The sequence below is a fragment of the Pinus tabuliformis genome, chromosome 5_2, assembly GCF_031772625.1.
Source record: "Pinus tabuliformis cultivar Carrire ecotype Pingquan chromosome 5_2, CPIR1, whole genome shotgun sequence".
Classification (NCBI taxonomy): Eukaryota; Viridiplantae; Streptophyta; class Pinopsida; order Pinales; family Pinaceae; genus Pinus; species Pinus tabuliformis.
The window spans coordinates 553,686,198-553,758,286 of NC_142306.1; the positions used below are offsets into that span (position 1 = coordinate 553,686,198).

Genomic DNA, 72,089 nt, shown 5'->3' on the forward strand with positions numbered 1-72,089 from the left:
TGAGTTGTTTTGAATGGGCAAGCCAAAAAGTTGAGTAAGCTGCAAAAGAAACTCTGGCCTAATTTTCCAATCATTTTTGGTGACATCAATATCTTATACAAAGGACACGGATTCAAAGAAGCCGAAGAGGTTCATGAAATTTGGTTATCTCATTTTACTCATTATGGATATGATCCTAGAGGTCTCATTGGCATTAATTATATAACAATCAATTATATATATATATATATATATATATATATTCATTCATCAGAAACCCCCTTTTCGATGATATCTTTATAAGCATTGATGATTTTCAACAAGCCGTTGAAAGAGGAAAACTATTAAATAGTCAAACAAGACAATAATTTCAAGAATTTAGGGAGAAACTAATGAAAAAATTCCTAAAGGAAAAGGTTGTCCACCTCAACATTTCATTCGAATAGTTAAAGTCTTCTGAATTTTTGCAATTTAATTTCAATGAACTCACTTCAGAACCTTCTATTGTTTCTCAAAAGGAATAAGGGGTAGAAATTGAAAAAACAGAAGGTTTTGTTGTCACGGGTAAAGAAGTTGAAGTCACAACAATAAAAAATCTGAAAGAGAAGCAAGAAAGTACATAAATAGCAAAGACACCCAAAAAAAAAAAATAGTTGAACGGGAGATTATTGTGATTAATTCTCCTGAAAACACAGAGGAAAATAAACTAGAAACTACAAAAGTCAAAGAAATGGAAGTAAATAAGGAGAAAGAAAAACAAGTATCTACTGAAACCAACACCGAGAAAAATGAATAAAAAATGGAATCATATAACAAGATGGATACTATATCTGTCGTATCTCCTCAAGCATCAGTAACGCCCATTTCTACTAAGATTCCTTGGGGATAATTTTTGTTATTAGAAAATGCTCTGACGCAAATCACTTTAAATCAGTTTTTGAGTTAGCGCCAATTGCAGATATTATCCCTTCTTTGACATAATATTATAATACTCAAACAAAATCAGTTGTCAGAAGAACAAAGAAAATTAAATGTGATACTCTAGAGACTGTATTTGAATTCAGTTGGCAGGCTTAGGGAGACGTTAAAGAAAAATCTCAAGAATCTTCTCAAGCTTTAGGATCTTTTGTTAATTAATTTCAATATCATTTGAATGAGCTTGTAGCTTCATATGATAACAACTTGCAAAAAATTAAAGTTTTGGAGGAAAATTTGAAGAAAAATGAGTTGTTCGACAAAGAAAACTAGCAGAGGAATTATGCCACTTTAGTTCAAGGATTTGTTGTAGAAAGAGAAAACCTATAGAATAATTTTAAAAAACAATTGAAAGAAGCATATGCAAAACATGAACAGGAGATTCAGGAATTGAGACAATTACATGAAGATCAAACCCACATCTAGAAGCAAGAAGTAGAAAACAATTATGAGATTATGGTCACATATTTGATAGAGCAAATTGAATATCTTAAATATCAACTCAATGAGAATTAACACGCAACATAGAGTCTCAAAGTTTTCAAGGATCAAGATTTGCAAATTTGTCTAATTTTAAGAAAGAATCAATCAAACTTCTATAAAAAGATGGATAAAATCTCAATATTTTATTAAGAACTTACATATTTAAATGAAAGAATTGACTCATTGGTACAAGAAGACAAATCAACTAAAACAATTTTTTGTCTATTCTTGACTGGGAAAATGAATTTCAATCTAATGAAATTCCAAAAGTTTCTAAGAGAGATAAAATATTGATGCTTGCATCCTTAAGTTGTAGGGATAAAGATGAAAAAGAAATCAAAGCATGCATACAAACAACATATGAGAAATGTTTAACAATTTGGGAAAAAGGAACAGACTTTATAGAAGAATTTGACTTATTAGGTGGCAAGTCATTAAAGGAAGCAGTTCCAAGAGAATTAAAATAGTCTACAGAAGATCTTGTTACCAAGGACTAGGTAGAAATAAAAAACATTAAAGTTTGGAAACAACAAAGTTTCCAAAAATTTCTGCAACTGCCTTTTGAACAAATCAAGCTTATTGCCAAGTTTGAGGTCAAATATTAGAAGAAGAAGAAAAGGGTACAAGGACAAATTACCAACTACCATATCAACATCAATCAGTTTCATTCCATTTCTTTCTCTGCACTGTACGAGATATATTCACAATGGGCAGCCTATATCCAAGTACCTGCACCTCGCATGCTACTTAATATCAATTACAAAGATTATGAAGATGAGGAAAGGCTGCCTACTTATTTTCCATATATCAATTAAACAAACATATTTTTAGAATTGAGTATTTACTTTCAGAAAATCTGTTGATTTTCGTGTTTCAAGACCTTTTTTATTATATTTTAGTATTTATAGACCTTTTTGCGTTGGTGCATGATGAGCCTCATCATTGGGTAATTATATGGGCCTTAATTGGACTTAATTCACCTCATAGCTTAGTCAAACCAACTATTCTCAAACCTTATTGCTTACTTTTGATCATTTTTTGTTTATGAGATGAGTTAGAGTTGGATATTTTGCTTTGTGGTCTAGTGTGCATTTAATGCAGGAATAAAGGATAAAAGCAAGGAAAATGCAGGAATGAAGAATAAAAGCAAGGAACTGTGGCAAAGACCTTGGTAAAAACCAAAATGGGACAAGGGAGAGGAATTATAGGAGGTAAATCCTCCTCATTTACTACCCCTCCCTTCGAATATTCCTCCATCAGCTCGGAGTGCAAACAGCCATCACTTTGAGGACTAGAAGACAACCGAGCAAGTGAAAGTGACAGAAACTAGTTTATCTTGAGTTGGGAGCCAAGCAGCCCTAATTTGAATGAAGTCAATGGAGGCTTAGGACCTCAGTAGGTTTTGGATTCTTATTTTAAAACTCTACTTTATTTCTGAGTTGCAAGACTTGTGACAGTTTGTTATGTAATCCATGGTTTTTATAATAAAGATGAGTTATGCTTTGAACCAGCACTGAGTTAACTCAGAGGGCTGAAGCTCTTGGGTTAGGGCCCAACCTAAGCAGCCAAAGCTCCTCTTTATTGTACATGTATGCTAGCATAGATTTCTGGTTCTATTCATTTGCTTAAGTAGCTTCCTAGTTTTCTGTTCATTTTCTTAAGTAGTTGCATTCTTTTTACAGTAGTATAGCGTAGATTCATGGTTTCTCTATTCATTTGCTTAAGTAGCTACATTTTCATTACAGCGGTTAGAATAGATTTAAGGTTTAATTGTTCATTTGCTTAAGTAGCTGCATTCCCATTACAGTAGTGTAGAGTAGATCGATTGTGCTTCAGTTTAATTCCATTTGTGCCTTCTTTCAATTAACAGGTTAGCTAGGGGAAAAAGATCACCATAAGGTTGTCTGCAGGTGTCTCGGCCTCATCTCCTCCCTCTGGGACCATGACTTGAGGAAGAGACCCTTCAACAACCCCAAAAACACAGGTTTCTAGTTCTCATAGGAGCTTTGGAGTTTGTTGTTTTATGCAGTTACTTGTTTCGTTTCACTGTCATCGTTTTCCATCACTCCTGGTCCACCCTCACCCTCACTGGTTTTTATGTCGTTTTCATTGAAACCTCCTTCAGCACGTTCTTCATGCATAATTTCCTTACCATCTGATCCACAACAAATCTAACCAATCACCCTCTGATTCATTAGTTTATCCACCTCGCGTGAATTCTTCCACCTACTTTATGCGCTTTAAATCCCCACTGTCAATCTTCCTCACCTTATCTGATGGCTATCGTGTCACCCTCTTGCCCACTATCTTGGCCAATCTCCACCGTTGATCAACCCTGCCTGATCCAATGGCTATCGCACAATCTCGTGTGGATTCTTGCACGGTTGTTACCCACCTGAGAGCACGTGAGAAAAGTGGTTTTCCCGTGCTATGTGTCACCCAGTTAGGCTAATCGCGTAAAATTTCATAATACAGCTTTGAGGGCACACAATAAACTGCTTACCACCTACAAAAACCCACTCCATCATTCCGCACATTTTCTTTACCCTTCTGTAATCTCCACCGTCGATCTACCTCACTTGATCCGACAGCTATCACGTCACCCGATCGCCAACTAGCTTGGCTGATCTCCACCATTGATCTATCTAGCCTGATCCGACGGCTATCGTGCAATCTCGCGTGGATTCTTGCACGACTGTTATCCACCCGAGAGCATGCGAGAAAAGTGGTTTTCTCGTGCTACATGTCACTCACTTAGGCTAATCGCGTGAAATTTAGAAATACAACTTATAGCTTTGAGGGCGCGCGAGAAACTACTTACCGCCTTCGAAACCCGCTCCATCATTTCTGCACATTTTTATCTCCGCCACTCATATTTCGATTGATCTTGTCCGTCCATTTATTAACTTAAGTCTCCATGATAAGATCTTTGCCACTCATCTTGTTCGTTAATCCTGTTCACCCATCTATCTACATAATCTCCTACAATAAGATCTCCACCGCTTATCTTTCATTACATCCTCCTTTCACTGATTTCATTCTCTGACTACTCTTCCACTTGAAAACAGATTTAGTTTAGTTCCTTTGCTTACACCTTAGTATGGTTTGATGCTCTTTACTTCTGCAACTTAGATAGCAGCTTTAGATTAGTGATTAATTTAGAAATTTTTCTTAGCATAGCTGTTTAAATGGTTAATTAGGTTATGTTGTGAGTTAGCATTACATGTTGCTTTTTTCATTACTGCGGTAGAGTAGCTCTCTCTTAGAATAGATTTTCGCTTCTTCCATCAAAGAATCAAGCTTATTCTGACCCTATAGAAGTCTGGCTTGGAACCCCTGGGGCCTCTTTCCAGATGAACAGTGACAACAGGCAAGACCTTCACTTTTACTTGTGCATATAGCACTGTCACCTCCAAGTTTGTATGAACCCTGAGCTGATAAGTAAAGCGGGTAGCCCTGGGAGTTTTAGCATTCTTGTTGCAATACCTAGGCTTATCACTTTTTGGCGCCATTGCCAGGGAGGTCTCTAAGTAGAATGTGATTACTACTTTCTTCTATTTTCTAGTCTTCAATTTTCTTCCATTAGTTTATTTCTGCAAAAGTAATCTAGTAGCTTCCTTTCTTTCATTTGTCATTATCTGCTTTCCTTTCCATTCTACAAGAATAATTTCAATTCAGCAAGTAGTTTTTTTTCTGTCAATAGTTTTCATTCAATCAGCAATTTCATTTCTGCAAAGTACTTTCTAGCTTTAAAGAAAATCTTACAAAAACCAACCCAAAAACATTTCCTTTCATGCCTCGTAGGAATAGGGACAATTCAGGGAAATTCTTGTCAAATACCCCCACTGCATCCAACAATCAACCTTCTCTCTTCTTCGGTGACTGTGAACTAGAAGAACCTTTAGGTGAGCAACCTTACATATTTGAAGAACCTACAGGGGAAGAAGAAGAGGAAGAATCCATTCCTACTGAACCAATGGTTGAAAACCGAAATGACTGAGGAAATAGAAAGAGAATTGAGAATGCCTTGCCCATCAGGGAGACCAATGGGGACATTAAAATGAAGAATATGAGCCCCTCTGCTCTACCTCATTTACATGGCCTGACCATAGAGGACCATGACACTTTCCTATTTGAGTTTGTTGTTATATGTCAAACCTATGACTATACAGATGATGAGCAAAAGTTAAAACTATTTCCATCTACCCTCAAGGATGCAGCATTGCGCTTGTTCATGGGTTTACCTGGAGATAGCATCACAACTTGGGCTCAGATGCAATATGATTTTAACAACAAATATAGGGACTACTATAGGTCAAAGGATACTAAAGAAGAGATTTTCAGGATGACCATAGGCAGGATCAATCCCTAGAAGACTATGAATAAAGATTCCAGCTCAGTTACAAAAGGGCCAGGTGCACACTTGACTCTGAGTCACTAAAGCTGGTCCTACTTAGAGGAGTAAGGGAGGATCTTTTGGATACCTTACACATGTTAGCAGGAGGAGATATCTACAAATTACCCTATGAGGATATCAAGACTGTCTTTAGAAACCATTCTAGGGAAGCCAGGAAAAAAGGTAGGGATAGTCAACCTATGGCCTGTACATCATCCTCCAACTCATCCGTCAAGGGTGAAATTGGCAATATGCTAGAAGATTTCAAAAGTGATATGTTGCAAACCCTTGCCTTGCAATTGGACACCATGAGCATCAAAATGAAGCAAGAGGATTTAGAGAGAGCCTTGGCCATCTTTTGTCCTAGATGCACCAAGAGGCATCCTAGGAACGAATGTCCATTGAATTGTATTAAGATTTTCTCAGTCTGTGAAGAAAATCACTGCATAGACAAGTGCCCTTCTTTACCTGGACTCAAAGTTGTATATCAAGGAGTTGAAGGAGTCACTGAGGATCTTTCCTACATCAACCAAAGGAGACCTCCTGGGCCTAGACCATACCAGCAGGGTATGCAAGGGTCATCCCATGCATATTACAACCCAAACTAAACAACAATTATACCTTCTTGGGGACCCCCTGCTCATCCTTCCTGGTCCTATGCATATCAGTATCATTCCCAACCAGCCAGCCAGTCATTTCAACCTTATGTTCAGCCACAACCTCAGTGGAGTACCCCACTCTAGGGGTGGAGGCCCCAATTCAATAATGTTCCAGCCCAATTGCCTCCACCACCCACCCAACCACAACTCCTGCACTCTTCTCCACCTAAGAAACCCTAGATGCCTACTCAGCCAAATCCGAACCTGAACAATAGGCAGGCTCAACAAGTATACAGTGGGGAGACATCATACCCAGCTTATGTTGTAGAAATCCAGGAGATCAACCTAAGATCTGGGAGAATTCTCCCTGATAACCAACCTCCCTCTCCACATAGGAAGGTTGAGAAAGAAAGAGAAGAAAGAAACCTTAAAGTAAATCCACCCTTTCCTAAGAGATTAACCGAACCACTCCAGCCTACCCGAGAAGAAACTGAACTTCTGGGAGAATTGAAAAATCTATATGTAAATATTCCCCTTCTCCAGGCAATCAAAGATGTTCCCATTTACAATAAGTTGATTAAGGATAAGTGCTTAAAACATCCAGGAAGAAGAAAAAGGGATGCCCCTACCATTAATGTCATTGGGTAGCTATATGACTTAATGCTAGGGCAGGTAATATTTCCAAAATATTTGAACCCTGGAAGCCCTATAGTAGATGTGCACATCAATGGCACCATTGTCCCACACACTCTGGTTGATCTTGGCGTTGCCATTAATGTGATGACCAAGGACACCATGCTCAAGCTCAACCTCCAAGGGTCATTAAGGAAGACCACAACAGTTATGCAACTTGCATACCATTCCACAGTCACCCCTAAGAGAATTGTGGAGGATGTGATGGTCTCCATTGGCTCCTGGGAGTACCCTGCATATTTTCTAGTTCTCCAACCTAAGGCTAAGATTACTGGTTACCCTCTCATCCTTGGGAGGCCATGGTTGGCTACAAATGATGCTTACATTAGCTGCAGAATTGGGAATATTACCATCAAGAATGGCCATATGTCCAAGCAGTTAGTCCTATACCCTCCTGCTCAACCTACCCTAGAGCATGATTTACCTTCATGGTTAGAGGAGGACGAAGAAGATGAGGTTTATTCTGCCCAACTTTATTCTTTGGAAGCAACCATAGGAGGAGGACAGCAAGATGAGGATTACTTAATTGAACACCTACTTCAAAGTACAACTCCTAGTTCATTACCATTAGAAGAAGAAGTAAGGGAAACCCAAAACAATCATCCAATTGAATTATGCTTGGCCGATTCCAACCCACTCCATGTCAAAACCATAGAATTCGGCCTAAAGAAAACTTTGAAAACTGATCCGTCTCTTTCTGCTTTAGAAGAGGAAAAGCTACGCAACATGTTGAGAGAAAACCTAGAAGCCTTCACTTGGAGTTACAAGGAAATTAAGGGAGTACACCCCTCAGTGTGTACTCACCACATATACATCAAAGAAGGTTGCAAGCTAGTCAAACAACCACAAAGGAGGATGAATCCAACTCTTAAAGACATAGTCGAAGAAGAACTGCAAAAATTGTTAGATGCAAGATTCATTTACCCTATCTCAGACAGTGAGTGGGTCTCTCCTTTAGTGTTAGTTCCCAAGAAAAATGGTAAGTGGAGTATTTGTGTCAATTATAGGGAGTTGAACAAAGCCACAAAGAAGGATCATTGTCCCCTACCCTTCATTGACCAAGTGTTAGATGGCCTAGCACGGAAGAAGGTTTTTTCATTCCTAGATGGATTCAATGGGTACAACCAAATCCAAATCTGCCCAGAAGACCAGGATAATACCACATTCACCTATCATTGGGGTACTTTTGCCTATAGGGTCCTTCCTTTTGGCCTATGCAATGCTCCTGCCACTTTCTAGAGAGCAGTCTTGAGAATTTTTGCTGAATTACTACATGACATTGTGGAAATCTATATGAATGACTTTACACCTTATGGCTATGATTTTCAAGAAACTCTGACTAACCTAGGAAAAGTATTGCACGAATGCATTGAAATGAACCTGTCTCTCAATCCAGAAAAATGTGAATTCTTAATGACTGAAGGGATCGTGCTAGGTCATTCAATATCTCAGCAAGGACTGCAGGTGGACCCAAACAAAATAGCAAACATCCAAAGGGTCCCACCTCCACAAAAGCAGAGATATGTCAAGAGTTTCTTAGGGTTAGCTCGATACTACCGAAGGTTCATAAAGGACTTCAGCAAGTTTGCCTCTCCTTTGTTTAGGTTGTTGACCAAAGATTCTAAGTTTATATGGTCAAAGAGTTGTCAAGAGGCCATAGACATTCTAAAGGATAAGTTAACCACTGCACCACACAAATCCATAGGAGCAACCTTAGGTCAGGAAGAGGAGAAATTTCCATATGCCATCTATTTTACTAGTAAGAACCTGTCAAAGGTTGAGCTAATTATACTATGACCGAAAAGGAACTCCTGGCTATTGTGCATTCACTAAACAAATTTAGGAATTACATTACAGGCTATCAAACATTTGTACATATTAACCATGCTGCAATCAAATATTTAATGAACAAACCAGATGTGGATGCTAGAATTATAAGATGGTTGCTTTATTACAGCAGTTTGATCTAACTATTGTTGATAATCCTGGTAAGGAAAATGTTTTTGCAGACTTTCTATCAAGGATGAATCTACCTGCAGGTGAAGAAGGAATGGCAGATGACCAGTTACTAGATGAGAATTTGTTTTCTATTTCAATTCTCTCCCCATGGTTTTTTGATATAGAAAACTATTTGGTATCAGCACACTTCCCACCAAACTTCCCCCCTAAAGAAAGAGCGAGATAGTCAGGAAAAGCACCCCCTTCACTTGGATTGGGGGCAAACTGTTCAAACTTGGCCCAGATCAAATCTTGAGAAGGTGTGTAAGGGAAGAGGAAGTCTTTGAAATCCTTTTGACCTGTCATGATGGGCCTTGTGGAGGTCACATTGCAGCAAAGAGGACAACATTCAAAGTGTTGCAAGCAGGGTATTATTGGGCTACTCTTCATCAGGATGTGAAAAAGTACATTAGTCAGTGTGATCGGTGCCAGAGGATGGTAAAGCCTACTCCAAGAGATGAAATTCCCCTACAACCTCAAGTGACTTTCGAACCAATTGACAAGTTGGGAATGGACTTCATTGGGCCTATCAACCCTCCTTCAAAGCAAAAGAAGCACATTATTGTGTGCACTGATTATTTGACTAAGTGGGTTGAAACCAAGGCGATTAAGGCAACAATAGAAGAGAAGGTGGCTGAGTTCCTAAGGGAGAATGTATTCTACAAATTTGGGTACCCTAGAGAGCTAGTCACAGACCAAGGCAGCCAGTTTACCTCCAACATGATTGAAGAACTGCTTAGCCATCACAAAATCAAGCATAGGACCTCCACTCCTTATCATCCACAAGCTAATGGGCAAGTGGAGGTGACCAACAGGGCACTGGGGAACATCTTAATCAAGGTAATGAGCAACAATAGGAAGGATTGGGCAGAGAGACTAGTTGAGGCCCCTTGGGCCTATAATACAGCATGGAAGACCACCACTAGATTTACACCCTATGAGATGGTCTATGGGAAAAAGGTTATGTTTTCCATTGAGTTTGAATATAACACATTGAGGATGGCACCCCAACTATATTTGGATCTCAGCCATGCACAGAAATAAAGATTGTTCCATTTGAATGGCTTGGATGAAATCAGAATGCAGGCCCTCCTACATATAGAGATAGTTCAGCTTCAGAGCAAGAACTGGCATGACAAACATATTAAGGAGAAGCAATTTCAAGAGGGAGACAGGGAATTTTTATATGATTCTAGGTATAAAGACTTCAAGGGCAAGTGAAGGACACGATGGCTCGGACCTTATATGGTGGAAAGATGCCATGATAATGGTTCAATGGAAATCAGAACTATAGATGAAGAATCCATTCCATTGCTTGTTAATGAACACCGATTGAAAATGTACAAGAGGCCTTTATCAAAACAAGAGTTCATTGACAATATCAATAAGACAGTGATGATGGTGGAGCAAGTTCCAGCTCCTCCCTCATCAGGGCACTGAAAAAGAGACAAAAGAATAAGGATTCAGGTGAAAACCTCCATGAAGCACCTAAGTCCCATCGTTGGGTTGAAAACCTCGTGAGGCAGCCCAAGGATGAGAAAAAATGAAAAAGAGTAAGAAGATCCCTAGGTGAAAACCTTCTTTGAGGTGCCCGGGGCAGATATCTAGGGTGAAAACCGCTCTGAGGCAGCCTAGGTTTTTTCAAAAAAAAATATAATAATAAAAGAAAAAAGACATAATTTTTATTTGTAGGTGGGTGAGAAAGACAATCAAGGAGTAAAGAGAATATCCAAAGGGAACCATGCCTCACATATATTCATATCCTCCACTCCTTACCATGCATCCCTCCATCAATTCCATTGTTTTTTTTTACTTAATTGCTTCAATTTAAGGTGAATATTGTGTTTTCTACAGGATCCCCTGTATTCCTACAAGATCCCCTGAATGGTAGATTGGTTAGATCCCCAAAATTCATTCTATACATGATCTAACCCCTCACCTCATCCATTACCATTATCCTTGCATCCACACACACTCCTACTCCCTCTATCCATTCATTGCAGCATCCTCACAGCCCCAGCCAGCAACAGGACATCAGCTACATGACATCCTATAAGAAATCTTGTGGCAGCCTATCGCACATAATATCAATCATCTTCACTAGGATGATCCACGAGCTCCACAGCAGCATCAAATCTTCAATCACAGACACCTACAAAATCTAATAAGCCATCAGCAGACTGTAGAGGAGGAAGAAGAATGACCATCAGCAGCACCTTTGATCTTCGACAACTGCACTGTGGCATCGAAACCACAGGTAAGTATCCCGCTCACTCACTCATATGCATCATTTGATCAAACATTGTAAAGGGTACAAGGTAGTTGGTTTATAAGTGAAAAGGTGGCAAAAAGGAAATTCTTTAATAAGTCAAAAGAGAATGCAAGAGTCCGAAAACAATGACGTAAGGTGGGGCCTCGACCCATATTAAATTTCGAGTGGTAGCACAATATTTAAGTAAGCGTGGGTTCGAGAGGCAGATAAAGTGCTTTGTGAGGGTTCAAGCTTGATGACCATCACTCCACTCCATCTCATCTCCTCCACATCATATGCCACCCTCATTCATTATCGTCCACCTCATTCACCATACCCTGTCATCTCATCTATCGTTCCATAGATACATTGTTGTTATGGCAACCATTTGAGAATGCTTGAAGAATTAAGACTTGGGGTAGAAACACCAATTCACCAAAGACTCAGCATACCCTATTTCTTGATGCAATCACTCATAGACTCCAGCAGAAAAGTAAAGGAAGGAAATTCCCAACAGTTGGCTCACCATAGGTTGATCAAGATCCTCATCAAGGATGCCCTCCAAACCCCAGGATCCCTATCATATGGTCAGTCTTCATAAACTTACCAGCAGAGGATGACATCAAAACCCTCACCTATGATGTTAGTCCTTTTGTCATTGAGGAGGAGGAAAAACAAGAAAAGAAGATAAAGAGTTGATGGAGATGAGAAAGAACAGCAAAAGGAAGAAGATAAGAGAGACAAAGAGGAAGAAAGCATTGAAATGGAAGGGGAAGAACACAATGAGGAGTCACCTAGGGTGTCTCCAGAGACCCCTGAGAGGACACCTACAGGAAAAGGAAAACCAACTAGCATATATGGCCAACCTCTCCTTGGAGGCCATCTAGTGTAGGATGCCAGCTAAATCCTATGCTCTTTACCTCAAAGAACAATGGCTGCAATTTCAAATTAAAACGCTAGCACAAAGGGGCACCATGCCATTTCAGGACTACAAGCATTTTATTGATCTTTGTGATTAAAGTGCATTAGAGGATAGGGCTAAAATGGCTGAGTTTTACTTACACAACATGCCCCTCATAGACATGAATATTTGGGATCCTAATGCAAATCTAGGAGATCTACAATTAATGGTTTTGGCATCATCGATGAACCATGAGAAGTCAAGGGCTGTAGAGATGAAAAGAATATTGGCGAGAGAGCAAAATGAACTTTTTTTCTTCAGAACTGAACAATCAAATCCCATGGCCCTAATTAGCACCCATAATGTAATTGCAGATGATCCTCAACTGGCACCTAGATATCTTGTTGCCCAAGAGCAAGCAATTCCACATTTTGAGGATATGTTTAGGTTGCTAAGAAATGATAATATACATGCTTGCTAAAGGAGATGGAACACACTGCCACACAGCTTGAAGATCAGAGAATATCACTCCTCTCAAAGGTTGAGAGAGGCACTCAACAGGACACCTATGTATAAGCAATCAATGCAAAGGTTGAAGGTCAATTGGAGGCCTAAAACTCAGTCCACCACTACTCCTAGGGATGCTAGAAGGGAGAAAAGAAGAAGAGGAAAAGAGGCAGTGGGAAGAAGTAGAAAGGAAAGCAGGATTCTATGAACAACAAGAAGAGACCACAGCAGAAGTATGGGATGTTAGAGAAGCTACCAGAGCCATGAAGGACATGGACATTGACCAAGTTTCTCACAGGATGAGCAACACTTTCAATAGGGGGGTAATGATGAGCCTCATCATTGGGTAATTATATGGGCCTTAATTGGCCTTAATTCACCTTCTAGCTTAGTCAAACCCGAATAAAGGATAAAATTAAGGAACTGTGGCAAAGACCTTGGTAAAAACCCGAATGGGACAAGGGAGAGGAATTATAGGAGGTAAATCCTCCTCATTTACTACCCCTCCATTCGTATATTCCTCCATCAGCTCGGAGTGCAAACACCCATCACTTTGAGGACTAGAAGATAGTCGAGCAAGTGAAAGTGATAGAAACAAGTTGATCTTGAGTTGGGAGCCAAGAGGCCCTAATATTAATGACGTCGTTGGAGACTTCAGATGTATAAGTAGAGAGGCTTAGGACCTCAGTAGGATTCAGATTCTTATTTTAAAACTCTACTTTATTTCTAAGCTACAAGACTTGTGACAGTTTGTTATGTAATCCATGGTTTTTATAATAAAGATGAGTTCTATTTTGAGCCAGCACTGAGTTAACTCAGAGGGTTGAAGCTCTTGGGTTAGGGCCCAACCCAAGCAGTAAAATATCCTCTTTACTGTACATGTATGCTAGCATAGATTTCTGGTTATGTTCATTTTCTTAAGTAGTTGCATTCTCATTATAGTAGTATACCGTAGATTCATGGTTTCTCTGTTCATTTTCTTAAGTAGCTTCATTTTCATTACAGCAGTTAGAATAGATTTATGGTTTAATTATTCATTTGCTTAAGTAGTTGCATTCCCATTACAGTAGTGTAGAGTAGATCGATTGTGCTTCAGTTTACTTCCATTTGCGCCTTCTTTCAATTATCAGGTTAGATAGGAGAAAAAGATCACCATAAGGTTGTCTGCAGGTGTCTCGGCCTCATCTCCTCCCTTTGGGACCATGACTTGAGGAAGAGACCCTTCAACAACCCCAAAAACAAAGGTTTCTAGTTCTCGCAGGAGCTTTGGAGTTTGTTGTTTGATGCAGTTACTTGTTTTGTTTCACTGTCATCATTTTCCATCACTCCAGGTCCACCCTTACCCTCACTGGTTTTTCTGTCAGTTTCATTGAAACCTCCTTTATCACGTTCTTCATGCATAATTTCCTTACCATCCGATCCACAACAAACCTGACCAATCACTGTCTGATTCTTAGTTTATCCACCTCGCGTGAAGTCTTCCACCTACTTTATGCGCTTTAAATCCCCACTATCGATCTGCCTTGCCTGATTCGACAGCTATCGCGTCACCCACTCGCCAACTAGCTTCGACAATCTCCACTGTTAATCAGCCCCGCCTGATCCAATGGCTATCGCGCAATCTCGTGCGGATTCTTGCACGATCGTTATCCACCCAATAGCACTCGAGAAAAGTGGTTTTCCCATGCTATGTGTCACCCATTTAGGCTAATCGCGTAAAATTTTAGAATATAGCTTACAGCTTTGAGGGCACGTGATAAACTGCTTACCACCTACAAAAACCCGCTCCATCATTCCACACGTTTTCTTTACCCTTCTGTAATCTCCATTTTCGATCTGCCTCACTTGATCTGACGACTATCGCGTCACACGATCGCCAACTAACTTGTTCGATCCCCACCGTTGATTTGTCTAGCCTAATCTGACGGTTATCGTGCAATCTCGCGCGGATTCTTGCACGACCATTATCCACCCAAGAGCACGTGAGAAAAGTGGTTTTCTCATGCTACGTGTTACTCACTTAGGCTAATAGCGTGAAATTTAGAAATACAGCTTACAGCTTTAAGGGCGCATGAGAAACTACTTATCGCCTTCGAAAGTTGCTCCATCATTTCTGCACATTTTTATCTCCACCACTCATCTTCCGATTGATCTTGTCCATCCATATTGTTAGTGTCAGTCTTTGAAACCTTCCTCCAGTGACCAAACATGCTCTTACAAAGTGATTTTAAGGTGTCAAGGTCAAATTTTGTCATTTCAGTGAGTCTTCAAGCAAAATTTGGTCACCAGGTATTAGGTCTAGGGTTTATTTTCACTCCTTTAAAATTTGTCCAAATGTAGGTCCATGTCACCATTCAGTTGAGTGTACCATCATTAATAGGGTTGTCATCATCATGTCAGGTTCCAATGGGTCATTTTACACCTTGTTCATGCTTCAGTTGTGCCTAGGTAAGGTTCATTTCCCTCTCCTAGGGTTTTGAAGGTAATTTCTCTTGGGAGGTCAAATCATTAGCAAAACTTGTATCCTGATGTTCATACACCTTCCCATATCATTAATGTACCTTATTAAACACTTCCCATCACTGATATCCCTCAAATTCCTCATTTTCGCACAAACCCTAGTTTCTTGCTACAATTTGACAATTTTCTAGGCTAGGCCCATGTTTTGTCCTTTTGGACCCCTTCCCCTCACTAAATCTTTGAAATTCCACTTTCCACTACTTCCTAAAATCCCTCCCTACTTCCCTAAATTTTCTCAAGAATTTAGAAGCCCCTTATCCACTTCATTTCACTTCATTTCGACAAATCCCCTATTCCACACATCGGGATAGGTTTCACTCCAATGATGTTTCTGAGCAAGAACATATGAATTTGGTAAAACTAAGAGAGTTTTTTGTCCACAATATGCCAAGGAATAAAAACCTCCTTCACTTTTTACATAGGTGGCATGGTTTTAGAGAAATGTCAAAAATATAGTTGCCTTAGGAGAATTGATGCACCTCTGAAGTGACCTTGGAAAAATCAATATTTCTCCTGGCTTGGTTGGCCAAATGACTTGCTTGATGAGTCAAATGATAACTATACAGAAATATCTTTCCAATGAGATATCCTGAGCTCAATTTTGAGTTGAGGAAGACCTTCAAAAGTTGACTGCAACAGCACTCTGCCTTTAGGCAGCCTCATTTTGCACATTTTGACCAGTCTTGGGAGATTTGACTTTTGATAGGGAAAATAAACTCCAAATTGAAAAATTCAAGTTGTGTTGGAAATTAGACTCAATAATATTTCCAATGAGCTATCCCACACCGAATTTTGACACCGGGAAGGCCTCCAAAAGTGTCCTTCAAAAAGCATTACGCACATGTCAGCTAGCGCAGCGCACCTGGTGCAGGTTTTACACTACAATTTGAATGGGCGCGGCGCACTTGGGTAGTGGCGTGGCGCACCTACCTTCTTAGCCAAAATTTTACTCAAATCATTTTTCCAAGCTCCAAATTTGTGCAATCTTCATTTAAGAAGTAAGTGAAGCATTCCATAGTGCCATTGCAAAAGTTTTGATCATCATTCATGGTGTGTAAATAGGTGAAAAGGAAAACCCTATTTTGTTGCACAGTCACATTCAAAAAGTTGTCTAGGGTTTCAAAGTTGTCATTGTTGTTGTTTTCTCCCCTTGCATCAATTACATCCCCCTTCACTACATTTCACTCATCTCATTTCCCCCTTCCCTCTTTCATTCACATTCATTTATTCCCCTATCCCCAAAACTACAAACCCTAATACCTAATCCCACTACTCCCAAACCCTAATTGGCATCTCTAAACCCTAATACCTAATTCCTACTATCCCCAAACCGTACAAGCCCTACTCACATCACCAAACCCTACACACTCTCCCTAAAACCCTACACACTTATCCTACTCACTCCCTAAACCCTACTCACATCCCTAAACCCTGTTCATAAATACATTTCACACTCCCTTCCCCATACACTTTGCCCATTCCATCCCTCCATCCTATTCCATACTATTATCCACAAACCATTCATATATAATCACATTTTTCAAAACGAAGGGAAAACAATGGAAAGAGATAGTGAATATGACAATGATAAGCAACAAATCAAAGGCAAAGAGACGATGCAAGAGGATGATATAGATGACAAACAAGAAAGAAAACAAACAGTTGGAGGATAAGAAAACCCTAATGGAGCTAGAAATGTTGAAACTGAAGAAGCAAAATGACGAAGAGGACCATGTCACTTTGACTTCCATTGAACAAGAGATAGAGAATGACAAGGAGTCTTGGTTGGAGAAGATGAACATGCACTTGGAGAGGCTGTTGGACAAGGCTAACAAGGAGAAGGACATGTTGAGGCACATGGCCTATCACTATTTGGAGAGAAACAAAGTTTGCAAAGCGAGAATTAGGATTTTGAAGGTCAAGTTGAGGAAAGCTTTGAGGAAGAGGAAAGAGCAAGACAAGCTCAAGATTTTGGCTGAAGCTTCCTTAGCCCAACATAGCACTTGATGCAGGACACTCAACCCAAATTTCAAGAAATTTGGGTTAATTTTTTGTCAATTTTGAATTTCTGTAGCAAAACACAGGTTTTTCTGCCTAGTGCGCCGCGCCACTTGGCGCGCGCTTTTGCTAGGGACCTTATTTGGAAGAAAAATCAGCATTTTTTATTCCTCGGGAAAAAATATGAATGCCCACAAATGGCCAAGAAATTTTGGCAAGTTTTGAGCTTCCAAAAGGGTCAAAAACACCTCAAAAATGCCCTTTCTGGCCCTTTTTGGCCACAGAAGAAGTAGTATTGGGAGAACTCGTTTTTAGAGGGGCAAATGGAATTCAAATTTAGAAATTCCACTTGTTCTAGAAAGTAGACAGATATACCTTTCCAAAAAGCCCACTTGGAGAAAATTTGGTGCATGGGAAGGCCTCCAAAATCAGCTGCAAAAAGGTGCTATGCACAGGGACAGTGGCGCGGCGCACAGGATGGAAAATTGACTTTTTTGCCAAAAAAATCTGTTTTTTCGCCTAGTTTTTTCTCAGTTTGACTTTTCTCTCTCTCATAGTCAAACTCATGATGTAATTTGATGTAACTTGATGGAATTTGATGTAAAAATGTTAAAATTTCACTCATGGAGGTAGATACATCATGAAAAGGTAGTTTTCAACTGAATGAATCAGTTTCCTAGGTTTTAGAGGCAAGCTGTTCCACTGCCTACTTTTCAATTCTTAGTTTAGATCTTGCTGAAACAGCTCCTAAACTCATGAATTTGACCCCTAAATTCTAGCACGACTTGTTTGTTGCTTATATCTAGTACTTTTTCAGTCATTTTTCAAGTTTGGACTCTTGTGAAAGCTTTGAGCAACATTGTACATTCATCTCTGCAGTTTGGCAAAGGAATAGACCAGGGTTTGCAACATTTTGTGGGATTCTTGTGGCAAGTTGATTTGGTATTGTTTCTTCTTCTGTAATTCAAGTTTACATGTGTTTATGTATGCCATTATCTCTCTCTTTTCAGCTGAACTAAATGAATCAAGGATAAAGGTAGAAATCATTGAAGTTGCAGTGCTCTACCTAGGGTTTGTTTAGTTATTTATGTTTTCTACTGTTTGAAGAGGACTCCTGAGACTCTCATGCCCTCTCCAACTCCTCACCAGTCTTAAGACTCTCCATCTCATTCAATTTAAAGTACTAAAGCATTTGCCTACCTCGCCCCACAGAAACCTCTACAAAACTGAGTCCATTCCCCGGACCCAAATCTGCCTTTCACATTTGAGCCAGCAAACCATCATAAAATTCAATCAAACTCCTCTGAGCATATACCTAGCCTAAAATTAGTCTTTACATCAGTCATCTCAAGTTTCATTTGCTATATTTTCCTGAGATTGACAAGGAGAGAGCCCTCTCCCGACCTGGTAGGGCTAGCTACCAGGTTAAGCGTGGTTTGATGTTACCCTAGATCCTGCCTTTCTCAGCCTGAGGTAGATTTAGGCCCTAACACATCTATTAACTTAAGTCTCCGTGATAAGATCTTCGTCACTCATCCTGTTTATTAATCCTATTCGCCCATCTATCTACGTAATCTCCTGCGATAAGATCTCCACCGTTCATCTTTCATTATGTCCTCCTTTCACTGATTTCGTCCTCCGACTTCTCTTCCGCTTGAAAATAGATTTAGTTTAGTTCCTTTGCTTACACCTTAGTATGGTTTGATGCTCTTTACTTCTGCAACTTAGATAGCAGCATTAGATTAGTGATTAATTTAGCAATTTTTCTTAGCATAGTTGTTTAAATGGTTAATTAGGTTATGGTGTGAGTTAGCATTACATGTTGCTTTTTTCATTACTATGGTAGAGTAGCTCTCTCTTAGAATAGATTTTCTCTCCTTCCATCAAAGAATCAAGCTTCTTCTGACCCTATAGAAGTTTGGCTTGGAACCCCTAGGATCTCTCGCCAGATGAACAGTGACAACAGGCAGGACCTTCACTTTTACTTGTGCATATAGCACTATCACCTCCAATTTTGTACGAACCCCGAGTTGATAAGTAAAGATGGTAGCCCTAAGAGTTGCAGCATTCTTGTTGCAATACCTAGGCTCATCAGTGCAAAGGGTCCAGAATCAGTGAAGATAATAGACTTGGATGTTTTTAACCAATTTTTAAGTACCAACTTTTTTTAAAACCGTTTTCAGTGTTTGTGTGTGATGAGCTATGGGATTTATGTCAGTACATGATTTTAATTACTTAATAAATGCCTCTAATATAACTCTATGACTGATGTTCTTTGATTCTAGATGAATATTTGATAATTCTATTTAAGATTCATTATGACAATTTTGTAATTTACATCCTTTTTTGATCAGGAACTAAAAAATTGTGAATTTACTTATTTCTAGTTGATTATTACAATATAGTATTCAAACATAGACACATTTGCTCTCATCTACAAGATATATATTTGTATTTATTTACTTTAAATTGTGCATGTGAAGATATTCCATAAAATACCAAAAAATTAGTTTGAATAGGATGAAAACCCGAAAATATTTTTGAAGTTTCTATTTAAATCTTCAACCAAAACTTATCTCTTCAATTTTCTAAATTCAATTCCAATTAGGATTTTAAATCTCGTGATCTTATGTGTGGTGTTATACTCATTTAAATCATTTAATCACTGCTATTTAGATTGGTTAAAGCATTGTAGCAGACTGTGTTCATATCCTGTAAATTATTAAAGTATATTACATATTTTTTTCTTAAATTAATTATAGTTTTTCTTAGTTTAATTTTAGTTTTAGATGGCCAATTGGACCTTTTTCATAGAGGGTATATGACCATACCAAACGAAAAAAGAAATATAATTGGAACTTTGATTTTCTAAATACTCACTTGTTCCAAGAGGATTTTTTCCAACTGTCAACAATTCCTTATGTAAATTGGATGCAAGGATAGCAACTCTTGCATTCATAATTGTCCCTTGATCCTTGTTGACATTGGTAATGCTTATAATATAGAAAACTCATCTATTTCTTATTATAATGTTTATCATTGTATATGCCACAATGGATTTACTATTTATTTTGGTAGTGTTCTACAGGTTTCCCCAAGAAGGTACATTCCATTAGTTTTTGTTGCATTATTGTTTCTTGTAATGTATGTGTGTAATTATGTGCATGAAAACAGTTATGCGTGTGAGATAAACCAAAACGTGACAGTTAATTTCATGTTGAACCTAGCTTCGACACTGGGTGTGCCCAGAGTTCTAGCAGAAGAGTTACTATACACATAACTAACACAAGGAGTTGGGGAATTATTTGCACATTTCGTCAAAAACTCTCTGCCATTTACTCTATTCTTGTATTCATCTGTGTCAAGTATTTAGCTCTAAATACAACTACATAACTCTTTTTATTTTTTTATTTAGTCGCATTGATACCAAATAAAAAAAATGTAGAAATGTATTGCTAAGAATAGATGTAGACACAAACAAACATGAAATGTGGACTTTGACAATGAGTTACTGAAATTCTAGAAAGAATTTATAGTGTCACATAACATATACACTCATGATATCAATAATTCACCCGAGACTCAAGAAAATATTGCAATTGTACAAATAGTATAGTATTTTGATAACCTGTTGGACAGAGCCATGTCTAGTGTTCTTTATTTGCTTTTTATATTAAGTCACTTCAGTATCAACTTTATTAATCTTCTTAAACTACACATCTTGTTGTTTCAAATAGGTTACATATGTAACAAAAATGGCAACAAGAAATTACCTGAGCTTATTCTACAACTATTTTCCAAACCAATTTAAAAAAAATTATCTTACAGTCTTGACAGTAATCTTGAACTTTTCGCCAAATCAATTAAAAAAAATAGCTTACACTCTGAGCAGCAACCTGAAGTGTTGGACGAGGGGGCTCCTGGTCTATATTTTCCTTAAAGGAAAACATAATCTATAACTTCTTAGATACATAAAATTCATTTCGATCCTTACCTCTCTCGCTCACAGAGAATGGAAATCACCAATTATATATTACCACATGGTGGTACACCACTAGCTCGCCAATACAGCGAATAGGCGATAAGTCCAGGCATACCCATTTGTTACTTCTCGACATCATGTTGCTCCTAAATCTCAACTTCTCAACCTAGTGGCAGTCGTCTCATCCTGAAGCTTGTAACTTGCGCTCCCTCTGACCACTCGACCCCCAACCTTCAACTCAGTCGGTTCGGCATATCACTGGCACGTCCTTCCACTTCCCATATGGCCTGACCTTCAGACCTTTGACTAAGTCGCTTTTGGCACCACTTTTCTTATGTTATTATCCAAGTATTGCTCCATCCTCTGATCTCTCGGTTATCCGCCTGGCTGTAGTGTCCCGCACATAATCCACGTGTGATGTCCAATCATACAATACAAGAATATCGTTGCTCCAATCAGAATATTTCCTGCCTACAGTACTGACTACAACAGGATAACCCTTATCCAATTATTTCTTTAAATTCGGTGTTTTACCCCTTTGCTCCATAGTAAACACCCTTCCTTATTATTCAAAAATGGTTGTGTTATGGATCTTTGGCTCTGTACCATGCAAAGCGTTCACTAGAGATTTTTGCACTCTCCCCAAAGACCGAGTCTACTACTGCATGATCTACCTCGAGCTAATCCTCTCGATTGGGGTGTACTCTCATAGATAAATTCAGCTTATAGATCTAAATCAAGACCTTGCCAGATTTTCGAATTCATACTAAGACGTTCCACGGTGTTACCCCTTTTGAGCTTGGGTGATAGCTACATTGAGGGATGACAAACGTGTGACGATTCTCTGCCTTCGGGTAGGGAATTTGTCGCATGGTGGCATAAGAGCTCCTGCATCTCTTATCTTACATAAGCTTGTGCCACCTTACAGCGGGCTTCCACCTCACTTGCCACACACCAACTTTTCCAAAATGCTCACAGATTCTCTCAGTGGCTCTCGAGACCGCTCATGGGTCGCCAAAGCATTTGGCTATTAGCAGGGGCTTTTGACCCTCATTGTCAAATTCCTTATGGTGGTAATGGAGGATTGTGAACAACAAATGCTAAAGCCTGTGGAAGTAACACAACAAGGCATGATCGACCCAGGGACATTCCCTTGATCTTTCGCACATTGTTCACCTATCAGCACAACACTTTGTAAACAGATATCTTGATGTAGACATTGACTGACTCTGGCGAACAGAGAGTCTTTGTTATAAATTTATACATTAATACAAAGGGTCTTAGAACCCAATTATTCTAATTGATCATGGTTTGCAATTGGAATAGATCATTGAGGTCCTTAACTTTAGTTATTGAGTTATGCATGATACCAATAAGCATTTAGGCAACATTGTTATGGGAATCTTCTCCACTCTGAACTTCAGACACTCTGTGATTACTATTGTTTACTATATTAACTTATTTAGTTTTTCATGTAAGCATAAGACACATGTACCCATGTATAATCATAGCCACAATCAATATACAAATCAAGAAAATATCCCTTCACAATTGCATGAGAGATATATACACAACAACACATATTGCAGTTATTGTTTATCCATATCTATTACAAGTACAATGCAGCATAACCCAGTAACTGCAAATAGTAATCATACAATATTTAACTTTTTGTCTACAGTGAAACTAAATCTGGCCCTCTATCCACGTCCTCTTTTCTAAATGCCTCTCTTTCTTTTGGGGCAAGCTTCATGTCCCTCCATTACTGTTGCATCCTTGTTGTTGCAATCCCTCCATAAATTTTGTCCTCTTTTGCTCCTTGTATTATCTCAAGCAAGCATGGACCTAAATACTTTCCTCGGATCATTTAATTTCAAGGACCATCCCCTTTAGTTCATGCACCAATCAACCTTTAATCCCTATCCTCAAGTTCATATCTCTTCTCTGCACAATAAACCATATCATCCCTAGTAGGAATTCTCCATCCCTACCTCTAGAATCCATGTCCCTAGACTTAGTCCCCTTTTTTTGTTATTTCAAATATTGCAACATATGTACATTCTTTTTACAATGTAGCTCATACCAGAACCTTAGGTGGGACTGTCACATAGATAATAAAATTTTATTCAAATCCTAAAAACTAATAATCACCACAACCCATTTTCTATTGTTTATTCTTGTTCCCTGATCTGATGTAAAGTGTAGCAAATGTCAAAGTGCTCCAACTATTTTCTTGTTTATTATAAGAAATAAAATTCCTATTAAAATAATAACGGTAAATATTAGTAAATAACCAAGCAAAGTAGTGCAATGTTTTTTCCCATTAACAAAAAAAAGACACAAATGTCATTTTGAAAAGGTAAAAGTCATTCTTGCAAAAAAAACTTGTTTTTCCATTTCATGTAAATAAATACAAATAAAAATAGGTTAAGCGCGAAAAAAAAAATGATATCATTGATGTTTTTCTTGAATTAAGAATAATATATAAAATTACACTCAGAAATTAAAATTCAATTTTTTGAAATTAGAAATTAAAATCGATTAGTTTGGAATTAGTTTCAAAATATTTTGGCTTATTTTATCTTTGTTTTTAGGAATTAGTTAGGCCTAAACTTTCCATTTATTGTAATTGATTTCTTATTAAATTTAGTTCTATGTTTTTTTTGTATGCGTTTAATTGTTTTTCAATATGTGTTCTCAATTTGACGTCAAAGATGTAGATGAAATAAAGTTCTTTAACTTGTGTATGTGAGCTTGAGCTATATCAAATGTGTTAAAGACTTTTGTTATAATGGCTTCATCTTCATAAAAAAAATTTAACTAAAAAAACTAAAAACTATAGGCACACAATTCATGTATACAAATAAGCAGTGACATGCCACCACATGGCTCTTGTTTTTAATAGAATTCATTTAAATTAAAATTCTAATAGTAGATTCAAGATGATGCAGGAGCATCTGGTCGACAGGGTGAAGACCGAGAGGGGGTGAACACAGTTTCGGAAGAAGATTGGGGAAGATGAACGGTTCATTAAACTGGACAGCAAGCCTGTCAGAGTTATTATGTTTTTTTTGTTTAATTTCTTTCAGGGTCAACTACAGCATTAAACTCTGTTGTCTTAATTTATGTTTGTTTTATTTTAATTATTGTAATAGTTTTTAGTTAGAAGTGTTAAAGATAGATTAGTGTCAATAAGTATGTAAACAGCAAACCCTTATGGTATAAAGGGGACAAGTGAACAAACAAATAGTAAAGGAAACGTATGCCTGTAGCAACTGCACAAACTGTAATAGCATAACTACCAAGCAGTTAACTAACTGCCCAAACTATTGTACAAAAAGACAAACGAAATAACCCAGAGGGTTTCAGCAGCAGAACATGTAAAGGAGAATAATAGAAATACATACATTTTCTTCCTTCATCAAATACAGTGCACAATTAAACACACAGTTCCAAGATTTTTGTCTCTGTAACAGAATGTACATGTATACTACTGTGTTTTCAATTCATTTCAGGTAAATAAAATAACAGAGTTTTTACAATTCCAAAGAGTCTATCGACCAGCCAAGGCCGAGAGTGAGCATAAGGCGGGAAGGCGCAAACCAACACAACAGAGCGTACCAGACCACGGTCGAGACCGGGTAAGCAACAAAACCAATTACAATTAAGTTTATAAGCCACTGAATATTACATTGTACGCCTATATAATTCAACTTCCATAAAACTGTGCAACGAGGGTTCATTGAACCGAGCTATCAAGGGCTCACAGAAACCCTCCAAGTTGCGGCTACGGGTTGGAGTTAACCCAACACACTCAGGTTCGACAGACATATAGTATACAGACAACAGGCGCAAGCAAATGCAACCAAGACCAAGAACCACTGTGAGAAAGTGAAACAAGGACAGAGCTACCCGGAAAGGAGTGACTGTAACCCTTGTGAATCCACGGGAACCGGCCACACCTGCCAACACAAAACAAGGTGAAGGGTTAGGGTTTGAAACCAGATAATAACCCTGTACAAGAAAGCTATGACACGAAGCTGTGAATAAACCAAAGAAAACCCGTGTATGGTAGAGACGGAGAGGCCATACCTGCAGTGAGCCGAGACCCAGGCCAGCAGAATCAAAGTATTAACCCTGAACACGAAGGGGCTGCGGAACGTTAGTTCCGGTACAAACGGTGGATAAAGAAATATAACACGGAACGAAACCATACCTGTTCTATAAAGCCGAGCGCCAGAGGAAAGCCAAGTTGGACAGCCATCGAACTGTGCATTTGATAGCTGAGCAAACCAGCAACCATTCATCACCAACATTCACCACGAAATTACCAAAAGGACCATAACGAACAGTATTCACCAGAACAAACCCAAGAATGCTCACACAGTCGTAAAAACAAGTTGGCTGTGCAGTGGAGGAACCAGAACTTACCAATAAAACCTGAAGTGAATACATCGACTCCCACAGCAACGGATAGACAGAGTTGAATAGCATTGTTTCATCATAAAAACCAGTGGGAGCTCAACAGGGTTCTCCCCACAGGCAGAGAAACCAGAGGTGGAGCCGAGACCAGAACGAGACCACAGAGAAAGTCACAAAGTGAAAATGACCGAACAGGCGCGAAACGGCGGAGGAAAAGCGAATTAAGGGGATTAGGGTTTGTCAACTCCAAGGAGGGCAGGTGTCATAAGGAGAGACCAAGTAAGGTACCGTGAATTGAATGTCAATCAACCACCAGAATCATTTACAATCGCTTTTTAATCAAACCAAAGTATTAGTGTAAGTCCACGTAGATTGAGCTAGCGTGGGACCACGTGGGCTGGACCCATCAATTGGTATCAGAGCAGTTTTTTTTTGTTGAAGTAGAAGAGGATGGAAGCGCCAAGACGAGGACGTGGAAGAGGTGCACGTAGAGGAGCAGATGAAGGATTGAGGGAACAAATTAGAGTTCTTACAGCTCGCTTGGAAGCAGTGGAAGCGGGTAGACGAAGAGACCCAGAACTTGGAGATACCAGTGAGGAGGAAGTGGTGGCTGCTGCAGACGGGTCTGATGAGGAAGCTCCGGAATTGAAGCTGCTGCGACAGGTTTTATTGGCCAGCAGCAAACCAAAAACAGAAATCTCTAATTATGATGGCAGTCTGTCCGCGGAAGTCTTATTGGACTGGATAAGCGAACTGGACAAATATTTTGAAAACGAAGAAGTCAGTGAGGATAAAAGGGTTAAGTTCGCTGCCACTAAGCTAAAGGGACACGCGCTACTGTGGTGGGACAGTGTCCAAGCGGACAGAAAAAGAATGAACCAGTCGTCGATACGACAATGGTCCAGGATGATAGCGAAATTGAAAGGCAGATTTCTGCCAAAAGACTACCAGGTGGAATTATATCGGCGAGTGCAGAGTTTAAAGCAGAGGGGAATGACAGTTAAGGAGTACACGGAAGAATTTTACCGAGTAAATTTACGTGCTGGTTATACTGATGATAACCCAGAAAAGACAGCAAGGTACGTAAATGGATTGAGGATGGAGATATTGTATGAAATCAGTATTCTTTCTCCCTTGAATATTGAAGAAGCCTTTCAGAGCACTGTAAAGGCTGAGGAAAAGATTAACAGAAAACAGAACAGCAGAAGAGGCAGAGGAAATAGCAGAGGACAGGGACAATCCTACGGTAGAGGAAAGAGTGCTGCGAACAGCGAAGAAGGCAGCAGTTCAAAAACTTCAGGGACAGCAGAAAAAGGAGATAGCACCAGAGGAGGTCGGTCATACCAGAGAGGACGAGGGAATGGCCGAGGGACTAATGTCCAGTGCTACAGGTGCCACAAATGGGGGCACAGAGCCTTTGAATGTCCAGAAGTTGAACAGGCCGGACAGAGAGGGACACTTATGGCGCAGCCGGAAGAAGCTGAAGCCCAACCCCGGGAGGTGGAAGACATGGCGGAGACAGGAGAAGCCTTAATTTTGAACAAAGTATTATTAAAACCAACCAAGGAAGTGTCTGAACCAACACAGCGGAAAGCACTGTTCCGGACAGTCTGCAAATCGCAGGGAAAGTGCTGCAAGGTGATAATAGACAGCGGGAGTACGGATAACTTGGTTGCCACTGAGATGGTGGAAAAACTGGGGTTGAAGCGACGGAAGCACCCCACACCCTACAAGGTGTCGTGGCTGCAGAAAGGCCACCAGTTGTTGGTTGATGAACAATGCGAAGTAGATTTTCACATTGGCAAGTACCACGATACAGTGGTCTGCGATATTATGCCAATGGACGTGTGCCACATACTGCTCGGAAGACCATGGCAGTATGACAGGAAGGTGACACACGATGGGAAAACAAATTGTTATAAGTTTACGAAGGATGGGGTCAAACACACACTTGTACCCATCAAGGAGGAAGATTCAGCAGAATCAAGCGGAACAAAGGCGCTATTAATGGGAGGAAAACAGTTCATAAAGCAGGTTGAGGAAAATGAAATTAATTTTGCAGTTGTGAGGAGGATGAAGCCAGTATTACTGAACTTAGAGAAATCAGAATTGCCCAAAGAAGTACAAGAGCTGTTAGAAGAATTTCAAGATATTGCGGCTGATGAGCTACCTGATAAGTTGCCTCCCAAGAGGAGCATCAGCCACCATATTGATTTCATACCAGGAGCAAGCTTACCAAACAAGGCAGCGTACAGAATGAGTCCAAAGGACAATGAAGAAGTACGCAAACAAGTGCAGGAGTTGTTAGATAAGGGACTGATCAGAGAGAGTTTAAGCCCCTGTGCGGTACCTACAGTCCTTGCACCCAAGAAAGGTGGAGAATGGCGAATGTGCACAGATTCGCGAGCTATAAACAAAATTACGATTCGGTACAGGTTTCCCTTGCCTAGAATGGATGATATGATGGACTGTCTTAGTGGGGCAGCATATTTTACGAAAATAGATCTGAAAAGTGGGTACCATCAGATCAGAATTAGAGAGGGAGACGAATGGAAGACAGCCTTCAAGACCAACGAAGGACTGTACGAATGGCTGGTCATGCCATTTGGGTTGAGTAACGCTCCGAGTACTTTTATGAGACTGATGAATGAAATGTTAAAGGAATTTATTGGAAAATTCATGATAGTCTATCTGGACGATATTTTAATTTTCAGCAGGACGAAAAAAGAGCACCTCCAGCATATTCGAAGGGTATTCGAGAAGCTGCAGCAGAACAAACTGCTGATAAATTTGAAGAAATGCACTTTCTTGCAGACGGAGTTAATTTATCTGGGATTTGTAGTGGCAGAGAATGAGTTAAAGATGGACCCAGAGAAGATTGAAGCGATCATAAGTTAGTTGTCACCTAAGAATTTATTCGAGGTACGTAGCTTTCACGGTTTAGCCAATTTTTATCGAAAGTTCATTAAGAATTTTAGTGAAATCTGCGCACCAATGCTAGAGACCATCAAAAACGCCAGCCAACCTTTTTGTTGGACTAAGGCGGCAGAAGACAGTTTCCAACTTCTGAAGCGGAAAATAACGGAGAGGCCAATCTTGAGACTGCCCGATTTCAGCAAACCTTTTCAGGTTCGGTGTGACGCAAGCGGGACAGCTATTGGTGCTGTACTCAGTCAAGAGGACAGACCAGTGGCGTTCTTTAGTGAGAAAGTAAATGAAAGTCGGCAGAAATATTCGTCATATGACAAAGAATTCTATGCAGTGGTTCAAGCCTTGAAGCATTGGAGGCACTACTTACTAGGCAATGAATTCGTCTTATTCTCTGATAATTCTGCGTTACAGTATATAACACAGCAGCACAAACTGAACCATAAACATGCCAAGTGGGTGGAGTACCTGCAAATTTTCACTTTTGTGTTGAAGCACATAAGTGGGCAAGCCAACAAAGTGGCGGACGCTTTAAGCAGAAGAGCCCTGCTCTTACAAGAAAGTGGCATACAGGTGATGGGATTTGAGTATTTGAAGGATTTGTACCAGATGGACGCGGATTTCAAAGAAGCTTTTGAAGCATGCCAGAATCCCGTATTGAGGAATACAAGCCCATTGCTAGATTTCAATTTAGAGGAAGGATTATTGTTTCGAGGAGGACAGCTATGTGTTCCAGACTGTTCAATGAGGGAAAATTTAGTAAGAGAGAAGCATAGTGGTGGATTGGCGGGACATTTTGGCATCGATAAAACGTTGGAGCAGCTTGGGCATTTCTATTATTGGCCAAAGATGAGCCGGGACGTGCAGAGGTATGTAACCAGATGTAAAATCTGCCAACTGACGAAAGGGCACAGCCAGAACACCGGACTGTACACACCCTTACCTGTCCCAAGCAGACCGTGGGATTCGGTCAGCATTGACTTTGTCCTAGGATTGCCTAGAACGCAGCGGGGATATGATTCAGTGATGGTGGTGGTGGATAGGTTCTCAAAGATGGGTCATTTTATTCCTTGTCGGAAGACTAGCGACGCCACAAACGTGGCACACCTCTTCTTTACAGAAGTGGTTCGATTACATGGCTTACCTAAAACCATAGTTTCAGACAGGGATGTGAAATTTACAGGGCATTTTTGGCGCACCCTGTGGAAAAAGCTGGGCACACAGTTAAATTTCAGTTCTGCGTATCACCCGCAGACTGACGGACAGACAGAGGTGGTGAACAGGAGTTTGGGCAATTTGTTACGCAGCTTAACAGGAGAAAACTCGCGATTATGGGATCGAGCTCTCGCCCAGGCAGAATTCGCTTATAACGATTCGCCCAATCGGAGCACCGGTCTTAGCCCATTTCAAATCTTGTATGGTATGCATCCGCGAGGAGTACATGAATTGCGAGATTTGGGACAGCTGGAAAGGAGAAGTGCAGACGGAGAAGATTTTGCCGAAGCAATGAGCGAACTGCATGAAAAAGTTAAATTAAGACTACAGGACAGCACGCAGAAGTATAAGCAGCATGCAGACACAAAGCGGCGTGAGGTGAATTTTGAAATTGGAGACGAAGTCCTTGCACATTTACGCCGGGAATGGTTTCCTAAGGGTACGTATAACAAACTGAAATTCAAGAAAATTGGCCCATGCAAAATTCTGCGCAAATTTTCAGCGAACGCATATGAAATTCAGCTGCCACCTGATATAGGTATATCATCCATATTCAACGTGGCAGACCTGTTCCCATATCAAGCCCAGGTGGAAGATGGTAGAATGGTACAGCCACAACGGGACACCCAGTTCGAGAGCAGTCTTTGGAAGAAACAGTTGCCTTCGGTCCGGACCCATGAAATCGAAGGAATCCTCAGCACACAGGTAGCCAAGAAGACGCGCAGGAAGGAGTATCTGCGTTATCTCGTCAAGTGGAAGGACCGTCCAATGGAGGACAGCTCCTGGCTCGACGAGACACAGATTCGGAAAGCTGGCTACTCGGTGGAGGAACTCATGGAACGGAGCCATGAGATCTCTCTTTTACCCCGGCAGCCTGATGCAGGAGCATCTGGTCGACAGGGTGAAGACCGAGAGGGGGTGAACACAGTTTCGGAAGAAGATTGGGGAAGATGAACGGTTCATTAAACTGGACAGCAAGCCTGTCAGAGTTATTATGTTTTTTTTGTTTAATTTCTTTCAGGGTCAACTACAGCATTAAACTCTGTTGTCTTAATTTATGTTTGTTTTATTTTAATTATTGTAACAGGTTTTAGTTAGAAGTGTTAAAGATAGATTAGTGTCAATAAGTATGTAAACAGCAAACCCTTATGGTATAAAGGGGACAAGTGAACAAACAAATAGTAAAGGAAACGTATGCCTATAGCAACTGCACAAACTGTAATAGCATAACTACCAAGCAGTTAACTAACTGCCCAAACTATTGTACAAAAAGACAAACGAAATAACCCAGAGGGGTTCAGCAGCAGAACATGTAAAGGAGAATAATAGAAATACATACATTTTCTTCCTTCATCAAATACAGTGCACAATTAAACACACAGTTCCAAGATTTTTGTCTCTGTAACAGAATGTACATGTATACTACTGTGTTTTCAATTCATTTCAGGTAAATAAAATAACAGAGTTTTTACAATTCCAAAGAGTCTATCGACCAGCCAAGGCCGAGAGTGAGCACAAGGCGGGAAGGCGCAAACCAACACAACAGAGCGTACCAGACCACGGTCGAGACCGGGTAAGCAACAAAACCAATTACAATTAAGTTTATAAGCCACTGAATATTACATTGTACGCCTATATAATTCAACTTCCATAAAACTGTGCAACGAGGGTTCATTGAACCGAGCTATCAAGGGCTCACAGAAACCCTCCAAGTTGCGGCTACGGGTTGGAGTTAACCCAACACACTCAGGTTCGACAGACATATAGTATACAGACAACAGGCGAAAGCAAATGCAACCAAGACCAAGAACCACTGTGAGAAAGTGAAACAAGGACAGAGCTACCCGGAAAGGAGTGACTGTAACCCTTGCGAATCCACGGGAACCGGCCACACCTGCCAACACAAAACAAGGTGAAGGGTTAGGGTTTGAAACCAGATAATAACCCTGTACAAGAAAGCTATGACACGAAGCTGTGAATAAACCAAAGAAAACCCGTGTATGGTAGAGACGGAGAGGCCATACCTGCAGTGAGCCGAGACCCAGGCCAGCAGAATCGAAGTATTAACCCTGAACACGAAGGGGCTGCGGAACGTTAGTTCCGGTACAAACGGTGGATAAAGAAATATAACACGGAACGAAACCATACCTGTTCTATAAAGCCGAGCGCCGGAGGAAAGCCAAGTTGGACAGCCATCGAACTGTGCATTTGATAGCTGAGCAGACCAGCAACCATTCATCACCAGCATTCACCACAAAATTACCAAAAGGACCATAACGAACAGTATTCACCAGAACAAACCCAGGAATGCTCACACAGTCGTAAAAACAAGTTGACTGTGCAGTGGAGGAACCGGAACTTACCAATAAAACCTGAAGTGAATACATCGACTCCCACAGCAACGGATAGACAGAGTTGAATAGCATTGTTTCATCATAAAAACCAGCGGGAGCTCAACAAGGTTCTCCCCACAGGCAGAGAAACCAGAGGCGGAGCCGAGACCAGAACGAGACCACAGAGCAAGTCACAAAGTGAAAATGACCGAACAGGCGCGAAACGGCGGAGGAAAAGCGAATTAAGGGGATTAGGGTTTGTCAACTCCAAGGAGGGCAGGTGTCATAAGGAGAGACCAAGTAAGGTACCGTGAATTGAATGTCAATCAACCACCAGAATCATTTACAATCGCTTTTTAATCAAACCAAAGTATTAGTGTAAGTCCACGTAGATTGAGCTAGCGTGGGATCACGTGGGCTGGACCCATCACAAGAGTATGCATGTATATAATTACATGCAAACAAGAAGTGCGTCAAGTTTATATTAAAAATTAATAATAATAATAATAATAAAACCTTAAAAGAAATACTACTTATTTAATAATTTATGTGATAATAATTTTGTAGACTACCACAGTTAATCATATTATTAGAGATTTCCGTAATAACATTGTGTAATATGTGTGATTTGTCCAACGTTTCAGATGGTGACTCCATCCATCATTAGGTGCCACAAAGAGCCATCATAAGGCTCTCTGGGGTCCCTGATGATGGATGAAGTCATTATTGGAAACGTTGGACAGATCACACATATGACACAGTATTATTCCAGAAATCTCTAACAATATATATATTCTGAATTTATTTGTTTTTAAATAAATTAATTATCTCTCTCACACACACATACATATTGTAAAATAAATGAACACTTATTTTTATTTTTTAACTTGACCAAATTCCTCCCTATCATCACAAACAAAATTATTTAAGTATTTTTCTCAAACTTTTACCTAGAGGTCACATAGAGTCGAAACCCGCTCTAATACCACATGTAACAACCTGAAATTCAACATACAACTAATTACATCAATTTATGCGATTAATAATCAACATCCAAACTATTCAATTAATTAGCATAGAATATTGAAACCATTAGCAGAGAAGACTTAACAGTGACAACGATATACCTTACTAGTGATTTCAAAGTTGCAACGCTACCAGAATCTTGTTGATTGCAACAAAGTTTTGGGGACGACTCTCCGCCCAAACGTGGGCTCAGCTGCACAAAACCTTTCTACATTTGGCCACCCTCAAGCCCTCAATCACCTACTACTGCCAGGGTATCCTTTATCTCACAACACTCTCCTTCGAAAATAATGAATGTTTCCCATCTCCCTTTTCAGCCATTAAATAGAACCAATTGTTCCAAAAATGGAAGCGGATTGGAAAGGGATCTGCATGCACACTGTAATAGCCCTGGTTAAAATTTAATGTAAAAATATATAAGACCATTAGGGTATGTATTCCAAGCATAATGTTGGGCAAAGATATCCTAGTGGGTGTTCATTCGATTATTATGGCTAATGACATTGGCAAAGACAATGACAAAGGCTTTGGAAAGGAAAAATGGCATTTTGGCAAATTTATTTATGAAAATAATGGAAATTAGGAGAAAAGGAAGGTGAAAGGTCACAAGTTGCATGTGAGGAGGATATTGAAGAGAAATAATAGAAAATGAAGAAAATATAAGCCTCATTGATAAAAGGGCTTCTGAGGATCAGTTGGTAAGCTTGGTCAGTTCAATTTTGGTGGAGCTCTTTTCTATTCTCTCTCTCTGTCATTCTTGGATATTTATAGTTTTCTTGGAGCACTTTTGGAGGGTGTGGCATACTTGGAGTTTTGGAGAAAGAAGGCAAAGGAAAAGCGGGAAAGCGCAAGAGCACATCGGGATCTGCAGCTACAATAGGTTTTGCTTGCATGTACCGAGTTACATGTATGTTTTCCTCACTAGCTTTGGCATGCATTGCATATGCATGTGGTTTATTGGTCATGATTTTTCACTAGTATAGAGGATTGCTTGGATTGACAGTGGAGTTGCCTATCCTTCCATTTACTAGATAGCCATGGTGGTGTGGGTTCATTTTTTTGTTTTCTAGTTGGTTCTCATGTTTCCTTTAGCTTGGGTTGAGTTACTAGTTCCTGGAAGCACTGGTTGGACAAACGCTCTAGAAGCCCTGTAACAGCTTAGGTTGAGTTACTAGTCCTAGAAGCCTTGGTTGGACAAATGCTTTGGAAGCCCTTGGTGGGTTGAGTTACTAGTCTTGGAAGCCCTGGGTGGACAAACGCTTTGGAAGCCCTGATAAGTTTTGGGTTGAGTTACTAGACCTGGAAGCCTTGGTTGGAACAAATGCTCTAGAGCCCTAGAAGGCTTGGGTAGAGACCAATCTGATGATGGTTTTGTGATGTCCGACCATAAGGTGGAATCATTGTTTGATGGGTTAAGGTGGTTTTGCCTCTGAAAGCCCTAGATGGTTTTGGATTGATGTGTTCTATGAGATCCCACATTCATGCTTGTAATATGGCACGAGGGTGAATGGTTGAATAGAGATTTGGCTCAGTCATTCTATAGTCAGGTGGATCATGGTAGTCTAATACCATGTTGGCTTTTGCATCATTAATATGAGGTTATTTCTCCTTGTTATCTCACGAGTATTATGCTAGTTTATATGTGGATTATATGGTTGTTGTTTCCTTGGTAATTCTATTGTTATTATGCTAGTTATAAGCATGTATTATGACAGTGATGATGTATCGATCTCCTGAGGTTTTATTTGGTAAATGAATGAATAATGTATCTATGACCTAATAGATGATAATTCATCTAATGATATAAGGGAACAATGTTTCTTAGTGATTCTCAGGTAAGTATGAGACCCCTATGCTTAGATCTGTCATTTTCACTTGTAGATTACATTAATGCCAAGTCTTTGACAGAATGTCACTCCCAGTTGGGGATGGTCAGGCTTACTCTTGAAGTTAGTTTTTGGTTTAATAGTCTTGTCATCATGTGTTTAATGGATTATGAAAGTTACAACAAGTTTTGGGTAGTGGCCGAAATTCTAGGCTCGAAAAGTGCCTTAAATTCCCCTGACTCTGGCATAGGTTTGCTAGAAATAGTCCTTCGATGTAGGCTTGTGGGAGTATCCAGAGCTCTCTAGAAGCTAGCATGCCCATAGCATGGGAGTGTCTAGAGATTTAATAGCTTAAAAACTCAATGGGACTCAGGGGTTGGTTAACAGAAAGGTTGGGATGGTTCCTAGGAGTCCTATTGCTCATGTTGAAGGTTTGTATAGTGTGTTTCCATCGATTCCACTTCCTTAACATGACTTAAGAGGTCGAATCATATCACAATAACTTCTCGTCACATGTTTACCCCAAATGGTCGGTTACTTGGGTAGATGTGGGAGGAGGGTGTTATAGAGTGGTATCAGAGCATGGTTCACCCCTCGGACTAGATGGGGAGTGTGTTGGTCGTGCATTCATGTTAGTTGCATATGTGTTCCTTATTATTGTAGTCCATGTGCTTGTTGCATTTGTGTGGTGTTTATCATGGTTGTAGTGATGTCGCCATGTGAAGGCTGATGGTGTTGTTGTGGGATGTGTCATCGTGAGTGTATGGGTGTATATGCATTGTTATCTGTATCAGTGTCTATATGCATGCATTGTCATGGTTATGGTTATGCATGTAAGATAGGTTAGACATGAATTGTGAGGTAATTGTATGTAATTAGGTCATCATGATGATATTAGTATGTTATGATGCTAATGTGTTGGCGGAGATAGAGCAGGAGATGCAGATCATTAAAGTGAAGTTAGAGAATTGGACCTCAAGGCAAGAGCATGTCGTCATACCAGTTTATATGTTGTTCATACAAGTATGTAGCTTAAGGATTGGTATATGCATTATGGTTATGTGTATGCCTTTCATTCTATTGAGGTTATGGTTACATACATGATAGATGCTAGTTGATTGGTGTAGTCATATGCACATGTGTTGGATATTCATGAATGATAATAACCTCTAGTTGTATGCATTGTTATTTTTGTTTTATGTTAAGATACATTAAGGTATGAACTTGCTTATGTATTCTACTTTGGGCTTGATTATTTGATTATGACGTATATTTGGTGGTTGAGTGTTTGGTGTCTATTATGTCACCTAGTTGATTTATTTAACATGGTGTTTGCAAGTTGGTTCAATGTTTGATGAATTGCATGATATGAGTATGTGTTCAAATGATGTTTTTTTAAGATGATTGTACTAACACATATGTGTTGTGATAGTTGATATGTACTTGAGTGTAAGTAGGTGAAAGTTGTAGCATTTTGTCTAATGACTATGAGTGGACTATGGATTATGACATGATTTGCTAGTCTTGGTAAAGGTTAATTTCAAATTGATAGATATGATTGTCTTGATATGAGTGTTTTGCACACGGGAAATCTTCTTAACCCATGATTTTGTTTGAAATTATGTGGATTGTGTTATATTCAAGGACATGTAATTGACAGATATATTAGCTAGTCTCTAGTTACAAGTGGATCTATCAAGAGAATTGGAGTCCCTTGAGAAATGGCGTGGATGTGTTCAGTTGCAAGCAACGTGCTTGGAACAACAAGGTAAGGTAAACATTGCATTTTTATGTTTATTTATGCACTAAAAGTTATGTGTTGATGGCAGTATGATGCAAGGAATTGCATGGAAAAGAGGTTGCCATGAAATCTCGAAGAAGGCTCAGGTTGAGCTTTCCCTTGGAAGCACTGGAAACCATGGGATTGAGTCATGGTGTTTGTTTCTAGTCTTGTGATTTGGCCTTTTGTGATTTGTTGAGCTTGGTTTGCGGTTTTGTTTATGTCTAGTGCAAGGCTTTGCCACTTCGTTTGTGGTGTCGTATTGTTATTGATTTTCATGGTTTTCTTCTTGTTTGTTTATTGTCTTGACTTTTATGGTTTGAGAGTCTTGGGAATTGGTTGGGAGAAGAGGAAAGTTAGCGGAGCTCAAGGAGAGCTTAATGAAACCCAACATGTGATGTAAGGCATGGTTGAAGCTCAGTGCATGTATAAGGGCAGCTACAATATCATTCCAAGTGATGATGATGTTGTCCCCTAGAAAGGATAATCGTTATGCACTATCAGGTACAACAACTACAAGTACCAAAACACGAATTAACACAGATTTTCTTCTTCTAATCCACAAACAAATTTATCAATTACACATTTGGCAAAGATACATATGTGAAAATATTGGGTCGTAGACACTATAAAGAAAATACCTTCTAGCGGAGGTTATAACAGAAGTTATAATAGAGGTTTTTAGTGTTATAAAATTGGAAAAAATTGTCAAAAAAAAACATTCGTTAAAACATTCATTTGTGATAACAGATATTATAATGGAACTTCATCACAACTGAAGAAAAAATAAAAATTAAAAATTAAAAATAAAAATAAATAAATAAATAAAATAAAATAAAATTGGTCGAATATATATAGTTAATGTGGTGTGCTACATATATAAACGCACCAAGATGCATACATAACTAAAAGCACTGAGGCATTGAATGCGAAACACCGATGTGTAATACATACTATATCGGTGCTAATAGGTTTCGAGATAAAATATTTAATTACTTCATAACAGTTAGTTTCTAATAACAACTACACTATCATTCCAAGTGATGATGATGTTGTCCCCTGGAAAGGATAATCGTTATGCACTATCAGGTACAAAAACTACAAGTACGAAAACACGAATTAACACAGATTTTCTTCTTCTAATCCACAAACAAATTTATCAATTACACGTTTGGCAAAGATACATATGTGAAAATATTGGGTTGCAGACACTATAAAGAAAATACCTTCTAGCGGAGGTTATAACAGAAGTTATAATAGAGGTTTGTACTAAGAATTGTTCATTTATGTAATGTAAAGGAGGTTGCCCCCTCGAAGAGGCTGAATTCTAAGGCATTGATCTATCTTTTCTATCTTTTCTTGAGCTGGTTTCATAACAGAAGGGAAGGTAGGGGATGGATTTTTTTTGTCATTATCATTGTCAGATGGAATCAGATGCACATTAGGAGTACGCCCTAGAAAAATGAGTCAGTAATTGTTCATTGAGAGGACAAGTGGCACAGGATTATAGTGTTGGACATTGGACGTAGATTTGACTTTGCAGTGGATTCTAGACTTCCTGGGGAGGAGAATCTTGGTATTACTTTGAGGGTGGAGGTGTGAGCCTATTAATTCCCTTGTTGCAAATGCAGGCATCATATCCTTTTTATTTGTTGTTTGATCAAATGTGTATATGTGTATATGTGTATATTATTGTAAATATTCATCGAGATGGATTTATAAATCTCCATAGATAGTATGGTTACTTTCTGGCTGAAGCAAAGGTGTATAAGTATATGTGGATTGTAAATACCATAATGAGTTGTGTTATAAAGCTCCAATAAATGCTACGTTTGTCATGTTTTCAACAGGATGTCATTGTATATACTGCAACGATTTTTTTTATAAAGCGCCATGGGAAATATATTTTCTTTTCATCTGTCTTTTTGGTTATAAGTGTATTTGAACACTAAAGATGTTTTCGCCCAAGGGGGAGGGTTCTATAACAACCCTGGGTAAAAATTCATGTAAAAATATATAAGACACGGTCAATGGGACATGTATTCCAAGTTTAATATTGGGAAAAGACATCCTAGTGGGTGTTCATTCGGTTATTATGGCTAAGGAAATTGGCAAAGGCAATGGTAAAGGCTTTGGAAAGTCAAAATGGCATTTTGGCACATTTATGTATGAAAATAATGGAAATCATGAGAAAAGGAAGGTGAAATTTCATAGGTTGCATGTGAGGAGGAAATTAAAGGGAAATAATGGAAAATGAAGAAAATAGAGATAAAAAGGCTTCTGAGGATTAGTTGGTAAGCTTGGTCATTTCAGTTTTGGTGGAGTTCTCTTCTATTCTCTATCTCTCTATCTCATTCTTGGACACTTATAGTTTTCTTGGAGCACTCTTGGAGGGTGTGGCATACTTGGAGTTATGGAGCAAGAAGGCAAAGGAAAAGTAGGAAAGTGCAAGAGGACATCGAGATCAGTAGCTACAATAGGTCTTGCTTGCAGGTACTAAGTTACATGTATGTTTTCCTCACTAGTTTTGGCATGCATGGCATGTGCATGTGGTTTATTGTTCATGAGATATTACTAGCATGGAGGATTGCCCGGATTGACAGTGGATTTGCCTAGCCTTTCCATCTCCTAGATAGCCATGGTGTTGTGGGTTCATTTCTTTATTTTTTGGTTGGTTCTCATGTTTTCTTTAGCTTCGGTTGAGTTACTAGTTCCTCGAAACCCTAGTTGGACAAACGCTCTAGAAGCCATGTAACAACGCACTGGTGGAAAATCAACTAGGAAAGGGGATCAAAATCTTCAGGTTTGATAATGGAGGAGAACTCACTTCAAAGGAATTCATTGACTTTTGCAAGAAAGCATGAATCAAGAAGGAGACTACCATACCTTATAATCCCAAGTTAACATGGAAGAAATAATAGGACTATCATGGAAGCATCTAGAGCTATGATTCATGATCAAAAGTTGCCTTTCTATGGTGAGAAGTTGCTAACATTGTTGTCGATGTTCAAAATAAGACTCCTCATCAAGCCCTGGGTGACAATACTCTCGAAGAAGCTTCAATGGTATAAATCCCAAAGCTGCACATCCGAGGATCTTTGGTTGCCCCATCCATTTTCATGTGGAGAAGGACAAGAGGAACAAGATGTAAGCTTCAAGAAAGAAAGGTATTTTTGTTGGTTATTGTGAAAATTCTAAAGCTTATAGAATATATTTACCTAGTCAAAGGAATATAGAGTTTAGCAAGGATGTGACATTTGATGAAAATGCTTCCCTTGGGAAAGCAAGGGACAATCCTCCTCCTGCCATTGTTGAAAGAAGGGATGATACCATGGATGAATAAGAAGAGTCTCTTGTGGCTAAGCTAGAGCCTTATTTGGTTTTTCATCCTATGAAACCCATGAACCCCTTGGTTCCCCCTTTGTGTGATCCTCCTGCCAGGAAAAGACCATTATGGCTTCATGACACTTTATAAGATGGTAAGAGACATGCTACTACAAGAGGAAGCTTCAAGGAAAGTAAGAAGCCATGTCGATACCAGGGATATGTTGTAGCTATGAGAAACATCATACATGTTGAACCATGCACCTTTGAAGAAGTAGTAAAAGAACAAGCATGGAAGGATCCTATTGATGAAGAATATGAGTCCATCATGAAGAATGATGTGTGGGAGGTGGTTCTAAGGCCCCAAGGCAAGTATGTCATGACTTCTAAATGGATTTACAAAATCAAGCATGGTGTTGATGGTAGTGTTGAGAATTATAAGGCGAGGTTCATGGATAGAGGATTCTTCCAGAAAGAGGGGAGGACTACGATGATATATTTGCACCTTTTCCCAATATACTACCATTTGAACGATTATTGATCTTATTGTTAGCCATGGAAGACACTACAACATATCGATGTGAAGACCACATTCCTACATGGCGTACTTAAGGAAGAAGTACACTTGGAGCAACCACAGGGCATTGAGAAGCATGCAGGAAGACTCATTTATGCAGGCTAAAGAAAGCACTCTATGGAGTAAAGCAAGCCCCTGGGGCTTGGTATGCCCACATTTATAGTTATCTGATGAAGCTTGGATTTACGAGAAGCAATATTGATCCAAATGTCTACTTAAAGTTCGTCCAAGGTATGCCCATAATTTTGGTATTATATGTCAATGATTTATTCTTGACAGATGGAGATCCTCTTATTCTCCAATGTAAGAGAGAGTTGGCCTCTAAGTCTGAGATGAAAGACCTTGGTTTGGTGCACTACTTCCTGGGCTTAGAGGCGTGGTATAGACCTAATGAGATTTTCCTTTCTCAAGGAAAATATGTTATCAAATTGTAGGAGAGATTTGGAATGGTAAAATGCAATTCCATGTCCACACTAGTGGAAATGAATTCCAACAAGATATGTGGAGAAAATTTGGGACCTGACTTGGAAAATCCCACTGAGTACCAACAATTGATTGGGGAAATGATGTTCTTTGTGAACACTAGACTGGACATATCTTTTATTGTCAACACTCTGGGTCAATTGATGAGAGAGTCACTGCATGCACACTTCGTTGTTGCTAGGCATGTGTTGAGATACCTGCATGGGACTATTAATATTGGACTAAGATGCATTTTCGTAGACATGAGACTACATGGATACATTGATGTTGATTGGGCCAAAAATGTTGTTGACAGGAAGAGCGCAACAAGGTATTGTTTTAGCCTGGGGTCTGCCATGATATTTTGGATGAGAAGGAAGCGTAATTATGTTGCTCTTAACACGACTGAGGCTGAGTATATCATTGTTAACATGGCTAGTTGTGAGGCAGTATGGTTGAGGAATCCCTTTGGATATTTGTTTGAGCATGTACTGGATATGACTGTGATATACTGCGACAACAAGAGTGGGATCTGACTTTCAAAGAATCTCGTGTTCCACGATAGGTCTAAGAACATTGAGATCAAATATCACTATATGTGGGATATGGCACAGGGAGGAGCTGTAAGACTCCATCACATTTTGACTGATGAGTAGATAGTTGACATACTTACCAAGTCTTTGTCAAAAGGGAAGTTCTTAGTCTTTAGAGAGCAGCTTGGATTGGTGGATGTGACCCTTCTAGGAAGTGGTCATGGTTGATCGAGAACACTGATCTATGCTCTTCCCCCCTGTTTTAGCTCCCAAGGTGGGAATGGAATTAGAGAGCTCCTATGGTTGAGGGAACTCATGGGAAATATGATAGATTGTAATCCTTACCTCCCATGATAAGTGGTATCCTACCTATTGTCATTGTATGGTGTGTGTGATCCTTTTCACTTATTGAAAGTTGGGTATCCTCCCCTTCCATCGAGTTTGGGACTTGATTAGGTATACCCCAATATGCATCTTATCCACAAGTTGGGCTTGTTGGGATTTCCACCCATCTGGCCAATGGGTGAGGAGAGACTTGGGTGTGTGTGATCCTTACCACTTGTAAGTATGGTACCCTCCCCAAGTTAAAGGATGCAATTGTTCTACCACTTGATTCTTTAGGGTCAAGGTGGGAAGATCAATGGCCAATAGGATAGACCGTGATCCTTAACTTTCATGGTAAGTATTATATTGCCTATTGTCATTGGATATAGGGTGGCAGATTGATCTCCCCTATGATTATTCTTCTTATTTAGATCAAGAATGTTCATCAGATGAGTATAGATGAGCATAGATGAGATATGATATGATACAATGATGATGACAATGATGAGACATCCGAGATGAGACCTATGATGTAGCTGGGAATTCCTTCCTAGATGAGAAGGAGTGTTGAAAATTGGCAGTTGAGGGAGAAATTCACTTCCTGGAGAAGCCAAAAAAACCCTAAGGATACCTTACTTGCCCTTAGAAGAATTAAATTTTCACATTAGGAAAAATATTATTTTTGTTGTTGGACCAAGTCAAATAAAAAAGTACAAGTTGACCTAAAGGAGAAAATTCAACCTCCTCAACCTCATATAAATACACCACAATTTGCATCACTTGGAGACATCACATCACACATCTTCTCTTCATTTGATTGATTCGTACACTTCTGAAATTGCAGGGTCAAGTTCACATGTGCGAAGGAGAGAGAAGGTAATTATGTTGACTAATGTTGACTTATGTTTTGGGATTGTTTGACTAATGTTGACTTGGAGATGTTTGACTTCATTTGACTTGGTTTTGGATATGTTTTGGGAGGCAAAGTTGTCTGGGACTTTCACTGAAATTTTATGGGAAATTTGACCAACGTTGATTGCAGATGTACAACTAGGGTTTCCATAGTTTGACTTTGACTTTGGCTAGAATTTTGTGACTGTTTTGACCGATTTTGATTGAGCAAAAGAGGTTGCATTCTTTGACTAGTTAACTGAATCTTTTGGAGTTGATTTGACTTTTGACCAAGGAATGGTCAGGGTTGTGTTGATTGTTGTTGACTTTGATTAAAAATTACAGAATTTGTATTTGACCATATTTGACTTTTATGCTCATATTGGATTGGATATTATTCGGTTGACTTTGTTGCTCAAGGATTTGACCTTTGACTAGTTTTTTATGTACTTGGGATATGTATCTCTCTACTGAACATTTGATGAACATCTAATAGCAAAAGAATATGGTTAGGGTTTTCCCACTTGTGGGGTTTTTCCTGGTCTTTAACCAAAAATCTTTGTGTCTCTATTGATCTTGGTTGTCTTCTATTGTGCATATGGTTTATTATTCTATCTACAATTGCTTATTGTTATTGAGTGATTGAAAATAATTGGATAAAGTGATTGCTATTGAAAGAAGAAATTGTCTAAGTGATTGTTACAACATAGAACATTGAAAAATTAACACTTCCAACATCGAAAATTCATTGTCATTATCTATCTCTAGCAAAGTAACAACATTAATCATATGTGATACATCTATTGCAATTTTAGGTAATTCTTAAAGTGCCTGTTGAACCTCTAAATTTTCCTCATTTTGACAAAACTTTTTCCTTTTTATTTCATCCATTTTGTGTACATTTTTGCTTCATCCATGAATTGTGAGGTCATCCAAGTCATGCATAGCTACAATAAAAGGTATCATTCACTCTCAGCTCATATTCTATGATTTCTTTGTGAAATTGGTTAAAACATTACTATAGCTACCGAAAGGTGCACATTCCACAACTAACTAGCGTTTCTACAACTAAATCCAAAGGTGAATAGTTTCCCAAGAGTTTGAAGACAAGAAAGACATATGGACAAATGCCAAATGTCAGCCACATGGGTATCCACCTATTGGGCTCACTTGGAAGTCTACAAAATATGAGAATCTCGTCAGTCAAATCAAAAGTCAAACCTGGTTGTAGAAGATTGTTCTCACACAAAGTTTCAAGGAGTCAATCTTATCATCAAGCGAGCGTGGAGAAATCAAGAAAGAGATGTCTGGAATTTATAATTTCTATTTGATTATGTGTCGATCAAAATTCCTCTCATGATTCACTCTTCCAGTTGCAAACCATGAGAGCAAACTTCCTATTTTGATTTTATAACTTAGCTGTTAAATGAAGGACTTACTTCTTGGCATTTATCTCTTTAAATGGTTAGATCTTGAACAATTATAAATTGCTTCGATCTGAAAGCAAGGCATCAACTTTTAAGTTTGTGATAATTGTTACTCTTAGGAGAGAAGAATTTGTTTACAGTCAATGCGATTGTTTTTTTCATGACACAATTGTGAATGTGTTGGTGAATTAGCTATGTGATTTGAATTCCTATTTCCTCACACTCACTAGGAGGGCCCCCTATGGATTTTTGAGATAGTGTAGTTGTCTTTTAATTTCATTTCCTTCAACGTTCATTTCAATTTAGTCTTTAATAGTTATATGCTTAATGCTCTATTTTGAAAGCATAATTTACTCATTTTTGTTTTGTTTATCTGAGGTTGAGTGCTCAATAATAAATAAAAAATACTTCTTTCATAAATTTCTTATCTAAATTTCATGCTTAGTCTCAGATTTAATTTCATGCTTAATCTCATATTTATCTTGGATGCTCAAATTAGTTCGAGTTAAGGATGCACACACTAGTAAACTATAAAGGTTGTTTCATTTCGAATTTCATTCAGTTCATGATTTGATCACTGCTCTTTAAATTAGATTCCACTTCAATCCGGTTTTCATTGTTAGATTTATTTTGTTTAAGTTCTTTATCATAAAGTTAAAATAGACTTGTTTCCTTTCTAGATACTTATAATAGACTTCTTTCAATCGTTCAATAGAATATACTCCAATGTTAGCTCGATAGAATAGCCTTTGATTTCTATTTAATATAGGAGACTTTAATTCTTGCTCGATAGAACAAACTTTCATTTTTGTGTAATTAGAATAACTTTCAATTCTTAATCATTAAACTAGTTTCGAATTCTTGAGCATTAGCATAGTTGCTTTGAAGTTAATGTTTTGTAGATGGCACATGTGCATATACTTAATGAGGATTAGTCATAGATATATTGATTTTAAATTTACGTTTCGTATTCAATCTCTTTGATTGGAAATAGACTCCTAACATATACAGTGCACGTACACTTCACAAGTTCACAAACCCTGGTCAATAATTTAATGAAGTAATTTAACCAACAATTAAATTACCCAACAGTGCATCATTATCAATTTGAACTCCACAATAATATGGATGATTCCCAATCTTATAATATAATGCACAAAATACAATTTATTTTCTTATAGTAAAATCATAACTTGATCCTTTTGCACCTTTTTTCCGCACAACAATTATCAAATCCAAGTCTTTAATATGTTGGGGTAATTTCATGGCAAGATTAGTAACCTTTTGTGGAAAACTAATGGTGTGTCATTTATATTTGTATTGTCCACCTATTGAGTGCATAACCTACAAAATTGGACTTGCACATGCTATCAACATCTCTTCAACTTATGTGAGCGTTGCAAGAACTTTAGGTTGTTCTCCTAGATTCACATGGATATCAACTAAAAATCTATGATGACTTCCTTCTATTTTACATCTCATGCATATTGGACATGTATTTGTCTTAAGTGCTTGAATTCCAACATATGGCTTTTGACGCACATGACACATTTGAACTTCATCCAATTGATCAATCCTATCACAAAATTTTCAATTTGCAATATTCATATCAACGAGAGTTTCAGGTTGAGCTTGGTTATAGATATATTTTGAACATCTTTTTTTCGTAGGATTTTATTTTACATCTTATACCATGTTTGAGTTAGCTAGATATTGTTTTCTTTGTCGATATTCTATTTGTTGTTCATTTTTTTGTTTCCTTTGTTCATCATGCTCTTCAGTTGTCATTTCCTATTTGTTGTGCATTTTATTTTATTCTTTTTTGTGTCATCCTTTGTCAATATTCTCTTTGACATGTTCTTCTCTCTTATTTTTCTTGTGCATTTGTCATTTCTGGTGTATTTCTTTGTTCGTCATGCTCTGCAATTGTCATTTCCTCTGGATTTTTTTGTTGATTTCCTCTTTGTTGTGCATTTTCTTCTATTCTTTGTTGTGCCATTCTTTGTCAATATTCTCTTTTATAATCTCTTTTATGTGCTCTTCTCTCTTCTTCTTCTTGTGTAGTTGTCGTTTCTAGTCTCTTTCTATGTTCTTCGTGCTCTTCATTTGTCATTTCCTTTGCCTTTTTGTTTTGTTTATTTCCTCTTTGTTGTGCATATTTTTTTTCTATTCTTTGTTATGACCTTCTTTGTTGAAATGCTCTTTGATATTGTCTTTGACGTGCTCTTCTCTTTCTTGTTCTTTTGCAACTGTCATTTCAAGTGCCTTTCTTTGTTTTTCATGCTCTTTAGTTGTTGTTTCCTCTAACTTTTTTTGTTGATTTCCTCTTTGTTGTTCCTTTCTTTACTGATATGCTCTTTGTTCTCTTCTCTCTTCTTATTCTTGTGAAATTGTCATTTCTAGTTCCTTTCTCTGTCAACTTTCTCTTGTTCATTTTGTTTTATCTTCCATTCTTCATGCTCTATAGTGGTCTATTCTAGTGCATTTATTTGTTTATCTTCTATTCTTCAAGCTCTCCAACTGTCATTTACTTTTCCTTTCTTTGTCAATATGTTCTTTGATATTCTATTTGACGTGCTATACGATTTGCTCTTTGTTCTTCACTTTCCTTATTTCTTCGATCTTGTCTTTGTTCATTACACATTTCTTCTAAATTTTACGTTTGTTGTTGTTATTATCGTTTCCTAACATGTTCATGTGTTTGTCTTCTTATATCCTCGACATGCACATTATCCATCTCATTATTATGAAAGGACATGGGAGCATCAATTACTGTAACACATAAATCAATGCACGTCACAAATAATTACTTTTTTGAGATCCACTGAAATCAATGCTCTCCAATAATCAAATTACTTTTAAATCAATGCTCATCATTCATCTAGTTACATTAAATCAAGAATTAACATCTACACTGAAATCAGTACATCTAGAGGAAAAAAAATTAAAATATTTAGAAATCAACGTCATATTGACGTCAACGCATTTAGTACAAACAATCAAATAGAATCATAAAATGGCATCTACGCTAAAATCAATGCATTTAGTGCAATCAATTAGATAGCATTTGATATTAACATATACACTAAAATTAATTCTCTTTGATATGTCATATGATTTTCTTTTTGTTCTTCATTTTTCTTCTTTCTTCGACCTTCTCTTTGTTCGTCACACATTTCTTCTAAATTTCTCGTATGTTGTTGTTGTTGTTGTTTCCTAACATATTCACGTGTTTGCCTTCTTATATCCTCAACGTGCACATTATCCATCTTGTTACTATGAAAGGATGTGGTAGCTTCAATCACTATAACACATACATCAATGCACATCACAAATAATTATTTTTCTGAGATCCACTGAAATGAATGATCTCCAATAATCAAATATTTTTTAAAGAAATGTACATCATTCATCTAGTTACATGAGATCAAGAATTAACATCTACACTGAAATCAATATATCTAGAGAAAACAATCTAAATGATTTAGAAATCAAGATCATATTGAAATCAATGCATTTGTGGTAATCAATCAAATACAATTCTAAATTAACATCTACACTGAAATCAACGCATTTGGTGCAATAAATTAGATAGCATTAAATATTAACATGTACAAGTCAATGCATTTTTTTAAACTTAGTGAAATCTCTAAATCCAACTTCTTTTACCATGTGCAAAAGCTTTACTTCATCTTCCTCTATGGTTAATCAAAAGCTCAATGAGTAAGCTATTATGTACTGGAAATCTTTTAATACATGTGTTCTAAAGTAAAGACTAAAATGATAGTGAAAGTTGTAATCTAATCTTGATAGCAATACAAAACTATAGCATAATATTATTACCATGTAATATTAATATGATTAATAACTAATATTTAATGTTAATATCATATTATATATTATTATAGTAATAATATTATAGTTAATTATACTATTAATATAATATATTATTTAATGTTATTAATATAAAACTATATTTAATATATTAAATATTAGATTGCGTAAAAGAATATTAAGTGTAATCTAGCCAATATTAATACTATTAATGTAATATATTATATAATACTACATATAGTGATATTAATATAAGATGATATTAATATAGATATCAGTCTTTCAAATTAATCTCATTGTTATGATTTGGTCGACATTTCAAACTAACTAATGTGGTTCATCCTCAAGACAAGGTGAGAAATCAATAGATTTGAAGTAATAAATAGCAAGGATGCGTCACTTCCCAGAGTTAGCCATTGAAAATTAGCCGTGGGTAATTTGTTAATTTGTTTAATAATTTAGTTAGAAACTAGTTGTTATGTAATAAATAAATATTTCATTTCGATATTATAAATTGATTATTTAATAATATTAAATTTTATAATAATATTATCTAGAAATAATTAGTTAAGTTTTATAATATAATTTGTTAGGGTTTAACTCATTAAATTGTTTAATATTAGAAACTAGTTGTTATGAAGTAATTAAATATTTTATTTCAAAATCATAAGTTAAATGTTTAATAATATTATTATCTTTAAGGAATTAATTTATATAATATGATTTGTAAGGGTTAAAGACTTACTGTTTGGAATAATTCAGATTAAAATATTTTAATTCCATTATAATTTAATATTATTAATTTCTATAATAATAAAATAATAACGCTATAATTTGTTAGAGGAAAATTAATCTTTTTGTTTATAATCGAAGTATATTTCTAATCTAAACTTATCCTGACTTTTAATATTTATCTATTAAACCTTTAAAACGATCTCACTCGTCCTCCTTCCTTAAAGAGATGAGGACGAGTGAGATCGTTTTAAAGGTTTAATAGATAAATATTAAAAGTCAGGATAAGTTTAGATTAGAAATATACTTCGATTATAAACAAAAAGATTAATTTTCCTATAACAAATTATAGCGTTATTATTTTATTATTATAGAAATTAATAATATTAAATTATAATGGTATTAAAATATTTTAATCTGAATTATTCCAAATAGTAAGTCTTTAACCCTAACAAATTATATTATATAAATTAATTCTTTATAGATAATATTATTATTAAACATTTAACTTATGATTTCGGAATATAACATTTAATTACTTCATAACAACAAGTTTCTAATATTAAACAATTTAAAGAGTCAAACTCTAACAAACTATATTATAAAAATTAATTAATTAATTCTAGATAATATTATTATAAAATTTAATATATATTTTTTTTACAGAAACGGTTATGGAGTGTTTATATTAATCTTGGCCTGAATGCCGAAAATCTGATTACATTGTGGATTTCTTTGCCCTGATGCATCTCACTGCTAAGGGTGAGGATGCAGCTGAGACTTGAAGATTTCTTCCTTGAAAAGGAACCCATAGAATCGATTTCAGAGATTTTCCCCCACTTGAAGATACAAACAAATTTGTTTAATAGCAAACAGTAAAACATGGCAGCAATCAGTTTATGGAATGGGTTCCCATGATTCTTCTTCATCTTTCATCTTGACCCCGGCAGAGAGTAGGGCAGCTTTATTGGCTTCGATGTCCGCCTTTTTATTATGAGTTCTCAACACATGGTAGTACTTCAAGTTTTGAAAATTGTTTTCCAAACCTTTGATTCTAGTAATCAGCCTTGCTAGATTAAGTTCCAAACTGGGGAATTGGAAACCATTGCCTTTATAATGACTTGAGAATCGCCTATAACAATTGCTTCATTTATGCTTAGTTCTTTGAGGATCTTGAGTCCTTGGAAGAGGGCCAAGGCCTCAGCTTGATTGCTGGTAGAATATCCAAGTCCCCAAGCATAGGAGATAATTTCTTCCCCAATTGGATTTAGAACAACACCTCCTGCACCAACTTTGCCTGGATTTCCCTTTGTCGCTCCATCAAAAAAGAGGAAGTGCCTTGCTTGCGATTTGAACCAGTCTTGAAAGTCGTTATCAGGTTTCCTTATTTGCCAATCTTTAATAGTAGGGGCTTCTCTGGCTGCTGGATGAAATTGTAGTTATAGAGTTGATCCCCATGTAATGGCGTGTTGGCTGAGATTGGAATCGTCTTTTATATCAGTCAAGCACTCCTTTATGTGGCATTTAATCTTGGCTTCTAAGGCCTTGTGGTTCTGCTTTGTATTTCTAAAGATTCTTCTGTTACGTTCTAGCCATATCTGCCAATAGATAATCTTTGGAAGGACAGCCCATGCTGATTTTATTATTAGGTTTTTAGGAGGCAGACTAGGATATCTGTTTGCCCATTTAGAAAAAAGTTCAGAAGTGGAGCAAGGAAGTATGAAATTAGGATCCAAATCTCGGATAAAGAAAGACCAGATCTACCTAGAGAAGTTGCATTCTAGAGTTAGATGGACTGTTGTCTCTGCATTTTCATTGCACAATGAGCAAACAGAGGGACCGTGGAATCCTTTCCTCTGCAAATAGTCATAAGTTAAGATTTTTCCATGACAGAAAAGTCAGGCAAAGAAGTCCACTTTGGGCCATGAAGGCAGTCGCCAGACACCTTGCCAAGGAGCTGGGTTAGGAGGGACGTATGGCCTCTCATTCAGTTTGGCGTACCCCAAGGAGACGACATAACCTATGGCATTTGGCCCCCAGCCTTTCACATCTCTTTTCCTCATGTGCGTGGGTGCCAATCCATGCAGGGAATCGAGCAACGTGGTCCATTCGGAGGTCAGATTATCCGGCACCTTAATACATTTCCATCCTGCCCAGACAGAGTCGTTCCAGTGTGAAATATCCCACAGCGTTCGTAATCCCACTCTGTCCATCCAACAACGCAGCGATCTAATGGAGGCTCTGTCTTCAATTGGATCCTTATTCATGATTTTGTCCGTCCAGATGTTGATTTTTTTCCCGTTTCCTGGGATCCAGTAAGAGTGCGCAGTAATTAGAGGGGCAACTTTGGCATATATTTTAAGAAATGACGAGTTTGGCAGTTGAATCACGTTTTCTAGACATCTGGATCAAGGTCCTCTGAAATATTTTTTCCAGAGAACCAGTTAGGCCCAGCCAGGATTGGGCGCAATGATCCTCCAAATAATTTTTGCAGCCATTGCCACATTCTGCTGACAGAGATTTTTGAAGTTTAGACCACCCTCCCATAGTGGCTTGGAGATGGTTTCCCAACTGATAAGGGGGATCTTTTTTTCATTTTGTTTTCCTCCCTTCCAAAAGAACCTCCGTATGTACTCTTCCATTTTTTTTAGAATGGTTGTCGGAGCGAGAAGCCCAGCGAATTGAAATAAAGGTAGGCTAGTAAGCACTGATTTAATTAAGACTGTTTTGCCAGCAGTATTAAGCCAGGAGTAACCCCAGGCTTGAATCTTAGCCTTGAATTTTTCCAGCTGAGGGAGCCAATCTTTGCTTGCAGGTCTCTTATGAGATACAGGGAGGCCCAAGTATTTAAAAGAGGACCAAGAAGAGGAAGCTGCAAAGCCCAAACATCTAGAAATGGCAGAGAGAAATCTGGGCGTAATATTCCAGCTGAAGATGTGGCATTTGCTCTTATTAACAACGCTGCCTGAGGCCTCACTGAATTCATCTAGAACCGCTTTGAATTTTGTGGCAGAGGAGATAGAGGTAGGACCCAAAAGCAGAGTGTCATCCGCAAACAAGGCATGATTAATGTTTTTGGCCCCTCTTGCAATACATAGTCCATTAATATCTTGGTCTTGCATCTTTTTGTCTAGCAGGAAACTAAGAACAAAGGCTTGGATGACAAAGAACATGGGGGATAGAGGACAACCCTGCCTAAGTCCTCTCGAAGCTTTAAAAAAATCTGTGGCTCTTCCATTTACAAGAGGAGCGATCCATGGCTCTGAGATGCATGCCCAGATCCATTTAATGAAATTTGCTCCAAAACCAAACTTTCTTATAACATTTAAAAGAAAATTGTGATTTACTCTATCAAAAGCATTTGCTAAATCAAGTTTAATCACCATACCTTGCCCTTTTCGGAGGAGATGTGAATGAATTGCCTCTTGTACCAAGATGAAGTTGTCCACGATCTGCCTTCCTTGGATGAAGCCTCCTTGATTCTCTGGAATTATTTAGGTAGAATGAGCTTCAGTGTTTTTGCAATTACTTTGGTGATTAATTTGTACCCTGTATTGCATAGGGAAATCGGCCGGAATCTGCTGAAGTTGTTGGCGCCTTTTTCCTTGGGTATGAGGGCTAAAAATGCAGAGTTTGTACTGCCTCCTATTTTCTGAGTATTTTGAGACTTTTGAACCATTTTGAGGAGGTCCTTTTCAACAATCGGCCAGCAAGCTTGAAGGAATCTAGCAGAGAAACCATCCGGCCCAGGGGCCTTATCAGGGTCCATATCAAAAAGAGCCTTTTTGACTTCATCTTTAGTGACTTTGGCCTCAAGAGTCTCATTCATTCGTTGAGTAATTACAGAGGGTATAATATCTAATAGATCTGAATAATGGCTTGGATCCTTGTCTTCACTATACAAGTTTTGGAAATGAGCAAAGGTTGCTTTCTTTATGTGATCAAAATCCTTATGAATATCGCTCTCTTCTTTAATCTCTGAGATGGTATTGAAGCATTTCCTTGCCTGGGCTTGTTTGTGGAAAAAAGCAGTGTTCCTATCCCCTGCTTTGAGCCAGAGATTATGAGATTTTAATCTCCAATACTCTTCTTCAGCTAAGCAGGCTTTGTGGTAGCGTTGTTGCAACTGAGCTTCTTGATCTAATAACTCCTTTGTGAGAATAGTGTTCTCCATACAAGTTTGATGGGAAACAAGAGTGGCTTTAATGGATTTCCTTTCTGTATCCGGATTGGATAGAGTTTTGGCCCATCTTTTTAGAGCTCCTTTTACCCTTCTGAGCTTTTCCTCCCAAATATAGAATGGTGATCCTTTAACTGGTTGATTCCAGCATTCCTTGACAGTTTGCATGAAGTCTGGCTCCTTTACCCAGAGAGGGTTGAATCTAAAGGGGATAGGACCCAGATCAAGGTGAGCTAGAAGTTCTAGCTTTATGGGCTTATGGTCCGAGATGCTGCTAGCAAGAATATGCATTCTGGGCTCTAAACCTAGCAACAAATAGGAACTTTGAATAATAAATCTATCTAGCCTGGCAGCAATATGTCCAGGGCCCACTCTTTTATTAGACCAAGAGTACTTACCGGAAGAAGGTTTGATATCCAGCAAGTCCCAGTCCTGCACTATGTCCTCCACCCATTCCCTTGCCGGGTCTCGAACTGCGCTACCTCCCCTTTTTTCTGATGGATGAAGAGTGAGGTTGAGGTCTCCAGCAATAATTATATTTTCTAGGTTTGTCAAATCTGCTTGGTGCCTTATAGAGTCCCAAAAATCTTTTTTTCCCCAACATTGACTGGAGAGTAAACATTGAAAAGACAAAACGTTTCCTTAGTGTCCAAATTCTGCATTTTCAGCAGCAACCAATGAGTATTCCTAGCCTCAAGTAGGACTAAAAAAATTTTGGTGTTCCACAGAGTGCCAATCCCTCTTGAGGCACCCCGGGCAGAGATTGCTCTTGCTTCACTTTTATTCCAAAGTTTCTTGCTTGCTTGAAGGAAGACTATGTCTTCCAGCTTTGTCTCCTGGACGAGAAGTAAGTCTGGGGTTTCTGTCCTGATTAGGCTTCTGATGGCTTCTTCTTTAGCTTTACTCCCCATACCTCTGCAATTCCAGGAGATGACCTTCATTATTTATGTTTCTGGTGGGCTCCCTTGGAGCCTTGGGGCTGGCTTTTCAGTATCTTAGGCTTTGAGGCTAGCATTTTTTCCAAAGTTGGTTGGTTGCCCTGAAGTTTCTCTTTGTAGGTCTGATGCTCCCTTTTTACCTTGTCAGTTTTTCGGCCTCTTGTAGATCTTCTTACCGAGGTATGGGACTCTCCTATTTCTCCTTCCTCTTCTGATTCGTCTGTTTCCTGCTCTTCTTCCTCATCTTCTATGATCATACCTTTTGGGTCTTCAGCACTTGTTCCTTTGTGGGAGGCTGAGGGAGTACCTTTGCTTGTAGGAGCTATTTTTTGGGCCTCGATCTCCTGAGTAGCTTCTGCCTCCTTTTGGACCTCGCCCTCCTGTGTGTTCTCTGGTTGCGAACTCAGGGGATCGTACTTATTTTCTGGAGTAGATTTGAGTGGGATCTGCTGGACAGTGGCTTGGTGGGGTCCTTTGCCATTAGGGCCTCCCGGCTTCTGATTCTTGGGATAGGGTTTGGATCGCTTGACTTGATTCCATCCATCCTCCTTCCCCTGCACAGCCTCACTGTTGGTCGGGCAGCCTCTGGCGAAGTGGCCATAAACATGGCATTTCCGGCATTTGAAGGGCAGCTGCTCATAGTCCAGTTTCTGCATATGCGTCCAGCTTCCGACCTTTATTGTGATGGCCTCTGGTAGTCCCACCTCAAGATCTACTTCGATACAGATCCTGGCACAGTCATACTGGTCCTTATTGTTCGCTCGGTCTATAAATTTCCCCAAGGCATTTCCAATGTGCCTTAGAGAATCCCAATTCCAGCAGTGCACTGGGAGATTTAGAAGCCTGACCCACACCGGGATTGCTTTGGGCACATCTACTACCGGATCGAAGTCCGGGGTCCATTTATTCAAATACAAACCCTGAGGGCCCGTGAAGTAGGGGCCATTTTGGAAGATCAGGTCTCTGTCGTCTTTTGATGTGAATTCGAAGAGGAAGTATCCTCTCCCTAGAAAGTAAGAGGTGACACTTTCTTTGATCAATGGCACCCATTTTGTGTTGACCCAGCTTTCAGTGGTTTTTGGGGACGACCATAGCCCAATGCACTGACTGATGAGAGCCCGTTCGGCCAATGACAGAGCTACTTGGATCGAGGTTTCTGGAGGGAGGGAGATCACAAGAATATCGTCCAATCTTTTAACAAATTTCGCAGCTTCAGTATTTTTCTTCTTTGGAAGCCCAACCAAGAGTCGATTGAAAGCCTTCCGAAGGCGAGATCGGCGAAGGAGGCGGAAGAGACGCCTGGGGAGTGCCCAACCCCTCCATGATCGTAATCCCTGGGATCGGGCCTGCCAGCCAGCAGCTCGATCCATGAATCAGACCGGTCGCAGCAAGCAATGGGGCCTCAGGCGGACAGGTCCGCAGGAGTCAAGTCAACACAGGGCGGACGATCTCACTGTCTGCAACTCACGCAAGGTGCGGATCTTGATTTTGCAGGGCCGAAGGTTGCAGAGCGCTATCCCCAACTTTGATATGGTTCTTATTATAAAATTTAATATTATTAAATAATCAATTTATAATATCGAAATGAAATATGTATTTATTACATAACGACTAGTTTCTAACTAAATTATTAAATAATTTAACAAATTACCTAACGGCTAACTCTGGGCAGTGATGCATCCTTGCTATTTATTCCCACAAATCTATTTATTTCTCACCTTGTCCTGAAGATGAACCACATTAGTTGGTTCGAAACGTTGACCAACTCCTAACAATGTGATTAATCTGAAAGACTAATATCTACATTATAATCACAAAAGTCTTAAATTTAACATGATATTAATATATTAAGTGCTAGATTGAATAGACAAATATTAAGTAAAATATAGCAAATATTAATCTAATAATATTAGATAATATATTAAGTTTTATAAAAAATATATTATATAGTAAGATATTACATAATACTTATATACTTTTAAATATTATATAATATAATACTAATAGATTCTCTATTTCTATGTGAACATAGGATATAAAAATTGAAAAATCTTGAAAATTAATGATGTTGCTCGTTAAGCATTTGCAAAAAATACAATCTAATTTATGGAGCTTCTATATGTAGAATAATATATTTTATGAAACTTTTAAAAACGAATTCTATGATCTAAAATTCAATACTACTTTACTTTCATTTTGATTTTGTTTGGAATGGTCATTAATATTAAGAATTTACCATGGTATTGTCAAATAGTTCTATAGTTCTTTTAGATAAATTTTATAAGCACTCGATGTTTGGTTTACTTATAATATTTAGTTACTTTACGGTTATAACCAAAAATAAATTAGAAGAATTCCTTCTTGGAGAATGTCATATAACTATATTACAATCCCGAGATATGATTCCATTCCTACTACATCGAGTTGTGAGGATCATTGGGTTGCAAACTCTCCATATGTTAAGATGCTTATGATGCCCTCAATCTAAATGCTATTGGTTGTCATACAATTCAATTCTTATTAATTTAGGGTTTTTTAGGTTAAGAATTCTTATTAATTTAGGGTTTTTTAGTTTAAGAATTCTTATGTTAATTTAGGATTATTTAGGTTAAGAATTCTTGATAGATGAAATGAATTTAGGGTTTTAACGTAGGAATTTAGAAACTCCATGTTGTATGTCTTCTCTGGCATATGTGCAAGTTTCCATCCAGAATCAAGTTAATCAAGGGCTTGGCCTTTTTACATTGCCCTGCACATTAAAATGATTTAAATTAAAATTTCTTTATTATGTATGGATGGTTTCAAGAAAAATTATGATCACACTACAAGCTGTTTCGTGTTTGCTTTACAAATCATCTTTGAAATCTCTACTAGTTTTGGTCGAGAATAAAGTTTATCAAAGGCTTTGTGCTTTCCCACGTTCACTGGGATAATTTAAATCAAAATTTATTTTACAAATTCAAAGGATCTTAAAGAAATTTTTGGACTATGATATATTTGGATATGAAATTTGATGCAACTAAGGACACTGTTGTCGAAATACCTCTGCGTGATTTTAACACTATTCCAAGTGATGACGATGTTGTCCTCTAGCAAGGATAAGCGTTATGCATTAGACCAAGTACAACAACTACAAGTATAAAAACATGAACTAACATGGATTTTCTTTTTCTAATTCACAAACAAATTTATCAATTACACAATGGGCAAATATACATATGTGAATCATTGTATATAGAGAAAAAGAAAGTAGAGCCGACATTTAAAAAATGTTTACATCTAACATTTGACGTATAATGTCTACACATTGCCCCTATACTAGGTTGCAAACACTATAAAGAAAATACCTTCTATGGAGGTTATAACATAGGTTTTTAGTGTTATAAAATTGTAAAAAAAAAACATTCGCTAAAACATTCATTTGTGATAGCGTATGTTTAGCGGATATTATAACGAAACTTTATCACAACTGAAAAAATTTAGGCGGTCAGTTTTTTTATTTGTTTTTTTTTTGTTTTAATGCGATGTGCTACATATATAAATGCACCAGGTTGCACACATAAATAAAAGCACTGAGGCATTGAATGCAAAGAAAATCGATGTGTAATACATATTGTATCGGTCTTAATAGATTAAAAAAACCTCGAGGTGTTCTTGTAAGGAACGATACTGAGACACACAAAAAATAATTGTTGTGACGGTGCTTTTGTTTAATCTTGCAGTGTCGATGTGTATCGTTTGTATAAACACACCGATGCGTTAGTTATATAAAAGGAACAATGTTGTTAGTTTTCATAATGCATTAGGCCTGGAAATAATATTTTGTAGAACCGGGGTGTTAGTTATTTGAAAACATTGGTTCGTTAAGAATTGCAATGCACTGGGGCGTTAATTGCAAACAATACTGGTGTTTAAAGAAATAAATGCCCTGGTGCTATCGTTTTATGAAAAGGCATTGGTCATGCAAAAAGATGCAGTCACAGTGCTTTTATATAACATAACACACCAATGTGTTTTTATGTTATGGACGCACCAATTTTTTGTATGTGATTTTCTCTTTTTTCAAAACATTGACCTATGCCAATGCAATTATTGTAATTTTTTAAATATGTTATTCATCGATAAATTGACATATATCTTATAACAATATTCATATAAATTAAATTTTCATTAGTGCATTTGTATATGATGTTTGGATTAATTTGTTATATTATCATATTTCACATCTCTTCATTATAATATTTAATCATCCATATATTTAATCAGTGGTGTAAAATTTCAAAGCAACATTGGATAACACAATAAAATAAATTAAAATGTATTTTATTATATATCAATAAGAAGCTCTTTGTCATACAAAATGAGATTATTATTAGTAACCCCTTGTCTTTCAATTGGGACATTATGTTTATTACATTAAAAAAATGTATGATTTTCATAGACAATTATTTCAAAAAATACAACAAGTTGCATTGATAACCAAATAGATCATCATTCTTCACTGAAACTGCTATCAATGCTCGAGCTACTTCCATGGCTTGGGTTATTTGGAGGATTTGTGTTTATTGCATCAATTGTTTTTGTCTTCTTGATCTTGTTCTATCTGCAAACATAAAAATAAAGTGTAATGAGTGTATCTACATTGGTGAGAATAATGAAAATTGAAATAAATAATATACATCAATGTAAATCGAATAACAATGTACCACAGCAAGAGATGACTCATAAACTACGCACATGGTTTCAAAACCAAGTCTCGTGCATTGTTCCACAAGTCTTCTTCCAGCATAGTTCCATAATTTGTTTCCTACATGTTTTAAACCCCATTATAAATCATAGATTTACTATAAAGCATTTTTTTGTTCTATTAATTATAAACTTAGAGAAATAAAACAACATAGGTACTTGCAAATTCCTCAATTAATTTTTGATATGCTAACATATACTCACAACCCTTATTTAACCCAATGGCAATCATTCTTCTAATGATTCTTCTTTGTATGTTAGCACCTATTTGAAGACATTCAAGGATGGTGGTTGTAAAACAACTTAAAATATACAAAATTGAAACCTTGAGTTGTTATTAGGAAATATTAACAATTTCTCACAAACTTTGAAATCAACCATTTTCTTCTTTGTCATCCTATTTTATGTGTTGAATGAGTTCCATTTTGTTTTCTTTTTTATAAGAAAATACTTGAAAATTAATATTTAATGTTAAATTATTTTTTTATATGTACAAAGTCAATCATGATTACATACATTTGAAGCGCATTGTTGTTGAAATAGTTCTTCTTGTGATGCAATTATGTCCATTTTTTTTACCATATCCTTGTACACTTTTTGGACATTCCCACTGGCATGTTTTGCACATTAGCTCGTTGATCATTTGGGATTTTCATAATTTTCTGAAAAAAATAATATGCAATTTTTATATTAATATATGAAAATTAAATATAACAAAATTGATATTAATAAATGAATGGTTTGTAGTAATATATACATATAATTCTAGAAAATCATTTTAATTATGAATATTGCATTTTGAATTATTCTTTTTTGTTGTTGTATGTTTTTGCTATTGCAACTCTGACATGTCTCATTGACCATTACTCTAGATATGCTTGTTGTAGTTTAGATATAATTTGGTTATTATAATCACTAGATTGATATTTGTATTGTAAGTGGAAAGTACGTCTATGCGTTTGTTCCACTAAATCCCTCATAGTTTTGTAAAAAAAATCTCCCCTTTCATTAAGCTCCAACACCATTCCAGATGAGCTAAGGACCAATTCATCATTATTTACATGTTCCGTAATTTTTCTTTTATTAGAACGACAATGATATTTTCTTTCGTTGCCGCTCCCTTTAGCACATTAAACATATATGAATTAATAGATTATTTGAAACATGTTATCTAATATTTTTAAGTATATTATCAATGAAACAAAAACTCACATTGAATAGTATTTTTTCATTCACGTGATTTATCATTTTGGAATTTTTCTATCCGGCTTTTACACTTTTCTGCACTTATATTAGAAATAATCTTATCGACCTACTTAATTTTGTGGCTCTGCATGACACACACCAACCAATACATATAGTTCAAACATATTAATTTTGGAAAGAATTTATAAAGAACTTGTCTTCTTTGTTTTTTTTTATGTGTTGTCATTTTGTCAATCAATATTTTTGTTACTTAACACATTCTCAGACATTTTTAATCAATATACAATATGTATCATTCAATACAGAATCCATTAAATATATTTTATAAATAAATCAAATAAATTTCAGCGAAAAATAACTCTAGTAACTGGTGCATTTATCTAAATAAATGCACCAGATGTTTAATTGTTCAACACCGTCATGGAAAATTATTATTTTTAAATAATTTTAAATTATGGTGGTGTGATTTATAAGGCTAAACGCACCGCAGCGATTTAACAATGTTATTTGGAAGAGGCATGTCGATGCGTTATATTACACTAGGAGCAATGATGAACAAAATTGACATAATCAACAATGTAGTAATATACCAGTGCGTTGTATTACAAAGGACACACTGATGCGTTACATTATACAAAGCGCACCATGGAACATATATCTGTTTTTTTAAACGGACAAGGCCGACAGGGTTTGGATCTAATGCAATAAGTGATTCCCCTACTTTACATGTCAAACACCTTATATATAATAAGTACACAAACTCATTAAATCTAAAACACCTAAAATGGAAAACCCTAATTGTGAAGTGGTAGAAGAAGTTAAATCCTAAGGTGAAATTTTACAGGAGGAAGCCAGGGTTTAAGGTAAGTATTAATTTTTTTTGAATTATAATTAAATTTAAATAGGTGCAGAGATCATAAAAAAAATTATTAGTAAAAACAATAGTATATTTTTATTATACAAGTTTTTTTTTTTTTTTTTGAATTGTGAATAAATGTAACAGAAATTGTAAAAAAAAATAACAGTAAAATTTATAATTTTTTCTATATATGGTTTTGAGTGAATCACCATACCTTTCAAATTCAAATATTTTTGTGTTTCCAGAATATTTTGTTGCTCCAGAGTGCTCCCAATATGTCTCTCTTACAAATGATATTTCTTTTAATTAAACCCTAACAGAAATTGTAAGTTTTTTACTAGTAAAATAAACAATAAAATTTAATTTCTTTACTATGCAGGGTCTTGAGTGAATCACCATGCCTTTCAACTTCTTATCTTCTTAATAGTTGTGTTGCTCCATTATGTTGTTGCACAGTGCTCTTGGTATGTCTCTCTTGTAAATCACTCCCTTGAAATTTTGGGAAAAATAATGAAATAGTGAATAACTTTTTACTATTTAAAAGACTTTATGAAATTAGATTTCAAAAATCAATTGCAGGTTGTTTTTGAAAGAAGAAGAAAAACACATTTTTTCAAACATCGGTGCATTTGATAGTTAGGAGCACCACTGCGTTTATAAGAAGAGCACACCGACATTGCCAAAGCGCCAAATTTTTTCAACACACCGACAAGATACAATTATTTATTTATTTTCAAAATCCTAAAACGATGCGATTAATTTTTTGACGCAATGGTGTGTTTTGTATTTAAAAGCATCGATGTTATAATTGTTATAAGAGCACCATGATGGCTGAATTCGTTTTTATTTTATAAAATCTAGAAACAGGGGCGTACCTATGTTGTTTTTTTTAATGCCTTGGTGTGTTTTTGTAAGAGCATCAATATGATAACATATTTTTTTTGAAATCCTGAAAACCAGTGCGGGTATTATTTAAACTCCCTAGTGATAGTATTATTTAAACGCATCGATGCGCTTTGTTCTAATAAGCTCACTAGTCTGGTTTAAAAACTATTTGAGTTTTTAATTTCACATAAAATGACATATTAATCTTAAATTATCCTTTAGGATGCATGCACATTAATTACAGTAGTTCATAATATACATATTCCACTTAAAGTCACCTTATTCTTGAAAAATGGTTTGAAAACTATATTGAAATTTAGATTGTGGTTATATGGTTCTCGAGATTAATTTTAGATATGCACACAAAATTTTGTTTCTAATTTTTCTCAAATGCAGGGAAAAAATCTCAATAATATCAAATGGTCAATTCTTCAAATTCCAGCTCATTTCATATTTATGATCAAAGTCTTTCATGGAGTTCTCCCTTTCCATCTCCAGTAAGTTCATATTTTATTTATATTTCGATTATCTAATTGATTTTTTTTAAAACCATGTCAATTTGAATAAAAATGTATCCAAATTTTCAGAATCCTGATTCAAAATCGAGTTTAGATGCTAAAAATATTCCTCCATTTCAAAAATGTGGAATCTATTATCATGAGCAGCATATCACAAGCAGTTGGTAGATGAAAATGGACAACCACTTCACCCTACCAAACGGAACATGGCATCTTCCAGCTGCAATCTTGGATCAACGGTGGTAATAATTATTTGGTATAATATAATTTCAACAAACCAATTGCATTGATGTGCTTACTAATATAATTGATATTGTGCTAATGACGTTCAATATTTTTTGAAATTAGGGTTCTAGTAATGATGAGTGAGCCACCTATAATCTTTTGGTGCACCCACTACAATGTCAACTCGAGGGAAGATTGCATTAAGAGCAAGACTTGGAGAGGAAGCATACAAAGAATGGTTGAATCAACCACATATTCAATTCCCACTATGTCCATATTCACCAATCAGGAATGACTACAACAATAGTAATTCTTCATCACAAGTTAGCAATGGAGGTAATCAAATAGAGGTTGGTATGGATGATTACTTACGGGATACAACTGCAATGGAGGCAATGTTGCTAGATGCATTCCAGAACGATGAGTTAGGGGATGATGCTCATATTAATGGTACCTTATTCGAAAGCCTGAAATCTGCTTCCACCACCCTTCTCTTTGGACCTGGTGGCAAGTCAAATTCTACTCAACTGGGGAAAACGATGTTGTTGTACAACTTGAAAGCAAATTTTGGCATGTCAAATGCATGTTTCTTGGTAATATTGATGAAATTCACCTGCATGATCAATCAAGTCCCTTATATTTTGAGAAATATTGTCACACAATAAACATTAAAAATGGTTGATTTTATGAATGTTAAATATTGACATTGTATAATTATATTCCCCACCAACTGTAGGTTATTCAAAGATAAGGTTCTTATGAGTGATAATGTCGTGGAGTAGCTAGGAAGAGGCAAAACAGTTGCTGAAAATGTTGGGTGTTGAGTACATATCATATCATGCATGTCTGAATGATTGCATTTTATATAGACAAGAATATGCATACAAAGATATATGTTCGAAATGTGGGCATGACAGGTACCATAATTTAAAAAAATGGTAAATCACATGGTCCTCCTCATAAGATATTGAGGCACATTCCCATAAACCCAAGGATTCAAAGGCTCTTTCATTGCAAAGAATTAGATATGTTGTAGGATGGGATGCCTCACACAAAAGTGAGTCAGGAGTTATGCGAATTCCAATAGATTCAATACCCATGAAGCATATAGAGGATACATGGCCTGAAAAATTCAAGGATGAAGTACTAAGTCTACGACTCAGCATAGTCATGGATGGCATCAACCCATATTCCCTCCAAAACACCAACTATTATGTTTGGCTTGTAGTAGTGATCACTAACAATATCCCCCCATGGTCGTCCGTGAACAATGAACATCTTATGTGGCTCTCATAATCCTTGGTAGAAGACAAGCGAAGAATATGGATGTCTACTTACAACCATTAGTAGATGAATTAAATGAATTATGGGAAGGGATACATGTGTACAATGTACCAAGACCCATCGCAACAAAGAGGAGTTTTACATTGTATGGCATATGTGCGTACACCATACATGATTATCCAGGCTTAGGAGTTTGCTCTGGTAAATTACATTTTTATTGATTTGTTCATATACATTACAATATTTCTTCGTATATTAATTTAATTTGTTGTAATTGTTCTGATCTTCATGTGTTGAAAATGCAGCAAGAAAGTCTCAAATTTGATTTTTGTCTTCATTAAAATTGATAAAATTTGAATTTCCATATCAACAGACAACTTGGTGGAGTTAACTAACGTGACATAACACTTCTCACTCAGTTAAGAACAATCAATTAGTGTTAATGAGTTGAAGTTCAATTTACTTGAGTTAATTCCTAAAAAATAGGAGTCTAGCTCAGTTAATTCGAGGTAGGACATGAAGTTCAGTTGTGTGCATTAGGTTCCTAAATTTTAGGAGCCTAGGTTGAGTTAATTTCGGTTATAGAAATTTAATTCATTTAAATTGAGTTATGGTTAGTTAAACTAGTTCTAATTGTTGGAGGAACTAGTGGAAGGTCAAGTTGTGGAAGTGGAACTTCAACCACACTCAGTGATCCTCTAGATAACTAATCAATCAGCCTAAAATAACTCATGCATGTAGATAATTCGAGTTACCCAATTGAGATTGAAATTTAAGGGCAATGTACTATCAGTTGTAAACTATTCCAAGTTGTACAAGTGGTGCATGCAATGAGAGGATGATCCTAAAGGAACAAAACAATCCAATGGAGGAAAATTCCTACTAAATAAGTGCCTAATTCCTCAAGTAATAGCACAAGGAAATAGGAGCTTGGAGGACAAGAAAATTGGCTAAGTATTGGCGAGAGTCAGTTAGTCAAGCAGAGGATAGAAGATACAGGTGAACGTTATGCTCAAGCTTGAGCAAGCATATTGTGTTCATCCAGATTCTTTGATTAATTCAATACAGATAGTAAGGGGTTTTGAGCAGTTGCTTTCTCCTAGATAAATCTTTGTGCATGTATGATGTTTCCTTTTGCATATCTATGATTCTTGCTTTTGGTGGTGAATTTGATTTTGCAGATCAGTAAAGTAGCTTCAAGTCTTGTGATTTAGTAAATTTCATGAGAAATATTGAATCTACACATTAATTTCTACATGGTATCAGAGCTAGATTTGTAGAAATTTCTACATGGTATCAGAGCAGGATTCACATTAGAACCAGTCCTTGAAGTCCTCATGTACAATGATCATTGAAGAACTAATGAACTGTTAGGAGGTAGAGTTATGGAGCCCTAGTTCAGGGCAGATCCAAAAGACCCTATGTGCATAATTCTTAATGGAGCTAAAAGGCTTCTAGTGGGTAGATCAGTGAGCCAATGTTTAGTGACATGAAAAGTTGTGATCATTGATATTGGTAGATTGAGGAGCAGTGAGATTTCCCACAGGGAGATCGAAACTCAGAGGGAGTCTAGTTTCATAGGTAGCAACCCTATGTAAGCCAGTACTTCAAGATCTGGGGAGATCAGACTTATTATTGCGTTAGTTGCAGTAGCACTACAGAAGCAACAACAACAGCGTGAGTAGATCAGGGTTCTCCATGCATGCAACCATATATCTAGGAGTGTGGTGGTGCGATGTAGATCCTTAGTCCAAGAGTTGCATAAATTTGGTTAGGGTCCATTGAGGCCTTTTCCTCATGGATCATTACCTTGCTACGGGGGCCCACAATATTCAATAGCAGGAGGGTCAGTGTCAGTCAAATACTGAGGACGGTAGACGAGTGTTGGCAGCAGAGTAGGAGGTTTAGTAGTAGAGCCAACAACAACACAATTTTCTCAGTGGATAGTTGTAGACACAGTTGATTCAGTTTGTTTTTGAATGCTTCTTAGTTGCACATGCTGCAGTTGTAACAACAATAGTGAGAGGTGTTGTGTGCAACACATTCCAAAAGTGCTAGATTGGGGTAGTTGATAATCCATTTCTTGCTGAGAGGGAATGTTGAAAATGCAGCAAGAAAGTCTCAATTTTGAATTTTTACTTAATTAAAATTGAGAAAATTTGAATTTCCACATCAGCAGACAACTTGTAGGAGTTAATTGAGGTGACATAGCACTTGTCACTCAGTTAAGAATGGATAATAAGAGTTAATGAGTTGAAGCTCAGTTTACTTGAGTTGATTCATAAAAAATAGGAGTCTAGCTAACTTAATTTGAGTTAGGGACATGAAGTTCAATTGTGTGGAGTGAGTTCGTAAATTTTAGAAGCCTAGGTTGAGTTAATTTCAGTTGTAGCAATTTAATTCAGTTAAACTAGTTCTAACTATTGGAGGAACTAGTGGAAGGTTAAGTTGTGGAAGTGGAACTTCAACCACACTCAGTGATCATCCAAATAACTAATTAATCAACCTAAATTAGCTCATTCATGTAGATAATTTGAGTTACCCAGTTGAGATTGGAGTTTAAGGGCAGTGTAGTATCAATTGTAAACTATTCCAAGTTGTACAAGTGGTGCATGCAGTCAGAGGATGAGCCTAGATGAGCTGCAAAATCCAATGGAGGAAAATTCATATTAAATAAGGGCCTAATTCCACAAGGAATAGTGCAAGGAAATAGGATCTTGGAGGACAGGAAAATTGGCTAAGTATTGGCCAGAGTCATTTAGTCAAGTAGAGGATAGAAGATACATGTGCAGGTTGTGCTCAAGCTTGAGCAAGCATATTGTATTCATCCAGATTCTTTGATTAATTCAATACAAATAGTAAAGGGTTTTGAGTAGTTCTTTTCCCCTAGATAAATATTTGTGCATCTGTGATGTTTCCTTTTGCATCTCTTTGATTCTTGCTTTTGATGGTGAATTTGCTTCTGCAGATAAGTGGAGTAGCTTCAAATCTTGTGATTTAGTAAATTTCACGGGCAATATTGAATCTACACATTAATTTCTACATGGTATGAGAGCTAGATTTATATAAATTTTGACATCATGGTCGGTAATGTGTTGGCTTGTATACAATAATTTCACAGGTCTTATAACAAAAGGGTATCATGGATGTAATTTTTTTAGACCTTCTTTAAAGGCTAGGTGGTCTGACCACCTACAAAATCCATTGTATGACTGCTCCAGGGTATTCCTCCCAGAAGAACACTCTTGCAGAAGAGAAACATCCCCTTTCAATGGTAAACCAAAGAGAACCCAAAGGCTTGCAACAATGACACCAATTGAATGGCTTAGAGAATATGAGAGAGAGAAGGAGAAGGAGTTCCCATAAATGTTCGATTCAAATGGGGAGCCTATGTTCAATGATCTAGAATTCTTCGACACCTATGTTGAGAAATTGCCCATTGGGATGAAAAGGAAATCTATCTTTTATTAGCTCCCATATTAGGAGCATCTTAAGGTTACCACTTACTAGATCCCATGCATATATTTAAAAATGTTTCACCTTCTTTATGGAGGCACATACCATCGAAAGAAAGTGACACATTGGCTGTTAGGAGAGATCTTATTTCTTCAAAAACTAAAAAGAAACATCGTCCAAGACAAGATCTTATTCCTAAATTATTTAGAGATATTTAACATCTAAATTAAATGCATTGATTTCATCATTATGTTGTTTCTAAAGTAAATGCATGGATTTAAGTATTGATTTCTAAATTAAATGCATTGATTTTCTATGTTACAGTAATTGACTCTACCATATACTCTCATAAAAACAAGATGGATAATGTGCATGTTGATGATAAAAGAAGACAGACACGTGAACATGTTAGGCAACAACAACAATGACAAATGGAAAATTTGGAAGAAATGTATGATGAACAAAGAGAAGATAGAAGAAAAAAGAAAAGTGAAGAACAAAGAGAAAATAATCAAGCATATCAAAGAGAATATCAAGGAATATATGAACAAAGAAAGGTGCAACCAATGACAACTGAAGAACATGAAGAACAAGTCAGCACAATTCAATAGAGAAAATCACCAGAAATGACAACTACACAAGAAGAAGAAAAGAGAAGAGAATGTCAAAGAGAATATCAAAGAACATATCGATAAAGAAGGGTTTGACAGAGAATGGAAGAAAATGCACAACAAAGAGAAAATCAACAAACAAATCTAGAAGAAATGACATCTAAAGAGCATGAAGAACATAAAAAGGAACTAGAAATGAAAAGTGTACAAGAAGAAGAAGAGAGAAGAGAACACCAAAGAGAATATCAAAGAGCATATCAACAAAGAAAGGCACAACAAAGAATAGAAGAAAATTCACAACAAAGAATAGCTACGAGTGTACAAGAAGAAGAAAAGAGAAAAGAACATTATAAACAACATCAAAGAGCATATAGAGAAAGAAATGTGCAACAAAGAATAGAAGAAAATGCATAACAAAGAGAAAATCAACAAAAAAATCTAGAGGATATGACAAATGAAGAGCATGAAGACCAAATAAAGGCACTAGAAATGACAAGTGTACAAGAAGAAGAAGAGAGAAGAGAACATCATAGACAACATCAAAGAGCATATAGAGAAAGAAGTAAACAACAAAGAATAGAAGAAGATGCACAACAAATAGGAAATCAACAGAAAAAACAAGAGGAAATGACAACTAAGGAGCATGAAGAATAGAGAAAAACACTAGAAATGGTAACTAAAGAACATGATGAATAGAGAAAGGAACTAAAAATAACAAGTGCACAAGAAAAAGAAGAAAGAAGAAAACGTCAAATAGAATATCAAAGAGCATATCGACAAAGAAAGGCACAACAAAGAATAGAAGAAAATGCACAACAAAGAGAAAATCAACAAAAAAATCTAGAAGAAATGACAACTAAAGAGCATGAAGAATATACAAAGGAACTAGAAATGACAACCAAAAAAGAGTAGGAAGAGAGAAGAGCACGTCAAAGAGAATACCAAAGAGCTTATCAACAAAGAAAGGCACAACAAAGAATAGAAGAAAATTCACAACAAAGAGAAAATCAACGAGAAATGACAACTGAAAAAATTGAAGAAAAGAGGAAATGAAAAAATGAATATCAAAGAGAATATCGAAAAAGAAAACAATATATAACCAACTCAAACATGGTAAATGATGTAGAAGATATAAGTGTCCAAGCTCAACCTAAAACTCTTGCTGATATGAATATTGCACATCGAAGATTTCATGACAGGATTGATCGATTGGTTGAAGTTGAAAAATGTCATGTGTGTGAAGAGTCATATGCTGGCATTCATGTACTTAAGACAAATATAGGTCCAATGTGCATGAGATGTAAAAGAGAAGGAAGTCATCATAAATTTTCAGAGGCTAACCATATGAATCCATGAGAACAACCTAAATTTCTTGCAGAGCTCACACAAGTTGAAGAAATGTTAATAGCACGTGTAAGTCCAATTTTGCAGGTTATGCACTCAATAGGTGGACAATACAAATATAGAGGACACACCATTAGTTTTCCACAAGAGGTTACCAATCTTGCCAAAAAATTACCATCACATATTAAAGACTTGGATTTGATAATTGTTGTGCGGAAAAAAGGTGCAAAAGGATCAAGTTATGATTTTACTGTTAGAAAAGAAATTGTATTGCGTGCATTATATTATAAGATTGAGAATGATCCATATTACCATGGAGTTCAAGTTGATAATGTTGCTCTTCAAACATTACCTAAAATTGCAACAGATGTATCACATATGATTAATGTGGTTACTTTGCCAGAGATAGATAATGACACAGAATTTGCAATGTTGGAAGGGGTTCCAGGTATTGATGATGCATTAAATGGCTTACATACATCTTCATTTGCATCAAATATTCCAAATGCTTGACGAGAGATTGATATTATTCGAGATTGGGTAAATAACCCTAATGTAGAGGAACAACCTAATGTAGAGGAAGTGCTTAGTTTGCATGGCATTGGTTCATCTCCAATCAATGAGTATAACACTATGGGATTATTTGATATGGCATTTCCATCATTATTTCCAAAAGGTGAAGCAGATTGGTTGCAAGCATGAGAGAGACATGTCCATCTTCATGAGTATGCAAAACATCTTCTCCGATATCATGATAACAAGTTTGGAAGGCACCCACGATTTAGATACTTTTTACTCAATATCATCATGAGACATCGTGCTCAAGATTCCTCTGCAATATTTGTAAAGAAGCCTATGAAAAAATACCGATAACAATGGAAGAGTTACGAGAACATTTGCAAAATATTCCCAATTCACGACTTGGAGAAAGCTTGATGCGCTTTGGAACTGTCTTAAGAGGAACACATGCATATTGGAATAAGTGTCGTGTTGAGTTATCTAACTTGGTTCAATAGATAGGGTGTCCTACAATATTCTTTACATTAAGTGCAAAAGATATGCAATGGCCAGATTTACATCAATTAATGCCTGGTACATGTCCTACAGATCCAGGGGCAGCGAGGAAATAGAGACATCAAAATGTAATTGACAATCCTCATATTGTAGCACATTATATGCACTTAAGGCACACAATATTTTGAGATGAAATTTTCGAATGTTTTCATCAAACTATAGATTATTGGTGTCATTATGAGTGGCAACATCATGGATATCCACATGTGCATGTATTTCTATGGTTAAAAAATGCTCCTAACATGGCCAAGTTGAACTGGGATGATCCAGTGCAAGTTATATTTTCAAAAAAATATTTTAATGGATGTGTACATGCAATTAATCCACATGATCAACATCAAAGAAATATTCAAGGTAGACTCAACATTGATGATCATCCTTGCTTAAAGGACACAAAAGATATTTCAATATGATCCTATGATTGATTATGAAGAACTTGTTAATTGTGTTGAACATCACATCACTTGCAATGAGAGATCATGCCTTCAGAAGAAGGAAGAAATATTGGTATCTCGATATAAGGCACCATGGGATTTATGTGATAAGTCCAAACTTTATGTTGATGAGAATGGAGAAAAGAAGTAGGAACCAAGACAAAATGATGATAAATTGAATACACACAATCATGAAACATTGATGATATGGAGGGTTAATATAGATTGACAACATGTTCTTTCGAAGCACGTCGTCATTAATTACATAGCAAAATATGCAACAAAATATGAAGAAAAAAAAGATAAGAAACATTCTATGATATGTTGATGTGTGTTTCTTCTATTGAAAATCCAAATGAACCAGCAGCACGTGCATACATGAGTTTGTTGTGTGAAACAGATATTGACAGGGATAGAGGTGCACAAGAGACATGTCATTTACTTCTAGAGCTTTCAATTTTGAATGTAGTCGTCGATTTGTGGTTCCAAATGTTGACAGGAAAAATTTCAAACAAGTACAGGTTGACACATATGATGTAGGCAATAACGATTCCCTTATTGATGCATATACCAAGCGACCTACCCATATTGAACACCTTGCATTGATATATGTTGCAAATTCATGGTCATATGACAAACGTTGACATGGGGAGAAATGGTTAGAACGGAAGAATGAAGCTATTGTATGTGTGTTTCCTCGATTTAACTCAATTCCTGATCGACAAGATGAGAAGTTTGTAGAATTTTGTTGGTCTGAGTTGGTATTATACAAGGCCTTTCGTGATTTCCATAAAGATATAGGGTGAAAAGATGATGAGATAGTTCAAAATTGCAGAAATTTTCTATGAAATCCATGGCATGTTGATCACAATCCATTGCCTTCAACTGATCGAGTTGAATCTAATGCAGAAGAAGAAGTTTAGAAACCACCTACAGATTCTAGGGAGAATGAGTGGGAAATCATTTATGCATTGTATCAGAATAAATATATAAATGATAATGAGTTTGAGATGTTAGGGCATAGAGATCGTGATCGTACACATAATTGAAACACACATTTTGTTGATGAGGTAACTTCCAATCATGCTATTCATTTCGTATCTGAAAAGTGAAAGTTGAATTTTATTCGTGCTAACCACCATGAAAAGACTTATAACTTTGAAACTTTGAGGGATAAGCAAAGAAAAGCATTTGATATTATCCTTGACCATTATAGATCAGATGATGATCTATTGCATATGATAATCCAAGGAACTGCAGGTACATGAAAGTCTTATTTGATTGGAGCCATTGAAAATGAGTCCTTTCCAGGGAAGATTCCATTACTTCTTTTAGCTCCTACAGGCGTTGCAACATTCAACATATCTGCAAGGACAATTCATTCTGCACTTCAAATTCCAATCAAAGACATGT

General features: G+C 37.2%; 1 protein-coding gene across 1 annotated transcript; it reads right to left on the reverse strand.

The window, feature by feature from the left end:
* Positions 1 to 31,290: 31,290 nt before the first annotated feature.
* On the reverse strand, positions 31,291 to 32,267 carry LOC149160152 (uncharacterized). Its single transcript, XM_089433650.1, has 2 exons — positions 31,872 to 32,267; positions 31,291 to 31,741 (listed from the first exon to the last, which is right to left on the reverse strand). Exons 1-2 carry the CDS (start codon positions 32,093 to 32,095, stop codon positions 31,594 to 31,596), a joined length of 372 nt encoding a protein of 123 aa, XP_089289776.1. The 5' UTR covers positions 32,096 to 32,267; the 3' UTR covers positions 31,291 to 31,593.
* Between the last annotated feature and the right edge of the window lie 39,822 nt (positions 32,268 to 72,089).

Bases quoted from the DNA above. Each gene is read 5' to 3' on its own strand.
- LOC149160152 (XM_089433650.1), bottom strand. From the start codon at position 32,095: ATGCTGGTGATGAATGGTTGCTGGTCTGCTCAGCTATCAAATGCACAG. The intron at 31,742-31,871 runs GTATGGCCTCTC...TTGTGTTGGCAG, and splicing joins TGGGTCTCGGCTCACTGCAG to GTGTGGCCGGTTCCCGTGGA.